The 68,667-nt window shown below is 39.7% G+C and overlaps 8 protein-coding genes and 1 pseudogene across 21 annotated transcripts in view; 3 read left to right on the forward strand and 6 right to left on the reverse strand.

Annotated features, from left to right (window-relative positions):
• Positions 1–1,485: 1,485 nt before the first annotated feature.
• On the reverse strand, positions 1,486–5,103 carry LOC102703599. The gene is made up of 9 exons (XM_006658946.3): positions 4,490–5,103; positions 4,154–4,305; positions 3,959–4,054; positions 3,216–3,278; positions 2,964–3,032; positions 2,781–2,883; positions 2,341–2,412; positions 1,971–2,059; positions 1,486–1,871 (listed from the first exon to the last, which is right to left on the reverse strand). The coding sequence occupies exons 1-9, from the start codon at positions 4,800–4,802 to the stop codon at positions 1,731–1,733; spliced, it is 1,098 nt and encodes a 365-aa protein (XP_006659009.3). The 5' UTR covers positions 4,803–5,103; the 3' UTR covers positions 1,486–1,730.
• Positions 5,104–6,685: 1,582 nt separating this feature from the next.
• On the reverse strand, positions 6,686–9,233 carry LOC102705653 (annotated as a pseudogene).
• A 6,516-nt stretch (positions 9,234–15,749) lies between these two features.
• Positions 15,750–23,355, reverse strand: LOC102703884 (zinc transporter ZTP29-like). The gene is made up of 13 exons (XM_040527112.1): positions 23,155–23,355; positions 22,604–22,662; positions 22,366–22,458; positions 22,209–22,295; positions 22,027–22,117; positions 21,046–21,107; positions 20,439–20,495; positions 20,129–20,169; positions 19,968–20,035; positions 19,268–19,324; positions 19,069–19,186; positions 17,122–17,218; positions 15,750–16,028 (listed from the first exon to the last, which is right to left on the reverse strand). The coding sequence occupies exons 1-12, from the start codon at positions 23,216–23,218 to the stop codon at positions 17,173–17,175; spliced, it is 843 nt and encodes a 280-aa protein (XP_040383046.1). The 5' UTR covers positions 23,219–23,355; the 3' UTR covers positions 15,750–16,028; positions 17,122–17,172.
• A 5,575-nt stretch (positions 23,356–28,930) lies between these two features.
• On the forward strand, positions 28,931–40,019 carry LOC102705936 (ENHANCER OF AG-4 protein 2-like). Of its 7 annotated transcripts, none has more exons than XM_040527247.1 (14): positions 28,931–29,430; positions 29,566–29,642; positions 30,886–32,739; positions 32,843–33,347; positions 33,488–33,596; positions 33,779–33,891; positions 33,969–34,156; positions 35,433–36,081; positions 36,164–36,617; positions 36,683–36,778; positions 37,187–37,288; positions 37,441–38,209; positions 39,718–39,743; positions 39,818–40,019. In XM_040527247.1, the coding sequence occupies exons 1-11, from the start codon at positions 29,320–29,322 to the stop codon at positions 37,255–37,257; spliced, it is 4,227 nt and encodes a 1,408-aa protein (XP_040383181.1). In that variant the 5' UTR covers positions 28,931–29,319; the 3' UTR covers positions 37,258–37,288; positions 37,441–38,209; positions 39,718–39,743; positions 39,818–40,019. The 7 variants fall into 7 exon arrangements, with proteins under 7 accessions (XP_040383181.1, XP_015695975.2, XP_040383182.1 ...); XM_015840489.2 differs by having other exon boundaries at positions 37,441–37,636; XM_040527248.1 differs by having other exon boundaries at positions 37,441–37,499; positions 38,137–38,209; positions 39,718–40,019.
• Positions 40,020–41,267: 1,248 nt separating this feature from the next.
• LOC102704163 (branchpoint-bridging protein) lies at positions 41,268–50,361 on the forward strand. Of its 8 annotated transcripts, none has more exons than XM_040526636.1 (11): positions 41,268–41,340; positions 41,442–41,835; positions 42,725–42,849; positions 46,001–46,361; positions 46,973–47,089; positions 47,291–47,339; positions 47,442–47,524; positions 48,063–48,140; positions 48,246–48,299; positions 48,452–48,586; positions 48,664–50,361. In XM_040526636.1, exons 4-11 carry the CDS (start codon positions 46,071–46,073, stop codon positions 50,122–50,124), a joined length of 2,268 nt encoding a protein of 755 aa, XP_040382570.1. In that variant the 5' UTR covers positions 41,268–41,340; positions 41,442–41,835; positions 42,725–42,849; positions 46,001–46,070; the 3' UTR covers positions 50,125–50,361. The 8 variants fall into 8 exon arrangements, with proteins under 8 accessions (XP_040382570.1, XP_006659012.1, XP_040382573.1 ...); XM_006658949.3 differs by having other exon boundaries at positions 47,294–47,339; XM_040526639.1 differs by having other exon boundaries at positions 46,034–46,361.
• A 1,403-nt stretch (positions 50,362–51,764) lies between these two features.
• LOC102706218 lies at positions 51,765–55,735 on the forward strand. Its single transcript, XM_006659660.3, has 8 exons — positions 51,765–52,243; positions 52,367–52,466; positions 52,959–53,024; positions 53,128–53,245; positions 53,891–53,979; positions 54,080–54,141; positions 54,681–54,777; positions 55,396–55,735. The coding sequence occupies exons 1-8, from the start codon at positions 51,903–51,905 to the stop codon at positions 55,447–55,449; spliced, it is 927 nt and encodes a 308-aa protein (XP_006659723.2). The 5' UTR covers positions 51,765–51,902; the 3' UTR covers positions 55,450–55,735.
• A 592-nt stretch (positions 55,736–56,327) lies between these two features.
• On the reverse strand, positions 56,328–60,128 carry LOC102704633 (B3 domain-containing protein IDEF1-like). The gene is made up of 9 exons (XM_006658950.3): positions 59,659–60,128; positions 58,964–59,329; positions 58,471–58,589; positions 58,253–58,375; positions 57,851–57,943; positions 57,647–57,747; positions 57,268–57,314; positions 57,111–57,187; positions 56,328–56,782 (listed from the first exon to the last, which is right to left on the reverse strand). The coding sequence occupies exons 1-9, from the start codon at positions 59,777–59,779 to the stop codon at positions 56,735–56,737; spliced, it is 1,095 nt and encodes a 364-aa protein (XP_006659013.1). The 5' UTR covers positions 59,780–60,128; the 3' UTR covers positions 56,328–56,734.
• Positions 60,129–64,029: 3,901 nt separating this feature from the next.
• LOC102704907 (high mobility group B protein 7) lies at positions 64,030–65,240 on the reverse strand. The gene is made up of 4 exons (XM_006658951.3): positions 65,001–65,240; positions 64,793–64,910; positions 64,503–64,674; positions 64,030–64,407 (listed from the first exon to the last, which is right to left on the reverse strand). The coding sequence occupies exons 1-4, from the start codon at positions 65,179–65,181 to the stop codon at positions 64,303–64,305; spliced, it is 576 nt and encodes a 191-aa protein (XP_006659014.1). The 5' UTR covers positions 65,182–65,240; the 3' UTR covers positions 64,030–64,302.
• Positions 65,241–65,757: 517 nt separating this feature from the next.
• LOC102706496 (choline transporter protein 1-like) overlaps positions 65,758–68,667 on the reverse strand; it is a 5,337-nt gene continuing 2,427 nt past the window's right edge. Inside the window, exons 3-10 of the mRNA XM_006659661.3 lie at positions 68,521–68,666; positions 68,059–68,242; positions 67,852–67,925; positions 67,654–67,767; positions 67,113–67,469; positions 66,708–66,968; positions 66,361–66,588; positions 65,758–66,286 (exon numbers count right to left, since the gene is read on the reverse strand). Of these exons, the coding sequence (XP_006659724.1) occupies positions 66,095–66,286; positions 66,361–66,588; positions 66,708–66,968; positions 67,113–67,469; positions 67,654–67,767; positions 67,852–67,925; positions 68,059–68,242; positions 68,521–68,666 (1,556 nt within the window). The 3' untranslated portion in view covers positions 65,758–66,094. The remainder of the gene's footprint in view (positions 66,287–66,360; positions 66,589–66,707; positions 66,969–67,112; positions 67,470–67,653; positions 67,768–67,851; positions 67,926–68,058; positions 68,243–68,520; position 68,667) is intronic.

Consider the following 68,667-nt stretch of genomic DNA (forward strand, 5'->3'; position numbering starts at 1 on the left):
TAATAGGACAACAACATGGAAATTGGGATTGACCACATGTTTTTTGGACTGACTGTAATTAATAATCATGAAATAAGGACTGCATATTTTTTGGACTGCACATGCAACATGACTGCAACTATATCAAGAATTAAGGACCGCATATTTTTTGGGAATGCCTGCAACTACACCATGAATTAAGGATTGCATGATTTTCTGAAAGGACTGCACCTACAGCAAGAATTAAGGACTGTATTTTTTTTGGAATGACTACAACTACACCATGAATTAAGGATTGCATGATATTTTGGAATGACTGCACCTACAGCAAGAATTAAGGACTGCATATTTTTTAGAATGACTGCAACTACACCAAGAATTAAGGACTGCATATTTATTTTTACTAACTGCTACTAACATGCACATAATATTGGACTGTCTATGTTTTTTACTACTTCAAATTAATTTCAGTTCACTACATTTTAATACAGAGATACATACCTCACTTATTTTGGGGGAATATCTCTTCTCTCATGCATTTCAGCATATAAACAAACTCAGCCCGCACATCATCAGGCATATCCCTTGTGTCTTTGTTCATCAAGTCTCGATATGTTGCAATCATAGCTGTCTGTCTAGCAAGCTTCTTAGCTGCCAGGTTGTCACTAGAAACACGTATCTGAGTCTCTATAACACTTCGGTCTGTCCTTCCTTGGTAGCTGCATGAGCAACCATAAACTTGCGGATGTCATCTTCTAGCTCAGTTGTACAAGCTTGGATCTTGCTCTTTCCTTTGCCAGTCCGTTGCGCTTTAGCTGCCTTGACTCCCATTGGTCGTGGGATGTCTTCATCATCATCAACGGGAATGGCATCGTTGTAATCTACCTTCCTTTTGTTTGACTTGTCCAACTGCTCCAAATATGCATGCCACTTTGGTTGATTTTTAAGTTCATTCTAGCAGTGCATAAATAAGAATGGACCATCCTTAAAATCATTCTCATAAATTTTCAGCGCCTTAGCCATCAGATCATCATGAGAGGCGCTGACGTGGGGTATCTCAGCGCCATGTGAAATCGCGCTAAGCTTGCAGCACCATGTTATTGTCAGCGCCATTTCTTTTGGCGCGCAACTAAGGCTATGTTTAGCTTCCAAACATCACATTAAATCTTTAAACACCTAAATAAAGTATTAAATATAGATAAATCAAAAAATTAATTGCACAACTATGTGAGAAATCGTAAGACGAATCTTTTGAACCTAATTAGTACATGATTAGCCATAAGTGCTACAGTAACTCACATGTGCTAATGACGGATTAATTAGGCTCAAAAAATTCGTCTTGCGGTTTCTACGCCAGCCGTGAAATTCATTTTTTCATTCTTATCCAAAAACCCTTCCGACATCCGGTCAAACGTCTGGTGTAACATTGCTACCAAAAATTTTTACCATCTAAACACCGCCACAGCCCATTATCTGGCCATGCCATTTCCCTGCATATGTCACACATATCTAACACAGGTGCTCATTAGTTTCGTTTGCTCGAAGCCACAAATATCTGTAGTAAATATTGCTGCTATATGTATACTACATTTTTATGTACATGTTGACTTAATCTTCTATCTTCTACGTACGTGCCTATCATCAAAATTTGTCGGGTGTATTGTACAAGGGTGTTGTGATCTGATCATCCCGTTTTGCCATCCATGACAAAAAGTGGTGCTAGCTAGCTATCTGATCTTTTACGACGTGTCTCAATTTGTCCCTTCCCGTCTGATTTCCTGAATCCTTTGCCGTAGCCTTCTCCTGTGGTCATGTATTTTCCACAATCCATGACCAAGAACAACGGCAGAGTATATGCCGTGGGTGATCATAGGTGCAAGAATATTATCGGTCTGCCATAATAAATCACATATTAATTAATTTGTTCTTATTATTGATCGACCCATTGTCCACTCATGAAGCACAAGATCACAACAGGATCAAAAGGTTACCTGTATCCACTCAAAGCCAAGGTAGAAAGCCAAGATTCCTTCGAGAAGAGGGGAATATATCTTCCTCATTTTCCTCCTTTCGTACCAAGCTGAAAATCAAGGCCGGAGACTTCAGTTATCTCTGTAGTATATATGCATGCTAGCTAATCTACGCATGTAGGCATGTAGTACGCTGATAACTACTAGTCAAGAATATATATATGAGCAATTTTATCATACTTAAGAAGATAACAGGAAATACTATTGTTTTCTATGTAAAATTTAGTATCTCTTAGTATCTTAGATACCAGAACGTACCAAATTTTACATAGATAACAATAGTAACTTATGTTATCTCCTCGATGATGAAAAAAATACTCTATATATACACCTGCAAATAGTTTTTTGAGATTCTCCCGCCCAGTGTTTGAACGCATTGCTGGTGTCACCACGTAGGTAGGATCTGCAATGACACAAAATATCACAACATATCACTAGGTTTCAGGAATGCCACTTCCTTCCAAACATGAAAATGTGCAAATTAAATTTCAGTTCTTTTGGGTGATAAAAGATTATTTGATATTTTGAACAATGAAATTAACCATTATAAAATTAAAAATATAATCTACAAAGATGAGAGGATGAACATATATATATATATATATATATATATATATATATATATATATATATATATATATATATATAATGGTTAATTTTATAATGGTTAATTTCATTGTTCAAAATATCAAATAATCTTTTAGTCGTTTGAAAAACGTGCGCATAAAATCTGAGGAATAATACGTTGAAAAAGAACACATACTAAGTTACCTTTTGGAGCAGTAGCCACGTAATAGAGCGATCCTGTAAGAGCCGCAGTGATGGCTGCTGCAAACGTTTGAGCAAACGGAACAAATGGAGGCACCATGCCGCTCTGCACATATCAACACAGTTAAGATCAGGGCATCACACAGTCAGGACTCCATTTCTATTGAACTGAAAGAGGATTCATACCAGTGATGCAATCCCTCGAGCATCTTTCATAAGCTCTGTGCCTCTCAGAAAAATATCCGCCAACGCACCCTACAATTTCAGTTGTATTTCACTCTACAAAGTGAGAGCGAGAATAAGGGGAAAAAAAGGTGCATGCTATTCACTGCACAGATCACTGCTGTAATTATTTACAGTTATAAGGCACGTGGTAAGTACTCCGTAATAGGACTTACAAAGAAACCTGGTAAAAGAGATTGGACATGAAGTAAATACCTGGACGGCAACACGATAGAATAGTTCCTCTCCAATTGAGCTAGCAGTTACAATGAGAATGAACTACAAATTTGAAGATAGTTTTAAATCAGCAGTGCTCCATAAAACATCTACAATAGTTTAGCTTGGCAAAAAGTAGAGGACACTGAAATGGTAAGGAAATTAAAAAGAACAGGCCATATACATATAGTAAACTAAAAGGCAGAGGAAATTGTTTCTGCCAGGCCAGCCGAAGAAGGCCAACCAATTTCATTACGATTAGGAAATGGAACAAGTTACAAAGAACAGCGACAGAACGATGTTGAAATAGAGGTGCGTAACTTTTGTACAGTTTAATTATAGAAATTTACTATTATTTGATTTTGGTTTTGTTCCAACGTTAGTTATGGCTGGATCTTATAGACAGGGCTCTTAAATTTTAATACAAGTTTCTGTTATGCGCCTAAGGGCCTATGATCAGTTTGGAGTAAAAACAAATTAAGGATTGGAAGGAAATTTTACTTTCCTACAAGTTATAGACAAAACATCTCTCGTAAAAATTCCTATGAATTGATGTTGGCATGTATTCCTATTCCTCCTCCACTTTGTTTCAATTCAAACCATTAATATCTAGGAACCATCACAACCAACATATAGATATTCCTTTCTTTCCCCAAATAATTTGATAATTTCTGGTCCTCGAGAATTGAGAATGTGGACATTTCGACCTTGCTTTAAAACATGTTTTTTGGTGTTTTCAGTACCTGCCATGGTGACATGCCATAGAAGAAGCTGCGAAGCTCCTCATCCTCCACATCCCTGATGGCGCGAGCATGAGGTGAATATTTGACAACTTCATCCTGTCAGAAATTAAAGGAAGGCTAGCTCGCTTAATTGAGACATACAATTAATTGTCAAATGCAAAGAGAGTATACGTTTTATAAAATAATACAACGTACGTCGAGGATGAACAGCAAAGCCATGATTGGCGGAGCTGCGTATCCGAGTCCGTCAACAAGTGCAGAGAGAGATGGATGGAAGCCCCCCGTGCAGTCTATTCCAGCCATCTGGCATATGAATCTCCCAGTCAGTGCCATGGCAGCATAAATCCCTGCATCGTCCGTACCCATCCATCTATCAGTTCTATTATTGTTGTTGATATTGTTATGGGAGTAATCAAATGGATGAAACAGTATATATATATATATATATATATATATTGTGTGTGTGTCAATTAAATAGAAGAAAAAGAAAATACAATAAGCACATGATAAGTAGAGTAGTAATTTAAGTACCAATGCCATAGGTGAGCCTGACAACCGCTCCCAGCCTCTCCCACATGGCCAGCTCCGCGTCTCGGGCTGCGAAGCCCCCGCCACTGCCGGTGACCACGGGGGTGACAGGTGGGGCGGCGACCTCGACGACCCTGGGGCCATCGGCAGCCAGGCGGCCGCTCCTCCGTTGGTCGCCATGGCCCTGGCCCTCAGCCGCCGCACGGATCCAGCTGCGAGCCCGAGGGGCGAAGAAGAAGCTGATGGAACAGTGGGTGTAGGTGAGCCTGGGCTTGCAGGAGGAGGAGGCCGCTGCTGCAAAGGGTGCCAGCTCCATTCACAAAATCACTAGCTGCTAGCAATTCGACTCGATTCTGCGCTGCCCTTTCTTTTCTCTCTCGTGTTTATACGTGATTCTATTCTATTCTACCACGTAGATCGAGCAGAGTGGTAAGAGGATAGATCGGATATATATTCTCTCCTTCCTACCGTAGCATAGGACAAGTCATGCAAACCATTTCCGCCATTAGTTTTCTAGTGGCAGCTGGTTTTGCTATGCAAAACTCTCTCTCTCTCTCTCTACCTCGGTTTACTAGAGGAGTAGTATAGTATTTTACTACCTTTGCAAATCAGCAGCAGCGAAGTGTTAGCTTGGGCTGAGGAAGAGGGTGGCATGGGCGGGACGAAAGCGGCGTCGCACGAGGCGACTGGGCACTTGTGGATGGCAGGGATTTCCTCTGCCAATCACCGCCTGCCACGTCAATGAGTTGATAAGGTATCCGGATGACGTGCAGGCTCTGTCTGAAGTCTGATGCACCAGACGGCTGGAACGCCAGCTTTCTATGCCAATAACACGCAGGTGCACCCACAGGCTTTCTTGCAGCAGCAACAGCAGCAGCACCTCCAGGCTCACCTCCAGCAGCAGCAGCGGCAGCTGCAACGGCAGGCTTTCTTCCAGCAACAGCAGCTGCTCTTGTGCATTTAAGGGGTTTTTCCTTTATTTGTTTATAAAAAAAATAAAAAGGGGTAGTTGGCCGGCTGGGCCACTACAAGGCCCAAGAGGACCGAGCAACCCAGCAACCCTATCCTTTGCTCGTTCGTTCGGAGGCAGCGGAGAAAAAGGGAGGGAGGCAGAGCTCTTGGCGGCGGCGACGATGCTCAACTGCTCGCCCGCCCTAGGTGGCACGTCCGCCCGTGGGACGCGCGCTACGCGTGGCGCCGCAGCTCACTCTTCTCGCCTACAAAGCGGATCGAGTCCCCCCTCTCTCAACACACAAAATACGCACATCTCCTCTCCACCCTTGTTCATCCAAAACTCCGACGAAATTCCTCTCGATTTCGGGAGGAGTTGGCTGATGCTGGTGCTGCTGCTGAGCTCTTGTTCGTCGCGCCGAGGTGCCGGTGCTAGTCACTGGTGCCCGGCGACGTGCGAGATTGCCGCTTGCGCCATTTTCCCTTCTCTGGTTGGTGTGGTGTGCAGATGGTGGTGGCTGTGGTGAGTGGCTGCTGCGCCTGTGTGGTGCGGTGAAGCATCTGGTTATTATCTACCTTGGCCTGGTTTTGGGACCTGTTGCTGTGTAGTGATCATCTGCTCCTCGGGTTGGTGCTGTGGACGTTCCACTCGGTATCAACATCGGCTCAGTATCTCCGTCAACCATCCGCTGATTGAAGACTCGGACGTGAGCGGCGGAATTGGTTTTCTGGGACAGAACTTTGAGTTCGCTGAGTTTGTCTTCCCACGTAGACAATCTACGTGCTGTGAGTTATCTATTACTCATTTTGGTTTACATTATTTGTACAATCTGCTAGTTAATTACTTGGGTGTGATTGCATATTCTTTGGACGGATTAAATTGCTCGATGATATTAACTGTGTAGTGAGATAACTCATGGCAATCCAGAGATTTTAAAGTGCTAGTATATTTATATCTGTGCAAATTCGTTTGCCTTATTCTGAAAGCATATTACATCTGCTAGCTCTGTTCTTTACTGTTTAGTTTTAAGCAGCTTAGTGTTATTTGGTAATATAGCTTGTTATACAGTCTTTTAAAACCTGATTTAAATCTCTCTGGTAAGATGGTTTGTCACGAGTTAGTCGAGTATCTTTGATCACTATTTGTGTTGGAAGGCTGCACGTGCAGCAACCCATAGTTTTGAGAGCAAATAACAGATAATAACCATGTTCCTAATATTCATCTGTTGTCTCCTCCATCAGTCCATCTCAGAAAAATAGTGCCCAGTAGCTCTCTTCCCTTCCACATCTCTTCACTTCACTTCTCTCAAACTGTAGGATTCTGCCTAAAGAAACGCAGTTCAGAGCGGGCAGGGTGGAACTTCGAGCGTCGTGCCAGCCTGGATCTGGCCCCACCCATCCAATGAGGCGCCAATGCTTCTCCACACGACGGCTGGGGGCAACCTTTTCACCTTTGCTTGTGCAGACAGGGGCAGTAAGTTGAAGGTTGGCAAGATCGTTCTTGACAGCGACCACACGAGCGCCAGTCGACATAGATCCGATATTAAGCATCAGGATTTCACCCTTGGTGAGCTTGGAAACTTTCCCAGCCTTCTCTGTACTTTTTGTCCTCACACCCAACAGCCTCCGAAGTTGATCTGCATCAAAGGTCCGGATGTGAGTAATGACTCTTTTATTCTAAACTGATGTCATGGATAAAACAAAAGGCTGTGACAAACCTCAAGCTCTACGTAAGAGCAAGGCTAATAATATAGCCAACAAGCTGGCTATAAGACTTTTTATAGCCAGCTCTTAGCCCACCCATATAATAGTTAGCTCTTCATCATTAATACAGGACCCACATGTCACTCTTACAGAGTTTCTTGGTTCTTGTACCTGAGCTGGCTATAAGCTTACAGCCTGCTTACACTCTCTCTCATTCACTCTCTTCTCCACATAAACATTTAGTCAACTTATAGTCTGCTATTATACTTGCTCTAGGACATCAGGAAGTGACCCGACTTCACCTAGAACCTGTCCAACCAGTCTATCAGCACGTGTCAAGGTTGGATCCATGGTTGTTCCCACACCAATAAGACCTCCCAGCACAGCAAATTGGAGTTCATTCTGCTCAGCATAGAGTGAAACAATCCTTGAATAGATTAGAGTCCATTTGATGTTGCCGCTCTCATCCTTCATTACAATTCCAGGGCGAACTTCAATGTTCTGGTTCACCCTCAAAACTCCCTGTAATGAAGCATTACCATTCAGCTCATATTTAACACACAAAACTAGTGATGAAAATATCTAATTATGTTTAAGAAGGAATACATACTCTGAGAATGCTGCCACCAGCTACACCACCCCTAATTTCATCGACCTCTGAACCTGGTTTGTTGACATCAAGGAGCGGATAACAATCATGTTTGGAGGGGAAGTGAAATTCCTTTCAGGAATGGGGATTTCTTCACAATGTATTCACAGATCACATCAATGTTGTACTTCAGCTGAGCAGATATTGGCACAACTGGAGCACCTTCAGCTATGGTGCCCTGCACAGAAAAGCAAATCCATCCATAAACAAAAAGACAGACAAATCTCATGTACTAACTACTCCCTCTGTTCCAAAATATAATCAATTCTAGGATTTAAATCTTGTACCACAATATAAGCATTTTTTGCACTATTTACAATTATACTTGTCTCATTAATCACTTTCAATAAAACATCTTCCATTTTATCCTCACCTACCATTCCACCCCTATCCATCCCACATTTATTAAGGGAGACAACAGACTTTTCTTAACCTTAATCTCTACTAAACAAACTAAAAATGCTTACATTTTGGAACGGAGGTAGCACTAGATAAGAATCGATGAACAGTATGGACCGGGATGAATTTCTGGATTGCTTCATGCTGATTCATTGCTGCACTTTCCTGGATGAGATCAATCTTGTTCTGAAGAATGATGATATGTTGGAGAAGCATGATTTGAACTGCAGCAAGATGCTCAGATGTCTGCGGCTGCGGGCAGCTTTCATTCGCTGCTATCAGAAGCAATGCTCCGTCCATGATAGCAGCTCCATTAAGCATCGTAGCCATGAGAATATCGTGCCCCTGTTAAAAACAGAGAAATAGGAATTTTCTCAGGCTACCAAATAAAACCAACACTAGTGCTAGTGGGCCAGAAAATAATTGAAATGACATTATTTTACAATTGCTATCTATATGATCATTGACCTATTAGTGGAAATAATATTTGCATCTAAAAATAAATGCAACTACGGCCCCATGATCATAATTGACACTTGACAGAACAAAGAGTTTTAAAAACAAATATACAGGCAACTGCAAAGCTATGAATTGCATAAACAATAACATTAAACCTTCAGGCTGACAATAAATGATCAGGCTAAGTGTCTCAAGAGACAAGAGTAGAAGAGAACATTCATATGTGACAGAGGGCTATTTCATCATACCGGGCAATCAACAAAAGAAACATGTCTCAGTAGCTTCATCCTAGTGTTTTCAAACCCAGGCACGTCACAGTGAGGGCTATCTTCCTTTCCGCTTCCATAAGCCCTTTATATAATAAGGAATAAAGTCAATAGACAGTGTACAAAGAGTGCACTTATTGCATACGAGTTTGAAATCAAACCAGTAACCATATGGAGGTGAATGGTAATTAATTTTATGTTAGTTATTTTTCTGGACAATCAATTATTCGAGATTCTACTGATAATTTCTACCAGATATTCACTGGAAACTGAATTATATATAGAACATTTTTAACATGTTGAAAGCAATGATGGCCATGCTGCTGGACCGAACAGTGGTATCTGCTTTATTCCCCAAAATAGTAATTCTGCATACTTTACGGTCTTTCGTTTCAAGATGTTACTCTTAACATGCCATTTTGTTTTAAACAGATTCCATCTCGACCGTCTCTTCAGAAAATGTTAGACATGCTGCAATGTGTGGCTTGTCAGCGGCAGCAACTAAGTGTAAACTTTTTGCCGATCAGGAGGAGCGTGAAATTCAGAGATTAACTGCTACCATCATAAATCATCAGGTTTGTTGGAGTACAAAAGATATTCTGCAAATTCATTCAAATAGTTATGGCAACACAGTTGCTTCATTTTGTTGTGGCATAATTTTATTTGCTACTCCCTCCAGTTTGATAATACTTATCATTTTAAATAACGACATGATCTTTTAAATTTATGTTTGACTGCAATTTTCAATTAAAATATATACAAAAGGTAAACAAATGTTTACTTTTATTAAAATACTATTTATGACTCATCTATATACGTTGTCTCAGTGTTTTTAAACTAACTATTTTAAAAACTATTAATGGTCAAAGTTTTAAAAGTTTGACCATACTATTGTCTAGAATGATAAAAATTATGGAACTCGAGAGACTATGAAATGATGTGTTGTCAGTCCTTGCTTGTTTCTTCCTGGACCATGGGATCGTTGAAATCTGATTCTGAATGGGATTATCTATAGTGCACAAATAGTAATATATGTAATGGTAATTTGAAAAAAGTTGAACCACAATGGTCTGATTGTGATTTGATGATGGTAGCTCAAAAGTCACATTAACTTGTCGACAAATTGACCAAGCATTGAGAAACAAAAGAGGTTCTGACTTCTGAGCATAAAAGATTGTCATCGAGAAGCACCAACCCTTACCAAGCAGGATCTGACTCTTTTATGTTTGATTCTAGCTAATGTGGAGTGTGAATAAAGCAGATCCTTCCATGGCAATAACTTTAATAAGTTTGCAGAAACTTAACTACTCAGGGTTAAAAGCGGCTTTTCTTTAGAACCAAGAGGATCCAACCAGGTTGAATGCTAATTTTAGCTTTGAATACTTAACCAGCCTAGTGGTCTGTTAACTAATGACCATCAATTGTCCTCCAGGAGCTGGTTCCTAAGTCTAACATGAAACGTATACTTCAGTTTAAACTAGTACTACCTCTGTTTCATAATATAAGATATTTGATTTTTTTTGCAACGTTTGATCATTCGTCTTATTCAAAAATTTAGTATAAATATAAAAAATAACAAGTTGTGCTTAAAGTTCTTTTGATAAAGTAAGTCATAAGCAAAATAAATGATATTTCCATAACTTTTTAAATAAGACGGATGATCAAATATTACAAGTAAAAAAGTCAAACATCTTACATTATGAAATGGATAGAGTAACAGTTATGTAGCTTCTGGTATGTCAATTCCTCTTGATTACGCCAAAGTGGTTGATATTTAATGTTGATTTCATCATTTTCATTCACTGCATTCCGTAACAATAATTTGCAGTTGAAAAGGCTGGAGTTGAAGTTGCAATTTGCGGAGATTGGGACCATTCTTTTGAGGGACAGCGAGCAGGCTGAGAGGGTGAGGCAGGAGCTACATGCTCAGTGCGTCCGAATGGTTTCAGGGATTCAGTTAGCTTCGCCTGCAACACCATGGCATCAAATCCATTGATGTCAACGGCTCGCCACGTCGGACCGACACGACACCGTCCGTGCCTTGCATTGCAGTTGCACAGACACGTGCGGCTACAGGGAAGAGGCATAATTACTATTCACAGCTTCCCGAAACAATCAAGAGGAATGGAGGCTGGCCTTTTCCATTCTCATCGGCTAAGAACAAGTCTCGTTTAGAATGTTAGTGTAAAACATTACTATATATTTATATATTTATAGTCCACTCCAATAACTTTTGCATGAAATCTATAGTCATATAATTTAGATAATGTAGATGGCATCAAATATTAAGCAAGATTAGTGTAACGCTGGTGAATCAATTTTCTAACTCTACCCCTATATAACAGGGATAATTGTCTAGCTATTCCATAAAAAAAGTCAAACGGTATATTTACAAATAAAAAATAATCTGTGAATAAAACTTTTACATGTGTATTCTTAGCGATCTAAAAGATAAGACTATAAAATCAACTTCAAATTTAAGTTTAAAAATTCAAAATTTGACTTATAAGTATAAGCAAAAGAGAAAAGACAGGGTTAATACCTTTCAATCTATTTGTAAGAGTGTTATTTATTAGTTGAGAAATTTCCCTCTATGCCCCTCACAATTTACAAGATCGTTTCTTGTCCTTAAATTTTACTCTCTCTTTTTGCATCCTAGTGTTTTATGAAAAATTGCTATTATTTCCAACAATGTGTGATGTGAAGAGAGGAGCTATTGACTTAACGAAATTATTGAATTCACTCAAGTTAGACTTGCAAAATAACGGCATTATGAATCATTTGGGGATGCATAAGCTTTTGATGATATAGGGAGGTGGAATGGGCTTATTGTGCTCTAGCTTTGAGTGGGTACAACATAAACCCACAGCAAACGATTCACATATTATTGACCCAAGTCGGAGAATAGTAAATTAAAAGGGGTTAATTAGATCCATGTTATTATATTTTTGCATGTTTTGAAAATTATTATTATTCGACTAATTGTAATAATGTCATTACAGTATTCGAAATATGTCACTGCGTATCCCTTTGGTGCATTTAGAAAAAAATTTAGACCAAATTACCCTTTAAACTTACAAAATTGCCCCGATGTGTGCAGTGAACAATATGGAGGTTAATATGGTCCAAAAATTTTAAAAAGTGTAATGAAAGGATGCGTAGTGGCATATTTCGAATAGTCCTAAAATGGTAATTGCATTCTTATAATTAGTCAAATAGTAATGATATTTTTTAAAACAGACAAAATTATAATGGTATAGATCTAATTAACCCAATTAAAAAGCCTCGTCCATAGCGGACTCTGTTGAAGTCTGTTGCAAAACAAAGTTTAGTCTCCATGACGGGAACATTTGGTTACTGAACAACAGTAACAGGCAATCTGCTTATGTTCGTATTTTTCTCATTTGAAACAACGATGCACTCGTAAGATATGTAGTGTTGCAGTTACATGCTTCTTAAGCAATTAATATCACAAGTCACTTGATGAACAACCGCAGCATGTCAGTATATATGGCTCTTTTTTAACAAAATTGACACTTCACAGCTCTAAGATACCTATTTCGGTAAGTTCGAATGGTTCACTAAAATAGGTTTCTCATGTTTATACAAATGTGGTTTTCTTTTATAATTTTGTTTTGTTGCAAATCTTATTAGATTTATTTAGAATTTGAATTATATCGATTTATCCAGTGCACGTGGAGTTCGGATAGGTCACGTGTGACGTATCCGTTTTGGTTACAACTTGTAGAGATAGGTATGTATCCTTACATCTCTATAAATAATGAGCCACCGCCTAACACACGCAAGAAACCATATATTTTATGTAAATTTAGTACTTCTTTGTATATTAGATACTAGGAGATATCAAATTTTACACTAAAATTTTAGCATCTCTCGATACCTACTCATGTACATTAAAATTGCTATAAAAAAAGTTTGCAAAATGGGATGCCATTGCCAACGAAAAGACTAAGGAGGTTTAGACATTATTCAGAATCACTGAACCAAAGTTCTTCTTCAATTAAACCAATGTCTAAAATCCATCACGCCGGATGATGTAGTTACGTGGCATCACCAGTAATTTCCTTTTCCATTTATTTTTCCTCGCTATAATTTTTCCCCGTTCTCTCTTTCTTTCCCTTCTTCCAGGCCCAGCGGAGTGAAGGGGGCTCGGGACTCGGACGGAAGGCTCTACGTCGAGAGGGAGGACTCGGCTCACCACTGCCAGCCCATTCGCGGCGACCTTCCAATGCAGGCTTCCTGTCCATGCCATGCCGCCATTATGTAAATAGGTTCGCCCAAATACTATCCAAAAGCCCGTGCGGTTTGCTATTTTATTTTAGCTCCGAACCGTTATTCTCTGCATTTTACAATCTTTTTTCTCTAATTTGCCCTTGGCGCGCTCTCTCTCTCTCTCTTTCTGTTTGACGCACCTAGGTCGTTTTTCTTTGTTCTGTCGCACGCAAGAGTTTCTGGCCTCCATTTTCTGTCGCAAGTTTTCTGTTTCAGCGCGGCTGAGAATTTTGCTTGGCTACCCATCCGATTTCTTGTAGAAATTCTGGGATCTAAGATTGAGTCTGCGTGCTTTTAAGCTAGAACGACAAAAAAAATTCCTCAACCAGAGCACTCAATTCAACACACGAGAGAGAACGAAGGAAGGAACGGAGCCAGGAAGAGGGATTACGATGGAGAAATCGAGGGGTGAGCGCCGCGTAAGCTCGCCACGTAATCTTCTCCTCGTCGAGGGTCATGCACACCACGAGCGTGTCCCACCTGCGCCGCCTCCTCGCGGGGAGCTGCGGGCGGAAAGGGACGACGCCACCTCCTGGGCTCGACGCCGGCGAACAGCAAGCCCCTCTGCTGCGGGAGGGAGGGAGGCAGGGAGGACGAAGCTGCGGGAGGGGAGGCAAGTGGCCGGCCTCCTGCTGCTCGACACTGCCGGCACCGGCGAGGGGGCGCCGCTCGACGCCGGCGAAGGGATCGGCGCCATCGCCTCTCCTCTCTCTCTCCTATGCGACTGTCTCTCGTCTTGTGCGACAGTTCGACCGAAAGAACGAAGAAGAAAAGGGGAAGAGGAGAGAATACAAGCAGCGGCATATTTGGAAAATAAAATTGTAAACAGGATAAAATAATTTTACAATCACCTTAAATAACGAAAATGGTAAAATAGTAAACCGCAATAACTTTTTGATAACATTTAGACGAAGCCAATTTATATAATGGTATTCCAGCGAATCTCTCTGTTTACCATGTTAGAAATGCAATTTTCTCTACCGACAGGTACGAGGTATCATCCTTTTCCATCTTTTTCTCCCTCACCTCCATGTTTTTTTTCCTCTTTTATTAGAGGCTCTCTCTTCTTGTGCATTGGAATTGCCTAACCTGCTGAGTTAGGTTTACTCTAGGTGACTTCTTTCGCATCGCGCTATTTAGATAGATACTTAATCCCCCGCAACACAGTTTCTTACGTCTCTCGGGGTTTTTGACCCTCATATACTGTTGTTTTTTTAAAATCAAGATATACTGTTGTTATCCAGGATGTACATTTATATATGTTTTTTTACTCAACATTTTTGGTTACTACAATAATTTCTTCCATTGATCTTGGCCTTTCTCATTGCTTCCTTATTACAGCATGAGAGAGCTAGTAAGAAATAGTTCAGCACCCCTTTCCATTGCAAATACTTGTTTATAGCCCCAAAAAGACCACTTTAGTGTAGATTGGCTTCGCATGACCACACAATTCTTGGAGTTTTTTTTCTTCTCTTTGAGACCTTCTCTGCAGGTGCAAACGTTTCATGATCAGATGACCTTACAGTTACATCTAAGAATGAGTGTCTAAATGTTATCCGCATAGTAGCATTAGTAGTAATGTTTATTCAAGATAAGGTAACACAACTTAAAAAAAATAAAAGAAAGAAGGAAAGAAAAGAGAAAACCAGAAAAAGAAAAAGGCTGAAACCAGCCAATAATTCCCCGTTTTTATCTATGAAATTCAGCAAAACCGGTTCCTCGCGATGTACTGATTTATATGCTTATGAATATTATTCTCTAGGTTCATCATTTATCACTCTTGGATTGATCCTAGAGCCAACAGGAACTAAACCAAAATGGTTTTTTTGTTGGTGCCGTAGGTTTGTCCAATAAACCTTTAGGATGTGTTTGGTTTAAGGGATAGGATGGGTTGGGATAGAGCAACTCATTCCTGACTCTGTTTGGTTAGTGGCTAGATACGATGGGTTGGACCTAGGAGAGAAATATTCTTCTCAGATTCAGGTCTAACCCATCCTACCAAAATTGTGCGACGGATACATCCCAGGATGACCGCGACGCACAGAGGGGGTGTCCAGTTTACTTATTAAATTTATTTAAAATATATTATTTATATAAATATACATCCAATTACTTTAGCTTATTCATATATTAATCCTAGTATTTAATATTTTATTTTGGATATGAGAGGTAATCTTTATCTCATCGCATCCATTCAACTAAACAAAAAACAGATTCAACCCATCACATCTCATCCCTCCCACCAAACAAAAAACAGGGTCTAATCCATCTATCCAACCAAACAGAAAAACCCAACCCACCTCGTCCACGAAACAATAGTACAACTATTACCTAATTTTGAAATTCTAGCTTTCCAAATATGCTCTAATTGTCATGAGTATGGAATATATCCTTAATGTTGCTAAATTAACGTATCAATACCCAATAGCAAGATAATATATTTCCGTTTTTCATGAAATAAACTTCAATATAGGCTGCCGAAGTGCCATGAGGCACAAACATATTTTGTAAAGGATCAGTGATTCATCTCATGACAGTCCCCTAATTTATTACTTCATTGAGACATTGAGTATTTTTTTTTTCTCATTGTTCAAGTAATTTACAGTCTCATCCATTATTTACAGATGTGTTGCTCACCTACATATATTGTTTTCTGATAGTAAATTTCCAAGAACCATGCATCTGGGAGAGCATTGATGAGACATGTCATTCTACTGTCAATTATTGCTTAAACCTTCACACTGTGTTAACCGTAGGCAGGTCTTTCCAACCAACACCGTTAAATGTGATGCACCACTTTGGTTATGCTGTCTTGCCAATTCTGTGATGAAATGTAGAAGCAAAGTGATTAGATATAATTTATCGCCCCCTCTTATTGTATTGTTTGACATACATGATAATATCTCTATCAACTCATCTTTGAAGTAACTTTAGTTATTTGTAATATTGAAGGTTTATATTCACATTGCATTGCTAGATTAAGGAAGTCATGTGTGAAACAAAAATAGATGATACATAGTACTCCCTCCATCCCAATATAGATGCATTTCTAGCACTATAGAGTCAAATTAGTTAGAAGTAAAAATGACTTAAATGCATCTCATTAAATTAAGAAGGAGATTGTATGGAGTGAGAAGTAGGTGGGGGTAAAATGGAGAGAAATTTGAATATGAGGTGATTGTAAATTCACCCTTTGTGACACAAATTTAAATTTTAGAAATGTACTTATTACGAGATGGGGGTAGTAAGTGCTATTTTTCACCGAACGAAGTCTTTGCAACTATATTTCACAGAACTTCATTTACAGTTTGTAAAACTGTTGTTCATTTTAAGATAGATTTTTGCAATATTCAGGGTGATTGTAGTTATCCACTTGGCTCTACGTCTAATGGATCACTTAAGTGCACTTGCATGAGTTTACATAATAAAGAAGCAAGTAAAGTGCTACACACAGCTAGCAAGATAATCAATTGGTACAGTTAACTCCTTTTTAAAAATTGGTAACATTAAGATATATCTTTGGATGTTTCTAATTATGCTCATACCATAAGTCAACCCCAACCAATATTTTATGATGTTTTAAAATTAGTTAAATTTTCCACCAGTTCACATATTCATAGTTGCTCAAGAAGATAAACTATTGTAGTAGGACAAGCAGATTTTTCCACCAGTTCACATATTCATAGTTGCTCAAGAAGATAAACTATTGTAGTAGGACAAGCAGATGCATAAAATAATTATTACAGAGCCTTAATGATGTTTCATAGACGAAAGAAATTAAATTTGAATGGCAGTCACTGTCAAGTGAAAATTTAGTTGTTTCTTTCTAGTAAATTTTAAATAATATATTTTTAGTAAAAAAATACAAATGAAACTTAAATATACTTCCTCTGCAGCAATAAAAATTGGCATACCTTAGTGCAAAGTCGATAATCGGATAATCTTGTCCACAGCAGGACCCAATGTTATGCACTCATTTCCTTTGGAAGACTAATATCTAGGAAGTGCAAGCTGCCAAATACAAGTGAGCTATAAATTGGAAGCATATGCTTGTCAAAAGACATTTATCAATACACTTGTAATCACATTAAGGAAATGCAACTGGTATAATTGTCACATAGCTGCAGGGAAATTCAAGAAGAAATTCATGAGACCTTGAGTCTTATAGCATATATGTGGCCACTGGACATGACCATGAAGCCTTCCAATCCTCTAGGTGCAGGGGTCCATCATGCATTAACATGCCTAGCCATGAGGAGACAGGATATGGCCCAGCTAGAATGCTGAGTTAGGCAGCTAGCTTCCACAGCCGCCCAAGCCGAGGGTTTAAATTCATTTCATGAATTAATCGTTCTGTTATAAAGTTAGGCCACTGGGATAATGATAAAGTCTATGGAGACTCCTTATCTCCAGTTTCGGTTTGTCTATATAAAGGAGACTTACTATATCCCCCCTGAGTATTCAAGTAACAATGATTGAAAAGTTCATAATATATCTAGCTTATCCCTCTCCACTAAACCCCCTCCCCCTGTCAAGCTCCCTTGTTCTCTTCGATCTTTCTTCCTCAAGCCATGTTGCATGCCCTCTTTTAATAGTAATTACCCCACTGATGAAGTAGGCTCATGACATAATAACATCCATTGCATTGTACTTGCTGACTTCGACTGGAGATTTTGTGGTAATTACATGGCTTGTCCATGTCAAATAAGCCATGTCCATATGTGATTCTAAAGCTGGCCATGTTGATCGACCTACTGTGACACCCATGTCCATGTCAAATAAGCCACATACTTACACCAACTCTAGTTAGTATTTTCATCCTTGTTTCACTTAAAATTGTAAGCTATGGTGTAGCGTGCTATGGTACCTTTAGTCTTATATGTTGTTCACTGTTGCTAGGTTACCCACATTTTCATGCGCATGCAGTCATGACCCCTACATGGGGTTTAATGGTCTCAATTACTGAAAGATGGGTTTCTATGCCATAACCCTGATGGCCAACTTGCACATCATTCTCTACTATAAAAGGTAAGCCTGGGCAAAATGATTCCCCATTAAATGAGTTATTGTATATTTAAATATTCCCAGAAAATAGATTTGAACGTTCTACACTAACAAACTTGAAAATGATTATTCTATTGTAGATTAATGGCAGCGCAGACAGTTAATGTTAATTATAATGGACAAAAAAAACTGTATGGGATATATATTTATGCAAAAGAATAAGTCAATAGTATGCCTAGTGGAAGATGTTTTAAATGATCCAGCGTGGCTGAAAATATGCAGCGCATTTTGTTATAACCAAACTCTGCTAAATATTTCTTGCCAAATCAACCACATTGACCAAAATCAATCTATTGCCTTTTTTTTCTGACCAAAGAGGTGGCAGGTATCTTGAGTAGGCAAAATAAGGCCCCGTTTAGTTCCCAAAAATTTTCACCAAAAAACATCACATCAAATCTTTGGACGTCTAAATAGAGTATTAAATATAGATAAATCAAAAAACTAATTGCACAGTTATGTGAGAAATCGTGAGACGAATCTTTTGAGTCTAATTAGTACATGATTAGCCATAAGTGCTACAGTAACCCATATGTTCTAATGACGGATTAATTAGGCTCAAAAGATTCTTCTAGTGGTTTCCATGCCAGCCGTGAAATTCGTTTTTTTCATTCTTGTCCGAAAATCTCTTCCGACATTCGGTCAAACACCTGATGTGACACACAAAAATTTACATTTCACTAACTAAACACCCCCTTAAGAGTGGTAGTCATATCATTGAATGGAAAAATTATAAACCAGTAATGGTAGCTTCTTGTGTGAAATTAATTGTTCACAGTATTAGTAAGAGTGTAACACACCTCATGGACATAAAAGCCATGCCAACAAATACAGCCTTCACAGCATCCTTGCGTCCTGCGTATTCAAATGCTAATGGTAGCATTTCATATAACGTTAGAAAAGCCATGACCCCTCCCACTGCACAAAGAAAAATGTATGAAACTATTAAACACTGAAGTCGAGTTAGTTTTTAAAATAAATTTCTGTGAATCTGGTTACCTAATCCAAGTAGGCCTTCCAATATTTCAGGATTCAAGTTGCTTGGAAATAGATATGCTGCAAGAAACATAGATTTCGTATGCATTATTTGAATAAATAGAACGTATGCATTAATTGTTGGATGTACAGTTTCTGTTTGTAAGAATGGTAAACTAGAGGAAATATTTCATTTGCTTTCCATCATACTTAAAATGGTAAAATGCATATATATTATTCATCATTCACTACTGCACATGTTTTTTTGTCGTGGTATTTCTTACTGGTACCTAATGTGCCATATTCTAGTGTTAGCCTTTGAGTTTCTGGATCAGATAGTAACCAGTGGTCAATGCCTCATGGGAACCTCAGTTCTGTTTGTGTATCTTGTTTTACTTGATGTTTAAGTTACCTGAAAGTTGCTAACAAATAGTAAAATCTGCATACTCGTATGTATTATATTATATGCCATTTATGTTTGATCTTATTTATTTTAGCATTATCTATATTGGAATGGAATAGCCAAATTTTCAGTTACACTAGTTTTTATAGTACTTTATATTGTATTTATATTGGAATTGAAAGATATATTATGTTATGAGTAGGTAAAATTTTGTTTCAATTATATAAAATCATTTTCTTTTTGCTGTGGTGGTAATTGATAACACTAAAGCTTTGAATAAATCATGTATAGTTGTGCAATAATTTAAATCAGTCAACCTACCCACGATAATCACACCTAGTGGTTCTGCAAAACCAGATAGCGTTGCTAGTTTGAAGGCTTGCCATTTGCTGCATATATCAGACATGACAAACATAGTTTTACTATAACTGTAGAACTAAATTTTTATTGGAACACTTCTTATATATATTTTAACTCGTTACCTGCAAGTGGCAAAATACGCAGGGAGAGCTACCGAAATACCCTGCACATGAACAAGATGTCGATAACTATTAGTTAGAGTATTCAGGTCTTAACAGTGGTGAGAACAAATATAATTAATTACGCTCCATTTGTAGTTAGCTCTACAAATTCAGTATTGCGTATCTTTAATGCAAAAGTACAGTGGCCATCGGGGGAAAAAAAAGAGGGGATGGGCGGATGGTTGAGAAGGCACCGCCCAATTTCAACTCCTATTCTCAAGTCCCAGACTCCCATTCCAGTTCCACCCAACGGTGCTACAGAGTCGATTACCTCTGGGATGTAGTGTAGAGCTATAGCAAGAGCCAAGTTAAGGCCCACACGGAAGCCCTGAAATGCAGATAAGATTAATTAATTAATGGTGTCATAAGCTTTTACTATTCAACTTCTGGTTACATATTCAAATATATGTTGATGATGTTATACACGAAATAAACATGTCACGCACTATCCTTTTTTTGAAATAGTACGTAGAGACTATAAATACTTGTCAATAAAATAGAATGGGCTGTATCGGTATGGAAAAATAACTGTATGGATAACAATCCGAAAATACATGTCAATAAAGTACTTGTCAATATGGATAACAATATGAGAAGGTTCATGGAAAATAATGTCTACTACAATACATATAATTGTAAAAGTACAAACGTGAGTTCTTTTGGTACATTATTTTGATTATTGATTTTTTTTTCAGCTTAACACAAAGATGAATATATACAGCTTATTTGTTTAACTGTGTCGTATTTAATTATATATAGTGCTATAATATGTTTTTCCATGCCTCAAAAACCTTTGACCATCATTGAGAATCTTGGTTGGGTACAGTGACAACACAAAGAGGTTATTCTAAATATGTAAAACGGTAAAAAAAAAATACCTTTGTGGTTCCAAGAAATGCAGCAGTACCCACAGGGAAGTTTTGCAAACTCACACCAGCAACTGTTAATATGAACATTTTGTTCGTAAGTGCAACCATTAAAACTAGATAGACATGCAGGAATAGAGCATACAGTTACTTGTATATGCAGATATTTTACTTATATATCAATTCTTGCGCTATGTAAAACTGTGTGTACTTGAATTAAGCTATTGAAATAGTAATCCATTTTTCTACTGAACAAGTTGTGATATTATTTCCTGTATTAATGGCTAAACTACATACTAATCTTCAATTGCTTCTAGATGTTCAACCTGAGCTGTGTATATATATATATATATATATATATATATATATATATATATATATATATATATATATATACGTACTCTGTGTTTTTTATTCAACAAACTATAGATATTTTTATGCCGAATATTAGAACTCATACGCTTATATAATTTGGAGTCAAAATGTTTGAGTCCAGACCTAAAATGTTAGTATGAAATCCAGAAATATGGCATCTCTTTTGTGTTGTTAAAAAACTGGAAAATGCTACGATATATTTGTTTTTATTAAGTATATCTTAATTTAGGGTCAATTTTATAATTTTATTGAACCAATAGATTTATCATAACATTTTCAATAAGTACATCTTACTTCTAATAATAAGTATGTACATACTACTACTAATAATAAGTAAGTACATATTTACGAAGTACATCTAAATTTTGGTTCAATAAGTATAGATCTTAATTAATTTGGTTCAATAAGTATACATCTCAATTGGGTTCAATATTGTATTTACTTTCATGCTATAAATTGCTGTTACTCACAACAAGTTTGGATGTATATAAATATGTCAGTGTCAATACAATCAATTAATTGTTGGGTAAGAAGGCATCAACATAAATGTACAAATAGTTTATTATAGCATATTCTTTATCAAGCTATTAAGATACATGAGGTACATTTTGAACTTACCGATTGCTGTGACAATGACACTAAAGATTACTCTTCGGCGGTGTCTCGTCATGAGTTCCTTCCCTGTTATTTTATTACCAGTCTTATTTTCCTGCTAAAAAAAAAGAATTGTGAATCCTATGTTAGTTTTCTGAACCAGGGCTAACTGAAAATGGCAACCATAGTAAGTTGAGAAGTTGTACATGTTTGTCATTTTCATCTGCTAAATTGCAATCTGGTTCAGGGAAAACCTCAGCAATAGTGGAAAACAAGAGTGCCCCAGCAAAAAACTGCAATGCATAAGTTAATAAGAAAAGAACAAGTTACAGTTCCTTCACTAAAATTCTTGTTTACTCTTACCCAAAGGTTTCCTTTTAGAAAACCAATTGCGTTGACAGCATCATAAGCCAAGTCAAAGAAAGACATGCTCAGCATGAGCCCAGTAGCAAAACCCTAAAGAAAAACAGAAGTTGGGAAAACGGTATGTAAAAATGTTAGATTTGTGCAAAGATGAGAGTGCAAAAATGAACAAATGCTGTTTCATGAACTTGACCCTATGGGCAGTCTGGCAGTGTCGATTACATTATCTGTACTCTACCTGTAACATCCCGAGTGTTTTGTTGTTTGGGGCACAATTTAGGATAGCCAGCAACGCACCTGATGAAGTAGTAGACAGCTATTATTGGAGTAGACAGCTACTATTGAGATACTCATTCAATGTCAGCAAAATTGATCCCAAAAAAGTTCTTGAGAAATTACAGGAAAGCTCCAACTGAGGTACAAAATTGCATGGCTGTGTCATACACCTAAGAAGAAATACCTAGAGAAACTTCGGTATATAGCATTTCAGTTGATTGTTGCATAGAGACTCCCTTTATTTTATGGGATCAGTTATATTACATTTGCTATCAATGTAGAATATTGAGCCTAAGGTAACATGTATCTAACTGATTAGGATTCCCTTTGAACAGAAGAGAATGCCACATGTACCTTGTATTGTTTTATGATATGTCACAAGAAAATTATTGATTGAAGCAAGCATTAAAAGAACCTAATGTGTGGGTACATATATGCAACTAATTGTATCACATCATGGATAAAAGATTCGAGTATATATGAACTCATAGCAGGATGATGGGAAGTGCATACCAAGAGACGTGCTAAGGCCACCGATAAGGGACAGAGCGAGAGCAACAGCAACCTTGGGATCCATGTGTTGATTGATGGATTTATCCCTCCTCGTATATTTGAGCTTCGGGGTCTACAGAAACTACGGGATGAAATGAAGGTATGCTGGTACTAGAAGAAGAGCGGTGGTAATATATTTGATGGATGGATGATCGCGAAAGGTCAATTAATATCTTCTGCTGTGGTTGTGGTGATGGAGACGGATGCATCTTTATATATAGGGGAGACTGGGTGGCTACGACGTTTCCTAGTTATGGAGCTTGTTGATCATGTAATTGATCACTTGATTTAACGTGAAAAGTAGGGAGGGCCGGCGTGATCAAGTCAAGTGGAGCAGAGCAGGAGATATATATAATCTGGGTGATGCATTTATGTTACACTAAATTCTTTTTTTCTTTCGCTGGGGCGGCGGGAAGCCGACCAAGATATGATATATTAGGAGAAAAACAGAGTACATGGTACAGAAAAACAGCAGGGGATATTTAGTTGTACCATAACTCAAACATTCAGTTCGGCTAAGTTGAGGGGAACAAGTTTGGAATGACTTGGCACATGCTTGCTTGCTTGCTAACTAACATAATTCGTGGGTATCCTCATGGTTAAGCTATGTTTCACTTGAGGTATTCCTACAGGTAAGGTAATTTCTGCTAGCTTTCTTCAAATGATGGAAAGGTTTGTAGCTAGGACTGGGAGTTTGAGTATTCTCTAGGGCATATTTAATTCCTGAAACTTTGTGAAGTGCTCTGGAGCCATGAAGCAAGGAAAAAGAGAGTTACCTACTAGTAGCTCCCGCAGGTGATATGGCATAAGTACCCAGGTGATTGGCACAATAATCCCATTATTCTTGTAGTATGCTCTGCATAGAGCCTACAAACTTGGCAAAAACAACTTAGGTTTCGATTATTTCTTGGTTTTTACACATATATTTCCTACTTTTGTTAAAAGTTTCTATATGAAAGTTTATCATAGAGTATATTTTTAATTTTATAATAGTTAATTGATGAACAAAACAGACAACTGGACAATGTACTTCTCATGGCAAGAGAAATCATCAACCTCTGGAGTCATCGAGCGGACAAGTCCACCAAATTGAAGCTGAGACAGTGGTCAAATCAGCATCTCCAGGCTCCTTAAGCGGCTTTACTTTCACCTTTTATGCTTTTTGATGTTATCTTTGATGATCTTATTTGTTCTACTCGCTGTACATTCACTAACCAACCATGTAACTTTCTCTTCTTCTTCTTTTTAACCCTTCCCCTACCCTCTTATACTCTCTAATGTAACCTTAAACCATTTTCAATGCAGTGGCTACAAGGTAGAGTCTACCTTCCTATTAATTTTTTTTATTCTTCATACTAGTAAATAACTTTAAAAACTCAGATATTTTTTATCTTTTACCCATCAAAATAACGCAGCCTATTTAGCTAAGGTAGGTGAAATGCTTGATTAATCTTGTCTGTGTATTGCCCTGTTCCGGAGTTGCTATGCACACGCACTGCATCAGAGTAAATTATTGATTTCATTTGTAACATACCCTACCACATTACGGTGAAACGAACACTATTTTTTCATTTTTGTTTATACATATAGCTAAAATTTGAATTTTTTACTTTACGTTTAGAGTTAATTTTAGGATTTTTCATCTGCCTTTATTTTTCCAGCCCTGGTCTTAGATATAAAGTACCTATATAAAAAATTTATTTAGAGATTATTTTGTATTTAAAAACTTTACGTTTAGAGACTAAGGATGCATTGGACGAATGTTGAACTGACAAGCCTCCAAGTCCAAGGCAAACTTCAATTCAATTTTGTTCTGTCAGATTGATAATGTGACAGAAATATTCGTCTTTTATGCACAGCCGCTTGCATCATCGTATGATTGAACTAATTAACTCATGTAACAAATTGATGTTTAATCCTGCAGGTATGAATGCCATCCTCGCAAGCATTGCGTAAGTTGATAGAGGTGATATTCTTGAAAAAGGAAAGTGGATAGTCATAGTGGTGATGAAGCTGTCGAGAAAAGCAGGCAGGTACACAAGAGCAACCACAGGTAGCCGGCAAAGCTAAGAAGACGGTGGCTTGGCGTGCTTGTCGTACAAGACCGTGTGCGAACCACTCAACCACTAGGAACGTAAAATCTTGTAAGCCAAAAAATTAAATTTTTAATCATAAATTTAAAGTTGATTTGAGAGGGTTTTTATCATAGTTTACTATGATGATCTATATATCTGTGATAATCTTATGTATGATCGTCGAATCGAGCATGCAAATATATAATCTCATTTTCAGATACTTTTCCTTTTTCGGTAAAAAAGAATGCTCATCATTCCATTTGATGTTTATCGGGCGTTAATGTTAATTTCATTTATGGTGCATAAGATGCCAGTACAGTGGTTCTAATAAGAAAACAAAATTAAAACAAGGGAAAAATGGTAAAGATCCAGGTTTAGAAATAGGATCCATGCCACTACAAATTTGTTTGTTGTATTAGAAAAATACCATTACTATTTGTGATATCGGCTATATGCCACTGTAATTTCATAAAATTGTATCCATGTCATCGCGTCAGTTCATCCATCTTCATATAGACCAAAAAACCCCTAGACGTGCGACCCACATATCAGTTCCATCTTCTTCCTCCATCCCCTCTCCCCTCTTTGCTGGTTTCTCGAATCGAACGAACCGGCTAGCGTTTTGGGGGTGCGTGATGGCCGCGGCGGAGGCAGCAGTGGAGGTAGAGTCGGCGGCGAGTGCCCCTACGGTGAGGCATGGCTTCACATAGCTGGAGCAGTAGCAGCAGCTGCTGGTGGTGGTGTGCACGCGGCTGTAGCAGCTCACGGTGCACTTCGGCTCGCTAGAGCGCTAACTCGCGGCGCGCTCTGAGAAGCTCCGCATGAAGAGCCGCTTCCTCGACGTGCGCACCTCCCGCAGACTCGAGGCGCTATGCCGCTGGGAGGGCTCCGTCGATCGCTCCGTCTCGATCGAGCTCTAGCACGGCGAGGACGACCAGCTCCAACTCGGTGGAGTTTTTCACCTTCGTGGTGGCAAGTGCAAGGAGGTAGACATGCTCCTCATTGAGCTGCTCGATGCGTTCAAGTGCTGCATCAATCGACAAGGCAATGATCGACGTCCACCGGCCGTTTGCCATGGATGCGGCTGCGGATAAACAAATATATGGCGATTGAGGCTGCCAGAGAAGAAGTAGATGAGAAGAAAAGAGAGAACGCAAAAGGAGAGTAGGATGAAAAAACTGACGACGATGGCATAGATTCAATTTTATAAAATTGAAGTGACACATAGCCGATATTATGAATAGTAATGGTATTTTTCTAATACCATAAATTTGTAGTGGCATGGGTCAAATTAACCCTTAGAAATATACCATTTAAGGTGGTTGGTATACAGCTATTTACCATTCCATTGCCTCGTGATAGTGTTTTTTTCATGGTGCTTAGATTTCAATTAGTCCGCGTCGAACGTGAGTGGCCGCAGCAACGGTACTCCAGAACAAGGCAGCAGCAATTCTTGGCTGCAAGCAATTGAAAATTTCCAATTTGCAGTGCCGCCCAGCGGGGCTTCGGGTGCAAGCAGATCAAAGGGAATGAGAGGAGACAAGTCAGATGACCAGCAGAGAGATTAAGTCAATGAACTATATATAAATACAGAACAATCACCTCAATTAGAATTAGATTATGAACAGCAGAAGAGAGCCCTTCAAAACACCACTTGCAGATAACAGAAGCCAAAAGGTGGGTATGTTCTCCCAGAAGAAGCCATGTAGACAAATAAATCTCGAGAGATGAGAATGATAGTTGATGTGATCAAAATCTAATGGCAAAAGCAAATAGATCTAAGAGAAAACATTTTGTAAGTTAGCCCAAGCAAGATAAAAAAATATTTACTTGCTTTACAAAGGATATTATCATCTGTAAACAAGCATCAGCCGCAAGAGCTTCAAGAAGAATTTCAGAAAAGCTTTTGATTCGGCGGTTCTCCTAATATGCTGGATTCTATGGAAGGAGAGAAACGCGCGAATTCTTGTTTCAAGAGAAAAATAACGATTAATGTAAAGTAGTTTTTTTTTCTTTTTCTCCCCCATAGGCTCAAAAACCCTTTAAATAATAAATGGTAACCCTAATTAACGTTAACAAATAAACAAAACGTGGCTACCAAGTTTTATCAAATACTTAGTCAAAACCACTTGGATATCTACAACATTATTTGTAAATGGTTGTAATGTTGAACGGTATAATTGTTAGATCGGTGGCAAAAATCAAGATCGGCCTAATAAATTTTGAACACTTCTTGTGAAGGCACGTATGTAAATATAAACTTTTATAGGTTGGTTATGTAGCTCACAACTTATAATAATAAGACGTGGCTAAACTCTAATTAACAATGGAAAAAAAGAAAACATGACTACTAAGTTTTTATCCAATATTCATTCAAACCTCATTCAATGTGTACAACAATTGGTAAAATAGCTGTAACATCGAACACTATTGTTGTCAGAACGGTGGCAAAAGTCAAGCTTGGGTAATAGATTTGAATACTTCATGAGAAGGCACCTAGCTACCGAGATAGAAAAAATTTTATGGCTAAAAACTATTTTGATAATAAAGATGTAGCTACCAAGTTTTATCCAATGTTCACTCAAAACACCTTCAATACATACAACATTATATGTAAATGGGTGTAATATTTTTTTGACTGGAAATAGTACCAAGACTTTGCCTAGTAGTGTATTTTATTTATTAAATATATACAAAATTACATGGGAAACATCCAAAAATTATAAAGGTTGTAACCAATAAAAACAAATTGTTTTAAAGGCTCATTCATTTTGCAGATATGTACAGGAACTTCATTTTTTAAGAGGGTTCTCCAGGACTGAAACGAGGGAGTGACATTTTGAAAAATGAGCTCATTTCGTTGTTTCCGGATACGGCACGTGGCAATGAATATAATTTCCAAAAACCTTTTTATGCCAAAGCGCAGCCTCACCAGAATAATCATATGAAAGAACTCCGTAGCAGGGTTCCAAACAATTCCCAATGCCGCCAACATCTACCATTAAAAGGGCAACTAAAGAAGAGATGAAGTCTAGTCTCTCTGCCCACCCGTGCACAAAACACAAGTTAGATCATCCTCCTCCTCCTCCTCCTCCTTTGCACAGTGTAATATTGAGTCGTATAATTGTTAGAATGGTGACAAAAATCAAGTTTGGTTTAATGAATTTTGAAGGCTTCGTGAGAAGATACATACAAAAATAGAGATATTTTATGGATAGATCATTTTCAAATAATAATAAAGTCTAGCTAAATATAATTAAAGATAATGAATGTAGGTACCAAAATTCATCCATCTAAGATAAGAAATCTAACGTGCTCTCATGAATGAATGTATCTTCATAAAAACAATGTTTGTGATGATATATATATATATATATATATATATATATATATATATATATATATATATATATATATATATATATATATTATATCGGTTAATTTGTAAGATCATGGTTATACTAAAATGTTAAAATAGACTGTACTTTGACGTAGGCCATGTGTGTATATATATATTGAAAAAGAAAAAAAAAGGTTTATAGCAGTATACGTTTGTTGTTAATGATCGTTGGTGACAGCAGAGAGGGGCGATGGACGGCTGTCTCCGACTCTCTCTTGTTGCTGTTGTAGTTGTAGTAATACTCCTAGAGGCGAAGGAGGAGTACGTTTTCTTCTTAGGGTATGTAAGCCACTCATGGCCAAGACGAACTGAAGAGGAAGGGAGAAAAAAAAACCTTTTTCTAATTTATTGCGGGCAAGAAAAGAAAAGGAAAATTGGCCCCTTTTATTTTGGATTTTATTTTAGAGAGGTGCGGGAGGAAGGAAGGATTTATTTCAGGATTTGCATTTGTAGCAGCAGCAGCAGCAGGAGGAAGGGATCGAGAGAGGGAGAGGGAGAGGGAGATGGTGGATTGAGGAGAAGGAAGCCGCCGCCGCCGCCACCGGAATCCCTAGGGTTCCGCTCTCTCTTTCTCCTTCCTTCCTTAGGGTTTCTTCCTTCCTTAGGGTTTCCCGGCTCTAGGGCTGGGGCTGGGGAACTCCCCGCTTGGGAATGGCTCCCGCCGCTAGGCGGGGCGCCAAGGCCCACAAGTGGACCAGACCGCCGCTCCTCGGCGAGCTCGTCCTCGCCAAGGTCAAGGGCTACCCCCCATGGCCGGCCAAGGTCTCTCTCTCTCCCTCCCTCCCTCCCTCCCTCCCTCCCTTCCTCCCTCTCGCCCTAGGGTTTCTTCTGCTTCCTCCTCTATCTGCCTGTCTACATAATAACCATGCTTCCTCCTCCTTCTTCTTCTCTCCGCAGGTCAGCAGGCCGGAGGACTGGGACCAGACGCCGGTTCCGCGCAAGGTCTTTGTTGTCTTCTTCGGTACCAGAGAGATGTTAGTTTCTTCACCTCTCACCTGTTACATAACCCGTTTTCTTCGACTATTATTCTCATACATCACATAAATGCCATGCTATTCGTCACATGATGTTCGATTAAATGCGTCACTTCAAACCATCACTCCAACTGTTTGGTAAGGATTAACCCTACCCAATGCTGCTTGTTGCCTTCCTTTTTTACACCCCGGGATTGCTGTTAGCAATGATGCAACGCGCATGTAATACACGTGTACCATGTATCGCAATTAGCATGCATTTCCTTATAATGTTGTCGTCTTGCCGCCAGAAAAAATACATTGTAGATCATGCTCGCAAGTCAGGACAAACTAAAACTTCAATATACAGTTATTCCTGGTTTGTTGTCTCAGCTGCAATTTTATACCTTTATTACAACTCCTCAACGGTAGCGAGCACATTCTCGCCGAGGCACGTGTGGATTACTAGGTTTGTGCTTGGTACTGCTCCTGGTGTTGGGAGAGCATGCTTATTTTGGGCAGGTAGATTTTACATATGTGCTCATCGAATAGAGAAGGGACATTTAGATACAAGTTGAATTTATGGTTTCAATCCACTATACTTGTTCATAATGGTAAGTAGTCAAAATAATAAGTTGATTTCTGATTTAATAACGGCTTGCACTGCATAGCTTGCAGCTTTCAGTTCTACATCATTGGCCTGGGATTTTAGTTGGCAATTTCTGCATAGGTGGTTAGTTAATAGATATTTTATTCTACAGCGATACTGAATCTACCCATTGGTGTATGTAAATGCAAATTGTGTGATTGTTGCTCATTTCTTTCTAACATCCGTATAGGAGTTATAGCTCTTTTAAACTACACGGAGAGATGTAAGTAACATATATTACTAGGGATTGATTTCTAAAGTATCTTTGCTCTGTCTTGAATTATGATCAAGTCTTTTCTTTCATCCCTGTAACCTTGCAATACTACAGACCAACTTCTAAGGCATTTCATAAATAACAATAGATAATAGTATTTGATTTTATTCCTTTTTGGGGGGGCTTGAGCCTGTCATAAATCTCTTCCAATAACATTGATGCCAAATGCTAATGGATTTGTTTGTTCGCCTGTGAAATCCTATAATATCCACTAGACTTGATGTTGCTTTGTTGCCTTTTCCCCTCTTTTTTGTGCTGAGCTTAATTTGGCAAATCTATCTTCTTTGCACCCTTAAGTACTAGCATCACTTGATTTCTAATTTATAGATATCATCTTGCAGCGCCCACATTGCTTTGCCAGATCTTCAGCCATTTACTGATAACGCAAAGAGTGAGGTGATGGATCGAGCTCGGAACAAGCAGTGTCCAAAAAAGTATATCGAAAGTTTTGCTGAAGCTGTGGTTGAGATCTGCAAGGCCTATGATGATCTGCCAAAATCGTCTGAAACTATGAGCTGTATGTTGCCTGATCACACTCTTGATCAAAGTGAAAAACCTACAGAACACCTTGTAAAGTCACCCAATAATGACGAGACTCCAAAATCGGGGCAAATGAAAGGTGATAGTCATAGTGACAACTTGAATACTTCAGTGTTAGGTTCAGGGACTGAGGTGGACATAAAAGACAGTTCTCATGACAGAAGGGATTCTTCTCTGGCAGCTGTTAAAATGAAAAGGCCTAAGGATCTCGATCATCCCAAGAAAAAGAGACCTATGCACCTTGAACAAGACTGTTCAGCAACATCCGTCCATGCAGAAAGAGAGCCTAAGGAACCAAAAGCTGAAAACGAGATCAATCTATCAGAATTTTTAACGTTGGACCCTAATGTACAGATAGTTTGTGCCCTTGAAGTACCCCGGAAATCTAAAGACATTAAACAGTCAAAGAATGCTGAAAGAAAGGACAGCAAACATGTTAATGCCTCAGGTATTTCAGGGAGGATTACACCAGGAGCTGAACTTGACGCCAAACCTAAAAGGAGTGCTGAAAAGGAAATCAAGGGATTTAAAAAGTCTAAATTGATGATGAAACAACCAATTTCCAATGAATCAGAGAAAATAGACCATAAACGACTAATGCTCGACAAATCTGACAAGCAGTTGGCCAGGAAATCATCTTCAGTCTTCTCTTCCAATAAGAAACCTCTCCCTGGTAGCACTGATATGCGTCCAGCAAAGAGGCCAAAATTGATGGACAAGGCCAACGAGACAGTTAAAGCAGAAGAAAAGAGCGAGACCAGCTTACATGTTGATAATGAAAAAGATAATGCCTTGAAAATCGAAAAATATATTCCTGTGGAAACTGCAAGTAACTCGGTTCCTAAGATAGGAATGGGCGATGATAAGACACGAAGGTCAGGTAGTCTTCTACCACCCCAAGCAAGGCTGCATTCCCAGGGATCAGAACCAGCATCTGGTTCTTCAACTCAGTTAAGCGTTGTTGATACTGCTAAAAAAGGCTCCAGCTTGAAGGAGGATTTCTCGCGTGTTGGTAAGCCATTGGGAAAACCCAGGAGAAGAGCTTGTCGCTTTGATGATGAGGAGGAGGAAGAACAACGGACACCGCCTCATAAATCTTCTGTCAAATCCATCTCAATGCGTGTAGTCCCCACAGACAAGTTCCAATCACAGACAGGGATTCAGGGGGTTTCTTCATCCCAAATTGGCAATGCTTCTGCAACGAAATTTGGTGTGGCAAGAGAAGAGAAACCTAAAAGCATTGGGAGGTCACCTGTGGAGCACGAGTCAGATACTTCACCAAATCAAGACAAAATGCATGGTAGACAACAAATAATGGGGAGAAGGTCAACCACAAGCTTGGTTGACACTTCTACTAGTCTGGTTAACAAAACTAACCTTGCAGATCGCAAATCCTCTGGGCAATTAAGAATGCCGGCATCATCTGAAGTGAAGAAAACACAAGGAAGTTCTTCTAAACTATCGCACCAGACACCAGGGAATTTGTATTCTCAAAACATTGATGACTCAGAAAAGAATATGGTGTTGTCTAAATCGGAAAACACTAAGGCTAAAACTAAATCTGGCACACAGACGACTGCAACTGTAGAGAGTCGGATAAGTGCCGTTATGCCAGCTGACCGGATTGGGAAGATGGACCAATCCAAAGACCAAAGGTATACTCCCCTGCCCCCCTGCAACACATACACACCCCACTACCACACCAACACTTTTACATGCTTAACTCTTGTTTAATGATTTACATTTCATCTAATGCAGGTCAAATTTTGTTGATAAAGCTGCTTTTTCTGAACCTAATTCTGATCCTATAAAGTCAATGAAGCATCTCATTGCAGCTGCTCAAGCAAGAAGGAATCTTATTGCAGCTGCTCAAGGAAAGTCTGATGGGTTATCTGCTGATAATACTGTTCTTTCCTCCGCACCATATGGCTTGCCTGGACTAAGCCCTAGTCCTGTCTTTCGCATTCCATCTGCATCTATAATTATTCCAGAAAGTGACGCGAAGGAGTTTCCTGACTCCTTTTCTGCTATGACTGAACCTGGTCAGCAAGTTGGTATGAAAAGCCTACTGGAAATTGGGCATGAACATGGAAAGAGCCCCAAACCTAGGCAGCTTAATGATTCATTGAGTGTTGGAACAGATGCAGTGATTGCACGTGATGCCCTAGAGGGTATGATAGAGACGCTTTCGAGGACAAAGGATAGTATTGGGCGGGCTACACGTCATGCAATAGAGTGCTCAAAATATGGCATTGCTGCTGAGGTTCTCTCTCTCTCTCTCTCTAACTCCCCCCCTCCCCCTCCCCGTGCGCACACACAACCTGTCCATCCATGAATGTACATGTCATCAGAATAGCTTTTTCAGAGTTAATTGACTCATCCTTACTGTTTTTGGACCAATAGATTGTTGAGCTTCTCATGCTGAAATTAGAGAGCGAGCCTAATTTGCATAGGAGAGTTGACCTCCTTTTTCTGATAGACTCCATAACACAGTGTTCTCACACTCAGAAAGGTAAGTATTTTTGTATATTACCTAGGTGCTATCCTCAGAATTACTTACTTCCTTTGTCCCAAAATAACTTGATCTTTCTAATTCAAATTTGCGCTAGAAAGATCAAATTATGTTGGGATGGAGAAAGTATTTGTTTTCTCAAGCAAGCTTGTAGTTATTTATCTGGATCCTGGATTGTTCAGGTGTTGCTGGGGCTTCATATGTTCCCACTGTTCAAGCTGCATTACCTCGTCTCTTGGGTGCTGCTGCTCCACCAGGAGCTGGTGCTCGTGAAAATCGACGACAGTGCCTCAAAGTAGCACCTTAACTACATGTTCTTAGTTCTTACTATATTTCCTAATGGTCAATCATTTCTATCTTCTGGCTTTGTAGGTTTTACGTTTATGGCTTGAGAGAAAGATTATGCCAGAAGATGTACTTCGAAGATACATGGATGATATTGAGGTGCCAAATGATGATGCTAACACAGGCTTTCTGCTGAGGCGACCATCTCGAGCTGAACGCTCTGTAGATGATCCTATTAGGGAGATGGAAGGCATGCTTGTTGACGAGTATGGAAGGTATTGTATAATCTAATATACTAGAATTTTTTTTGGTATAAATCTGAATTGAGTACCATTTTTTTACATGATAACGGCAGTTTCAGATGCATTCACACTTTTTTTGTTGTTTTCTAGTATAGCTATGTGTTATTGCATTTGAACTACCCTGAATACATAAAATTCATGTTTCCAATATGTACTACGTTTGGTTAATTTATTGGTACAGAACATGTGCTAGTACGCACACTTTGTACAGTAGAGCTTGCTGCACTGTAGCTTTCCAAAATCATGTTTGGGTGTGCATGTATCATACCATCGTACCAGATAGTACAGGAGTACATATCATGTTTTAGCACTCCATCATGCAACCTAGAGTACACCATGGGAATATTACTTGCTTTGGCCACATTAAGCCATTTCAGACGTATCAGGTATGCATGTAACTTCATCAGATTCCAATTGCATAGGCCATTGGACAGCTGTCAAGGTCAATTTCATCAGCCAATTCACCACTTGATCTTTCAATTTTAATTTTTTTTAGAGTTAGGCTGACGATTATAACTTTATGTAATCCATAAATCTGAATATGTTTAGGGACGGTGTTTGAAATATCCTACAATACATTAATGCCTCATGTTTTGCATTTGCTGCTTTATTCATGTTCTTACTTTACTGCTCTAGGTTTATTCTTGAGTTGTGCTGGCTTTCATTAATGTGGATAAAATGTCTGATGTAATCATCCTTCTGCTATCAGTTTTTATCTTAAACTTACAGAAACAAGATTCATCTAGGAATCTATGTATGAGAAATCTAATTTTTATAGCATTAGTGAATATGTTGTGAATTGCCAATGATGACTACATTTTTTTTATGTATGAGCTGATGTCTAGAAGTGGTGGTACTTGGATGTCATAGCATGTTAGAGAAGAGGATAGCATGTTAGAGAATAGGGGCACATCACACATGTAATGAAGTAGTACCTGCATATCAGCATTATTTCCAAAATATGCTTTGTTATGAGAACACACTATACCACAATGATATTTTAGAAGTTTGTGGATTGAATATGGGCCTGCCAATTGCAGTTAATATGCTGGTAGAAACTAAGAATACATGTGTCGAAGAAATAAAATCCCAACCTTCGTTTTCTAAGCACTCAATTTTCTTGATAATCTTTTGGAGTTATTTTCATTTTTCTCTGAGATTGTGGTGGGATGATGCATTTTATCATCTTTATTAACCCATGTTGACATTTGTGACATATGCTTTATGGTTTCTTTTCTTTTTTCTTCAGCAATGCAAACTTTGAGCTCTCTGGGATTCTATCATCCAATGTCTTTGAAAATGATGATGATTTCCCTGGATCATCACCAGCTATTGCTATTTCATTGCCAGTTGAAAGTGGCAGAAAGCAAGAAAATGAACAAGCTATTGCACCAAATTTTGTTGAGGAAAACATTAGGTTACCTAAAGATGTGACTGGTGATGTTCTAATGGAAGATACCTCTGTTTTACCAAGAGACAAGCAACAGACAGATGGAGCTATCTCCATTGTGCATGAAATGGATAGAGAGCATGCGTTGGCTGATCAGAATGAGCTTCCTCCTCTACCTGATGGACCTCCACCATTTTCATTAGATGCACCACCTCCCCCACCTCTGCCTGAGGGACCCCCACCGCTTCCATCAGATTCACCACCGTGCCTTCCTCCTTTGCCTCCTTCACCACCACCTGCTACACCGCCACCGCCGCCACCACTTTCACCATCTTTGCCACCTCCGCTACCACCTCCACCTCTACCATCTGGCCCACCTCCTCAGCCTGCCCCACCACCCCTGCCAATCCAGCCACCACCTATTCCTTCAATTCCCCCACCTGTTTCATCATCTCCATCATCATTGGGCTACCAGCCTCCTGCACCGGAATATTTCAGGGCTTCAAATGTAATGTTTTTTCCTTCCAACTTACTTTGGTTTGCAGATCCAGAAGTATTCCTGGTTAAATAATAAAGAAATTTTGATGCAGGGCAACCAACTAAACCAGATGGGAGGGAATGCATCAATTCAAGGAATTGGAAATATGCCAAACTTCATTCCCGGTGGATCAGGGAACACACAAGCTGCAGTTAATTTTACCCCATCAGTGCCAGCAGATTATGGGAATAACAATCTATATATGACACCGCAAGGTTCTAATGGTAATTTTCAGTTTCGACCAACTGGTGTATCTTTTCAGCAAGGAACATTCAATGCCTTTCCTTCTGCGCAAACACCACCAGTTCATTCCCACACTCATCTCACACAAATGAACCCTGTGGGTCAACAAGCTGTGCCTCCATGCAATCCTTATGCTGTACAGTCCTTCCCAAATAGTCAAAGCCAGTATGCATCTGGTAACTTCAGTCCAGATGATCAGCGTAGTACTTGGTTACCAGGTGCTAGACCATTATCTTGCTCAGAGGGGTCGTTCATGCAGGATGGTAAGCTTGTCTTTTATTTGTTTTAATTCTTCAGCCCCAGATTTAAGATTGCACTTTTCCAACAGGATATCCAAGGTCTAACATTGACAGATCTTCAATGAATCCTATGACTCATCAACGTCCTGTACTCAACCGTATGCCATCTGGAGCACCTGTACCAGGTTAGTGGTTTGTTAAAAGTTTACATTTGCCTGTATAACTTCATTCTGAAGGCCAGCCCCCTTGAACACCATTTTGATTGTTGCAGACTTGCCGATTAATCTTATGAAATTTGATAAAATGTACTCCCTCTGTCCCAAAATGTAACGACTTCCAGCGTTCAAAATTTGTTCCAAAATATAACAATTTGTCTAACTACATTATCTTAACCAATCACAACCTTCCCCCATGTAATTTCTCCGCCTACTTCCTCTTCTCAACCAATCACAACCTCTACATTTAATTCCACCTATTTCCTTAATACCAGTGCCCAACCCAAAGGTTCTTATATTTTGGGACGGAGGTTATAGTTCTTTTGATACATGAATCTTTATATTTTCCAAAACTTCTTTTTATTCTTGTATTTGTAGGACATGTTGTTCCTCAGATGCTGCCAGCTAGACCTGATATTCATACATTTAATTGCTGGAGGCCTTCCTAATTAAATTGCTCAACTGAACTCCTTGCTTGCGGTACGTGGGTACTCTCTTCACTCTGATTCTGTCTCGTATTTCCCTCTTATTTTTAGGAATCCTCTCTTCAGATTATTTGTCTAAGAGTCTTCCATCTTTCCACTAATACACTTACGATCCCACTCTTCTCAATTATTGTTTGTTGTATGCAGGCTTTCACATGGGAAATTGGGATTGCCAGAAGCCATTTCAATTCAACTTGCAACAAGAGGTGCTTATGTTAGTCTGTTTTGTGATGAAGATGCACTTTTGCTTATGGAGGAATTATGAGATCTTACATAGTATTTGAAATGGACGTTTTACATTGTAATTAGTCTTGGCAACAGCATCCAGCAGACTAATCTTAGTGTAAGCACATGTTTTACATGAAACAAAGTCGTCTCTGTTCGTGTTGCTATGGTGTGTTTTTTTAAGGACTGCAAACTGTGTTTGTTGTATCATGCTCAGAAGGTGTTAGTAATAACCAGTGAGTCCGTTAGTGAAATATAAAGAGTTACTCATACCAGCGTAGTCCATCTATGGTATTTTCTGCAGTTTTACTTGGAGTGTCGTGTCCACTGTGAATCATGACTAAGTTTCAACTTGATAGACATATCTAACCTCACAACTAAAAGCTCAAGCACCCTGTTCTTGCCTCTTATTGAGTGGTTCCTTGGTTTTTTTTTTCTTTTTGGAATGAATTTCAGTTTGGAGCCTTTTGTCTTTAGCAAAGCTTCATTTCTGACACCCTTTAAAACCTATAGTTTCACTACCCTCCCTCTCTTTTCTTTGCATGTTTGTTTCTCTTTGGACCCTTTTCCTCAACGTTATTGCCATCTCTGCGTGGGCGGCGGTGGAAGCGTGGCTAGGGAGGAGATTACGACGGCACCCTGACCTAACCTTGAGGAAAAGAGCGAAATAGGTCCAAAGTGAAACCCAAAGGTAAGAAAAGGTGGTCTGAAGTGAAATTATGGACCAAAGGGGGTCCAATGTGAAGCTATGAATAGGGTTTCCAAACTGAAATTCCCTCTTATATTTTTGTTCTTTATCTAATGATGTGTATCAGACATGATTATATCTCTCTATATGTTTGACTTTATTAAAGGGGACATGCTTGGGTGTTTTATTTGGACAAAATAAATAATATAAGAAGGCATTTTGTGAGCTCAATTTGAGCTTCAAAGATGGCTGGAATTAGCTGTATACTGATAATCTTTTCATAGAGAAACTGTCTGGTGTCTTTAAGTGCATTATGCATGGTCCAAAAGTTTCTAAATATTTATAGGGCAATTCATTTGGTGTTCTGCAAACATACTGAATTTCATGGTCAAAGTCGTTCATACACCAACATAGTGGAAACAAAAATCCTCATCAAGCACCGGTTGTGTCAAATAGGCCTTTACATTGTAAAAGATTGTGAACCTTGGAATTTTGCATATATGCATAACATTATACTGTATCTTTGAATTCATGAAACAGCAAATCATGTGCTGAAGTTGAGGCTGCCCTGCAAGATTTAACTAGATTATTATGGGCCTCATATTTTTGCTTTTGCTTGTGCTTTTAAACCAAATTTGAATTTTCAACCTTAAATTTAGAGTTGATTTTGATGGTTTTTTCATCATAGTTTTTTTTTTAGCCTTTGCTTTTAGATCGCTAAGAACCCATATATAAAAGTTTTGTTCACAAATGGCTTTTGATTTACAAATATGTCATTTGACTTTTTCCACAAAAAACCAAACAATGGGTTTCTATGGTGTATTCATCTGTCAACAGAATTAAAAGCTGCTAGGAAGTCGGAACTGGGAGTCATTGAACTTTGAACTCTTCTTACTTCAAGTCTGATTTGTGTCCTGTTCTGAATACATTGACACACATGGCTATTATTTGTTTTGTGGTTATTCTCCAGTGGAGAGCTTGTAATTTCGTCTTTGTGCAAACTGGTAGCATTGTCTGAACTCTGCAAAGCATTGCTCGTTCCAGCTTCATGTGTGCAAAGAAGAAAGTATAGAGGAAAATGATCAAATTGCACTTGCCATCTATCTTAATTTTTTATGCTTTATATTAATGAAGTTGCTAGAGATCTGTATGCTGGGGAATGATGGATGCAAACGTGTTTTGACTTGCACATGTTTACTGGGCTCATACCTGTCTGTGCTAGTGTGCTACGTACTAACAACTGCATTATAGAGTAATGGCTACTGATAATTAGATTTTTAGACTGCAATTAATTGATTTTACTTTTTAAAAAAAAATTGGATTTTTTGTTTCCCAACTGAAAATTTCGTTGTCAAGCAAGGCTGTCAAAATGTACTTTGCATAATATTTTGATTGAGGCATTCCTCTTCTTGCTAAGATGTGGCTAAACTGCATTTGTTGGTAATCAAGGCACTATATTTTTTCTGGAATTGCCTTTGCTTGCTTAACTTGTTTTGTTTTCATTATGACAGGTCTGAACAATTTATGTTACTCAAAGGTAAGAGTTTCATCGGGCTTTTTTGGCATGTCCATTGGTCACTCTGATGAAGTCGAGGGGAGCTTCTGTGGCAGGTCCAATGCTTGGATTGAAGAGTCAAATGTAGATTTGTACAAAGAAAGAGGGTAACTCCATGTACAGTTGATAACATTATTATGCGTTGCCGTCCCTTGGCACAAGCCAGCGATGATAGATAGGAATTTTGAACCCTTTTTTGGGTTGGATAACTGCAAGAATGCTGACAAGTTAGGAGATGCAATGATGGAATTTTTGGTATTCCCGTTGTTGTTGTTGTTGTAAGCATTCCGTTCCTCTCGGACAAAGAAAGCTTCCATTCAACTGGCAAGAACCGCAGGTGACCGCTGAACCCTCGTATATCTATGTAGGTGTGCACATAGATTATCTTGTGCTGCTTGAAGTTTTCCGTAGATGGTTTGCGTGGTGTCATTGGGTCCGTCCTTGGGCTCGCGGGTGTGTCCGTGTATGTATACTGAATTACCGATGTAATTGTAAACCTGGATGTTACAATGTGTCAGGCTGATGCAGCTGGCAATTTTGATCGAAGAAAGGTTATGATTTTGTGTGAGAGATGGTCTGCACTGCAAGGTCTGATTATTCTGTGAGAAGATCTGCATGTAAGGAAAAAAAATACTTGGTGATTTAATATGAGTTGTTCATGAAACTGGTTGATGTGTTTTGGTAGTAACTTTTTACGCACATACCAACCAAACCTGCTATCGTGTAGAGTGCTAAAACTGCAACCCTCATTCATCCAGATTTACAGTGGCATGTGTATGCCTCTTTAACTGTACACTATTCTGTTTTGGATTTAGTGTGTCTGAAATCAAACTAAATTAATTTTAGGCCCAGGCAGCTAAGAAAATATTCCTAACGGGAAACGCATGTGTGGATGTTTTGTATACCAAATTAATTTATTTATGAAGTCTCTTTGTTTCATATTGCAGGTTACTTTAGATATATTCTAAGTAAACGCCTTCAATATTGTAAGTTTTAAATAAAAGTATACTAATATATACAACATCGAAAGTCTCATCAAATCTATCATGAACATATTTTTATAACACAGTTATTTCGTTAGAAATGGTGTTATATTTTTTAAAATAAATTTGGCCAAATCTAAAGATGTTTGACCTAGAAAAACCAAAGTGATTTATAATATAAAATGGATTGAGTTTTTTAGAGGTTGGTAGGGTATGATTTGTACCAGGAGTATTTCATTATGAAATAAGATAAAAATCACCGCACTTGATATATATAGACTTTAGCTATTGCAGAGGAGCATAATATAGAAGAAGGGTATATTCTCTTCTTCGAGCAACTACAACCGCATCTGCAAATATCATTATTTAAATACATATTTGACCAATTTATCAAAAAAAATATCTTTTACTTTAACAACCTCTACTATACTCTCTTCGATCTAATAGTGGGTCTCACGTGTTAGTCTCTAGACAATTCTTCCTTCTTGGATTTTTTCCTCTGTCCACCCCGCCTATCGGAGGTCGACGGTGGCAAACACAATAGTGGAGAGGAGCTCAACAACAACAACCTAACGATAGAAGGGAGGCAGACAATGGTCATCCTCGTAAACCTAACCCACCCACTACCAATGAGAAGATCAATCGGCACTAGATGTAGGAGGCTCATGACATTTGCTACTGCTTGTTGGTATCACAGGGAGAAGTTATTGGCGTCATCGCACTAGAGACGGTGTCAAGGAGAATCAATGGTGGAGGATTCGAAAGGAGAGGGAAGGACGAGGATAAGGAGAATCAGAGGTTATGGTAAAGTCTGTTGGAAGGTTCAAATTTACTAAATTCTGGTTTGAAAGAGTGAAACAGAGAGACAAGAAGAAGAAAGGCGAGAGAGAGAGAGAAAACATATGCTCACGCCCGCACGCCCGCAGCACGCTCCCTCCTTCCATCTTTCTCCCCCAAAAAACAAACCATAAAAAAAGACATTTCATGAGATTTCTCTGGCGAGACCTGGTACTCCAGCAGTAGCAAGGCCCTTGACGATGATATGATCAACAAGCCATTGCGGATTCACCGTCGCCGCTCCACTCAACTAGGTACCCATGAGATTACTCTGCTCTGCTGCTTTGAATCCAAATCCCCATTTGCCTTCTTCGATTTCAGGGCGGGCTGTATCTAGCTCTAAACCCATGCATCTCTTGCAGTAAGGGAACATGCTACTCTGCTTAATCGCCTCTTCACCTCACCATTCATTTCATTTCATTGCTTTCTTACATTAACTTTCAGGTCGTATACATACATGATGATTCTTGCTTGCTACTCCCTGGAATCATCTTGTTTTCTTTGTGCAGAATCCAAATCATTATCTTTTTTATTAAAACACAGTGAGGGAGACCCCCACGGTATAAATTAAGAAATTAAAAGAGGTAAAGAACTGTACAGGGGGCCAAGGCCCAAAGGGAGGAAGGAGAAACTGAAGAAAAACAAATCATTATCTTCTTAGATGTGGAATGTGTTATAGGAATATCCCTTTGTCCAGTTTGTTTGTCTACCGTAATATTCCTCAGGTTGGGTAGGATTCATAAAATACTCTAATTATTATTGGGATTGGGACTTCTTTTGTATTATATATACACAACTTGTTATCCTTCCTATTTCTCTGGTCTCGATTTATCCTTCCTTCTTCTCACCACAAACGCCTATGAGAATTGCAAACGAAAATCTCAATAGCACGTATATTAAATGTTTTCGGTGTGCCTAGTGTCACTGAGGTTTCCCATTTTCTTAATACCTTACTACCAGCCAGTGGGAATGTGGGATCACAAAACGGTAACATTGCTTGCTGCTGTTAAGTGTTAATGCAGCATAAGTGGAATGGAAAAAAGTCACGTGTTTATAGAAAATGGAAGGATTTGCTCCTTTTTCCCTAAGCCATCAAACATAGTTTCTACTAAGTTCTGATGTGCTCCTCCCCCTAACTTTCAGGTCTGATGCAAAATGTTGCCTGGAAATGCAATTGCTAGTGGAACTGTTGATGGTACTGAGGTCTTACTCCTACCGTCTCTTTGGGAAATCATCGGAGAAGAAGAACCCACTCAATGTCCAAGTTTGTATGTCCCATAAATATGACCACCCACTTATTTCTGGCTACAAATATACTATTATACTCTCGAGCTAACATGGAAGAAAACTTACTTTTGACCAGTTGGCCCAAACAATAATGATATAATACAACCTATGTCCTTAAAAAACAAATTTTAAGCTTAGAGGCGATTCTTTTGGCTTTTTAATGGAAAACGCTAAACGACGTATTTGCAAACGAAAAATAATTTATAAATAAAAATTTTATATACATATTCTTAGTGATCTAAAATTTAAGACTGAAAAATAAACTTTATCCCCCCAACAAAAAAAACAACTTAAAAAAGTTTAAGTTTTGACTTGTAAGTAGGAGGAACGAAAATATGGGATGTTAGACTCCACATATACCTCTATAAAAAGCATCAATGATATGGTAGGAAGAAGAAGACTAAAATACCTTTCACTTTAAATATAATACATATCTTCTATTTTTACCAAAGTTTAATACAATAATTACTCAAAATTAAAGTATTTGTGGGAAAAACAAAACAAGAGTAGCTATCAATTTGAAAAGGGGCTACTGCATTCTTGTCCTTTTTTTTATTGTCTTCAATTGTAATTTTACCCATACTTTTTTAACTTTGTAATTTTACCCTTGTTTTTTAAAGTGAAGCCCATATTTTCCCTATTATGTTAAGTCCTTCTAACAGTGTTAAATAGATGTACGCCATTTATAGATTTGCCCGTATTTTCTAATGATTTTGTGACTTTGCCCACATTTTGATATTAAATTAAATATTTTAACACTAGCCCATGTTTTAGTATAACTTTTCACACATTCAGTTTTCAAGAATATAGTCGAGCATAAGTTTGACATGAATTTTGGCTCTATTTTCACTTGGTTTTTAACATCATTAAGGGACGTAAACATAAGCTTTATTTTGAAAAAAAGGCAAAATCACAGAGTTAAAAAATTAGGGGGTAAAATCTCAATAAGAAGCTAGGGTTTTGGTGCTGTCGCCGTGCTCGTCTCGCGTGCTCGCCGGGCTCACCGGGCTCACCGTGCCCTCCTCCACCGGGAGTCCTCCGCCGGTCGCCCTTCGTCTCCCGCGCCGGTCCCCCTCCGTCTGTCTCTCTCGCCGGCCACCTCTCTCCTACGCCGGTTGTCCCGTTCCCCTTCTTCCTATCTTCTCCTACGGAACAGATATTTCTCAACCGTCCATCCGTCCATATTAATTTGGGACAAATTTGAGTCAAATATTCAGGTATCCGGAATTTTACACGGATCCAGAGCTGAATCCGGATATTTTTGGCAGATATAAGATTGGGTTCGGAAGGACAATATCCGATGGATACGGATTTTACGAGATATACTCGACATTTGCTGATTTTGGCCAGTCAAGTTTCCAGGCTCAACATACAAACACAACCTTGCCTCAGTCTCTAACGCACGCACGCGGTCACGGGACTGTGTTGACGTCGGCCTCAGCCCTCACGGTCATTGCAAACATGACACTCCAAACCTATGGTATTTGTAATTTTAATGGTCGAAGTGAATGATATGTGGATTTATATATATCTATAAAATATTCAGTGTCAAATCTGCGAAACACACCAATTGAGAGTGCCATTTTTGCGATTTTCTCCTTTGTCACGGGACGGCGTCGTCAGCTCGTCGCCTCCCATCTCCCGCACTGCCGCACACAACCCACCGCCGCCAGCCTCCGTCCGGCCGCCTCGAGCCTCCGCCCTCCGATCCGGCGTCCGCGTCTCCCCGCCGAGGCGGCGTCCGGCGGCCGCCTCCTGCTGCCGAGGTGCCGTCAAGCGTCCGCCTCCCCCCGTCCAGGCGGCGTCCGAGCCGGCGTCCGCCTCCTGCCGCCGAGGCGCCGTCCGGCGTGCGCCTCCCGCCGTCGAGGCGCCGTGCGACCTCCTCCCCCCGCCGAGGCGCCGAGCTGCTGAGGGTCGAGGCCTCCGGCCCTCCTCCCCCGCCGGGTCCTGAGCCGTCGTCGCCCGTTCCTCTCGGCCTCCCCCCGTCCCCAGCACGGTTAGACGGATGTGCCTTTTGTTGGGCTGAAAATTATCCTCTGATTGTCTGTTAGAACTTAGAACCCATTTGATTACATGATCACACATCATTTTGCGACTCATATTATCTGGTCATTGTGATATATGTCTGAATATTATTATGATGTGGGTTTGCACTGGTTATTGTGATATTCCACTGGTTATATGAGTATTGGACTATGGGTTTGTCATTTTGCAATATGCAGTACCATGATTTCAGCACATATTTCTTAGTTCTGAACTAGTGTTTGCCTTGTGATGTTTGGTTGTAGGATTAATATGCTGCTAGCCCCTAATACCACCGCATTTTGGGTATATACAAATATTCAATAGCTATTGTCTATATGGTATATATGGTTGTTGTTTTGACTTGATATCTGCATAAATATTCGTACCCATAAGTGTTCGTATCCGTTTTGATACGTATTTGTACCCAGTATTATCCATGATTGTATCCGTATTCGATAATATCCGTATTAGATCCAAACCCGATTGCAAAATGTGGGTTAGAATATGGGAAAGGTGAAATCCGACCGAACCCGACCCGTTTTCAACCCTACCGGTAAGTGCAAAGGTGGAGACCTCCCTTCCCCTTTCCTCCTCAATTTTTTCTCGTCTTGATTTACTGTCACGTGAGCATCTTCCAGATCTACTAAAAGATTATGCTTTTTCTGGGTTGATTTATATGGATTGAAATGCAAAAGATTTGCACTGTTGACCTCCTAAATTTCAGTTGTTTATTTGGTATGATTAGTTATTGTTTCCCCCAGATCTAGTCACTTTTAAGTTTGCTATACATTTTGGTGCTATTTATTTTTTTCATGGTCAATGATGATATGCTACTGGAGGTAGCATCACTTGGATGTGGCAACTCTGGCATACATGCATACCGGAAGTGGCATCACTTGGATTTTGCATGACATTTTGTGTAGATTGATGTGAGCAGATTTTTTTTTTTTTGGCACTTGTTAAGGTGGCAGTGGACACTATATGCCTTTTGTACTGAACAACAATACTTCTTTAGTTCACTGATGCATGCTGATATGTGATTTGAGGTGCCAAAATTGCAGTATATACCCTTGATGTTGTTTGGCCTTTCTTGCACCGATATAACAGGCCCAACTCTGACCTCCACTCTCACAACCACAGCCACAAGGAAGAAGAAGGCGACCACAAACCCTAATCGATGCTGGATATGGGCGCAAAAGTCGACCAATCGAAACCCTCTCTGCCCCCCAAGATCTCCATTTTCGGTGCCAAACCTGGATTTCTTATACCCAAGAACAAGCTACCTGGCTCTCTCGTTGCCCGTTCCAACGCCAAGAATGATTTTCAATCACCTTCTTCTTCTTCTTCTTCCTCTGTCCAAGACAACAACACCAACACCAAAGCTACCCTTGTTCAACGAAACACCAGATGGGGGCCGGATCTCACCCTGGATCCTGCTGTCCGAAAATCCACTGCTTCGGCCTACCAGGTTAATTCCTTGCCCCTTCCACTCCAATATGACTCATGACATATGGGATTGGGATTTTTCTTTTTTCCCTTGTTCACTTTCAAAAATAATAATTACAATAACCCATTTATTTGCTCTGCCTCATCCATTAGCTCCAAGTTCTGTCCACCATTATTTATGTTGTGATTTGTAAAGCACTACTTCGAGTATTCGACCAACCACAGACAATCTTGACTGCCACCTACCATGACTTAGATTCCTCCATCTAGGCATTTTTAATCATCAGTCCCTACAATCCTCTGTGAAAGTACTCTTCTTCTGAAATGGCCTCAGACGTTACCAAGTTATTTGTGCTCACACTCAGTCATAAGGATTTATAACTTTTGATCCTGTATCCTTAAAATACCTGTTTTTCTTCCTTTAAGGGGATCTTGTAACTAGTCAACGATGCTTCTTTTAAAAAAATCAATGCATAAATTTATTAAGTCACTTTGGTAACTCTAGACAGAACCTACCTAATGTCTTGTGCAATTCTTAAAAGGATTCTAAGCAACCTATTGAGTTTCCTGTCATCTTTTCCTTGTGATTCTCTCGTTTTTCCATGTGTCATTAAGTCATTACTGTGTAAGCAGACTCGACTAGAGCAAATTAACAAGGAGCTGAAATCAGGATCTATGGAGATAAGTGAAAATGAAGGCTCAGTGTCTGGCTCAAACTCTGATGGTGCTAACAAGCAGAAAGAGAATGTGGTACTACTTAGTCTCCCTTTTTTTCCTTTTCTTGTTTGCGTTCCCTACTGTCTATATATTACTAATAGTGTGAAGCATTTGGATCTAGTCCTCCATTGTATCACAATTTGCTGTTGAGGGCATACAGGTTTGTAATATTGCAAACAACTGTATGCTGTTATTTGAATCCCTCTCTCTCTCTCTCTCCTTTTTTTTGTTTAGCAGCAAGGAAAGGCTGAGCTCTTGGAGCTTGAAAGAAGAGAAATTATAGGTCAGAAGTTTTCCTTTCATATCGCCATATTTGTTCTTCATCTTTTGTGGGGAATGCGATGCGGAGATTCATGTATTTTAACTTGAATATATTCATCTGTAGGTGAAATACTCCATTTAAATCCAGGGTATAAGGTTCCTGAAGACTATAAGCCTTTACTTAAGGAGACAAAAATCCATCTGCCTGTATGTAAAATATTAGTCCTCAATGCGTATTTCATGGTTTGCATTTTCATCTCTAGTTGTTTCCCTTGTTCGTGCACGGTCCTATCTGTTTATTCTTACCTTACCTTGTATAATCTTGAGCCTCCACATGAACTGTTGTGTACCAAGAGAAGCTTTTGTTTTTGTTCCATTTGTTACAGTAATATGTATCAGTGCTTGCTTGGTACAAATGTATGGCAGTTTCAGTAGAAATGTATGCTAGAGTAGCGTACCATTCACCCATTTATGATACATTGTAACAACGTTACACGGTTTCATGCGGCCATCCCATCTTGTAGCGCTTATGCAGCATAACCGGGTGCTTATACAGTATAAGTATACTCAGTTGCTTATGCAGCTTAAGAGGTACAAAGTTGGGGCACATGTTCCTTATGTGCGGCCTTGTAAGCCACTTTTTAGAAACACTGCATTGTAATTCATTTACCTCTTTATACAAATCTGAGTACATATTACACTTGGATGACTAGTATGGTGCATTCTGTGGTGTTGGCTATTGCAGACAAAAGCACATTCAGGGCATAATATAATTGGAGTTCTTATGAGACCTGAGAGCAATGCCCAGAAGCGACTACAGGAAGTATGAACTGTAACTCGACAGTTTATAACGTTATTTTCATCGAAACGTACCTGATTGTTGTATGTAATGGGGCATAGGTTGTTACTTTTTCTTTTATGTACGCAGGAAACTGGAGCTAAAATACGAGTATACGGGATTAAAAGAAGCAATGGAGAGAAGGTAAACTGGTTTTCTTGCTCTCTGAATCTTATTATACGTTCGGATACTCAAGCTCTGCAACACATCTTGGTCTTGTGCATATACCTAACTAATCACTGTGATAGAGCCTACTACACAAAACAAGGTACTTAAAACTGTTGTTTTTTACTCAGAGTGAGATTTGCCAACCAGACATAGATGAAGCACAAGATGCCTACGAAGATCTGTACATAAATGTCTCAGCTGACTCTTATGACAAAGTAGATTCTGCAATTGCGCTGATTGAGCTGCTTCTTACTCCTGTCACTGTAAATCCATCAACTTGGTCCTATCCTGATAAATTATAGTATGCTTTGAGTTGACCGCCATTTCTATCTTATACTAGGTAAATTCAAAATCTATTGAAGCAAATGCTACCGTTTCATCAGCAGTTAGCTCCAGTGGTGCAGACTTATCTGACCTTCAGCAGGTGCAGAACAACAGTTCTCAGCCAGGTTTTCTTCAGTATCAATCACATAATGCTCACCGGCTCTCAACACCCCAAGCCAATGATCTATCAATTCCTTCCTCTGGATATCTGCAGAGTGCTTTACCGAATAACTCTTTACAGCTTCAGCCTCCTGATGGTTCTTTTAGTATGCTTTCATATACAGGGCCACCACCTCTTATGGATACCATGCCAAGAAACCCACTGCCTATTCCTGGACCTCAGCCGCCGATGCCAAACACTCAACAACCTCAACTTCAATTCCAACCCAATCCCCCAATTGGACCTCCTTTTGGTAGACCCCCTGGAATTGTAAGCCCACAACTGACGCCATCTTCCACGTTGCCAGGGCCTGTTAGACCTCTTCAAACACCCCATGCATCTGGAGGATGGCTAAATTTTTCTTCAGTTCCAGTGCAACCTCAGAGGTTACCAACTTTTATGCCAGTGAGACCTCCTATTTCTGTGTCTCCTCTTGTTTCAAGTCCACAGCTGGAAGGTGCTGCTGCTCCATCGTTTCCTTGTCAATCAAATATCGCCACTAGCTATGGCACCCAGCATCCATCAGGTGCAAGCTTTGCACCATCAGCAGCATTACCTTCCATACCTCCTGGTGGCCCCCAATCTTTTCCTTCAGTGTCACCTCAGGGTCCTTCCTCAATGCCAATGCTGTCATCTCCTGCTGGTTTAACACCGCAGCCACCTTATCCGCTGCCCATGCAAATGCGTCCTCCCATGGCAATATCTGCTCAAATGAGAGGCCCACCTTCATCTTTCCCTCAGGCTGGGCCAACTTCTGGCATGCCACAAACGGCACCATCATCCCGCCTGCCTTCTGGGTTTGGTGTGCCTGGTTCTGGAATTATGCCTGCTATGAGACCGCTACGCCCAAGCACTGGTGATTTTACCTTTCGGCCTCATGTGTCACCTTCACCAACACCAGAGCTTGGCACATCAGGCAGTCAAATGCCATTGTTCCATCCTAGCAACTGGAGACCACCTATGGCGCGAGTTGAAGGTTTCCAAAGGCCTCTGGATATGGGTTATCAGCCTGGGGTATATGGTCCACCTCCGCATCCACACCTTGGTGGAGGCTTCCTCCCGAGGAATCCAGGTGCACCAAGGACAGGGGGGTTTGTTGGAGCTTTCCCCCTCCAGCCGCCGGCAGTTGAAGCACAACGGCCGTTACATGTGTTGCCACCACCACAACAAAAGGCGGAGACGAGCAGTGGCAGGCAAGGCCTGCCGCCGATATACGACCCTTTTGTTCCGAGTGCAGTGTCAGGAGGAGGAAAAGGGAAAGCGGAGGAGGACAAGGCTGAGTACGAGGATCTCATGGCATCCGTTGGTGTCAAGTGACATTCTTCTTGTATAACCCATACATGCATGTTCATTTGCTGCTGCTGTACGTGGGATCTTTCTTGACAACAGTTCGATTTGCTACTAGAAAGACTACTAGACTAGAGTAGATTGTAGTATGCTTGCATTTCCATCCTTTAAAGAAAAGATATTATTGATCAGTGAATGTGTTATTGATCGATGATGAAATTAAGCACGGTGTCATTCATACCTGTCTAAAAGTGTATCGTTCCCTCCCCTTATTATGTCCTGTATGGAGGAAACAAGAGTCTTTTATGAATCTAGCTGCTGCTGCTGCTGCCGCTGCTATATTTCTGAAAAAAAAAATTGTTGCTCAGACGCACCTGACAGCTCCGATGACCAAGCTAAAACGTCCAGGTTGGCTGGCCAACGCCGCATGGTGGGAAATTTAGCTCCGTACCATTATGATTTTATAAAGTTAGATATATGCTATCGATATGTTATTGACATATGAGACATATATGAGTTAATAACACACGGGTCATGATGATATATTTCAATTTAGCAAAATTATAATGACGATTTTGCAATTTTCTCTTTTTTTCGTGGTAAGTCGCTTCGTTGTCCTCTTACGCCACCAAAGAACAATTAGACAAAGAAGAGACGCTGATACGTGGGCCCAGGCAATTTGTAGAGTTAGATGTGGATGGAACGATGGAAATTTAGAGGGGATCATATAGCCAGCTAGGCCTATGCTCTTTTGGAGAGTTATTATCGGAGATGCTCAGAGTTTAATAATGAGAGATTTTAACCGATTGGTTCGATTTTATCTTATAGTGACCTTGATGAAAGAAAATGCAAGACGAGAATTATCAATTGGAAAGATACTTGTCCTATAAAAACATATTTTTTAAAGGACCAAAAACATATCTTAAAAAGTATTCACTGTCCGTCAATCAAAGATATATAAAGAAATATATCTTCTTGATCTTAAAGGGACAAAGGAAAATCTTCTTTATCAAGATTAAAAGTATATCCTCAAAATGCACGAGGATACCCAAAAAAATTGTTGTTTCTTTTTATACAACTACTCTTGCCTCACTTTTATGGGAGGCCGGTCTTTTTAAGTCAATCTTATTTCCGTTTTGACATGAGCAAGGAATGGTACACCTTCTACCATCATATTCAAACTTATGCATACTTTTCTCAAACTCTCCACCTTCTACCATCATATTCAACATGTAGCTTATGATACACCTGGTCTATACTCTAAGAAACATCTCGCATACTTCTAATACGAAATAAATATGCTCCTTCTAATACGAAATAAATATGCTCCTAGGTGCATGCCATGCGCTTCGTGGCACGGAGATTGATAAGCTAAAAGCGTAGACAATAATCTCTATCATACTATATAGTGATCATAGTTCTTATATGACATGATAATAATAGATACGACATCTACTCAATAGCAATGGTCTTTATCTTATTTGTGGTCATAGGCAAGCTTCCCTAGTATTTGAAGTATCAATCGAGAATTGTTATATTATTTTTCTATCACCTTAATCTGTCCTCTCAATATAATAGACAAACAAGAAAACTTATATTTTTAAAAATTTAAATTGATAGAATACAGTATGTTGTAGCTAAAAGGAATACTTGTCCACCTCGATCGACCTAAGTCAATCGTTGTGGAGAAGAAGAAACCATTCTGGTTCTCGTGCGGCCCCTTCTTCTCCTTGGCTTTGTTGGTGAAGCCAGGAAGGAAGGATAGAATGGCGAGATAAGTAGGTTGCTAGGGTTTGCGGGCAGGGGAGATGGCCACCGATTCGAGCGCGGGCATGGCCATGGCCTTGTACCAGGGCCACGCCTACGCCTCTTTCCTCTCCTTGCACCACCACCACCAGCAGCAGCAGATGGAGATGGAGATGCTCTCCTTCCAATCCATCCAGCTAGGAGCGGGAGCAGGCCCCGATTCCCATTCCCCTGCCCCAACCTTCCTGCTACCACCTCCCAACGCCTCCGCCTCCGCCTCCGCCTCCATGCTTCTTGCCCCATCTTCCTCCTCCTCCGCCCTCCCCAAGTACAAGTTCGTCACATGTTCACCCGCCGATTGGACCGACCATGACCTCGCTATATTCAACGATGGCCTCCTCAGGTTTCCCTTCCTCCTCCTCCTCCTCCTCCTCCTACTTATTCATCAATTGCTGCACCAAATGCTTCTTTACTCTCCTCGCCAAAAAATGGAAACTTTACTCATCAATTGCTTCTTCCCTGCTAGATATGCTCATGAACCTAATATTATCAAGTACATCAAGATTGCCGCAATGCTGCCTACTAGGACTATCAGGGATGTTGCTTTAAGATGCTGCTGGACTCCTGTAACTATTTACTATTCTTCCCTCCCCTCCATTTACCTTCTACCATACCAATGCATGCATGAATGCATTCATCTTCTTCCTTCTTCTCATTCCTATATATACCTCTTGTTAATATTAGCCTTGTGCTCACCATCATCATTACCGACTGAATCATCATATCATCTGTAGTGCCAACATACACACAAATATAACTAAATGACAAAATGAGACCTAATTGTCAAACGAAATACTATGCATAATTTTCTCCTTCATGCCAACCCAGAACTAATCAATTAGCAAAACCAAATTTCGTACACACTGGAGTGGATATGATTCTCATCCTATACTGATTGCAATCTGGAATGGAACATCATATCTTACTCCAGCTTTGGATATTGGCCCTGTGTCTAATAGCCCTGGACCTTTATTTGCTAATAGTGCTTATATTCTTCGTAACTTACCAGGTCTAATTGTTATTGCCAATTTTGTTCATATGATCATCTGCCATTCCAGGGCAATGAAAGCAGGCGAGGAAAACCTGATGAAGTCTACACAGGGAAAACAATAAGGGGTTCGAAGGTATTCTTGCATCTAGCAAGTGATCCACTTGACATATAGATGTAAACCTCTAGCTTTAACGTACCCTCTTCTGTGATTATGAAGTTGCTTGGCATAACTGCAGGAGAAAATGGTTTCATCTACTTTGCCAGCTAATTTTCAAATCCCAAATCCAAACAACATGGTACCATTCTCAATATCAATGCATCATCAGGGTCAAAACAGCCTAATTCATAAGGAAGGTCAGTCGCACAGTTAAATGTATTGTGTCTATCCCTTCAATGTGATCGGTTGTTTTTGTGCCGGTGGTTTATATGGCGTCTTTGAACTTGTGTTGTTGATGTTGTTTAAACAGCAATTTATTGATTTTGTCGGTGGGATGAATAATACAGACGGTTTTTTTTTTTTGTCTTATTCACCTTGGGTAGTTCAGTTCTAGTGATTTGGTTCAGTCCAGTAGCTTTGCATCACCTCTGATTGTACTAGAACCAGTGATTAGGATCTATGGGCTTCTCCAAAGTTTCTGCGCCTGGACCTACGGGCTTCACTAATTATCTGCTCCTATGGTAATTAGATCCAAGGGTGTACATTGAGGAAGAAGTAAAATTAATGATCATATAGGGACCTCATCTGAAAACAAAAGAACCATGATTTGGTCATTGTTGTTAATTTGGTGTTTTTAATATTACCTGAGTTGTTTCATGCCAATTGCTATGCTTGTATCTGTTCTTTTGACGCTGTTATATGCTTTTGCACAATGCAGGAGTAACAATTATTCTGCCTAGCAAAGAGAACTTGAATTTTTTTTCTCATGAAATATCTTGTAGCTATTTCCTGCTGGTTTTATTTGCCGCTGATGATGTTCGTTTGCTCCTGTTCTGAAGCAGTTCCTGTTTTAGATAGTGCAAGTCAGCATCTTTTGGAGGAAACTAGCCTGTTACTAAGCCAGATTGCTGAAAATATCGAAACTTTCAAGGTTTTTGTACTTATATGTGTTATCCATTATTCCTCTGTCCATCGATAGGTGAAAACTTAATGTTGTAGCAATCATGCTTGAAATTCCAAAATACTTACAGATGATGGAGAATATGGAACTCTTTCTGCGCACAAATAATAATATCAGAACAGTTCTTAAAAGGTATGATATCGTGATATGTTGCATTTTCTCATGTTTGATTTACTCTGTGCATGCTACTTTCATTTTTTTTAATTTCAGCGTCTTCTTGACTTTTCATTGCCTGCACTTTATCGATGTAAATGTCATTGGAGCAGGGTTCACAAAACCAATGAAAACCACTCAGTTTCCATGAAATTTAAAAGTTTTTGCCCAGCTCGAGTCAAAACCACTCAGTAAACCAGTCAAATTATTAAAAAAATCAACTGAATTTCAAATTTTTGACAAAATTTTCCTGAACTTTACAGTTTCCAAATGGTTTTCACAAAAAGGCTGACAAAACCTCCCAGGAGCAGTTTTTGATCAGTTAACAATTTTGCAAAACCTGGATTGGAGAGTTGTGCATGCACCACTTGTGCACATTAATCTTCAGTCAAGATTCTTTTCCTTTAATTAACAAGTGAGATGCAGAAGAAAGCATAGTCAAAACCCAATTTCTTAACATCCTATTTCATTGCTCCCTGTCAAAGTTAGCTGATTTAGAAAAAAATGTTATGTTGTAGAATGAGTGAGACGCCTGGTATCATGGGTCAGATGCCTCCCTTGCCAGTACCTGTAAATGAAGGCAGCCTGAATTCACTTCTTCAAATGGACAGAATGGTAAGGCTACAATCAATGACTGCAGGACATCCCCAGTAAATGCATAGCATTGTTTTGTTTGTCTAAAATAGTGCACATTGCTGTATGTTATTATTGTGTCACAGTAACAACTAGCAAGTAGAAAGTGAACATTTCTATCATAATCTGATGAACTGAAGCCATTGCTTACCATTACATATCTGTACTACTTTAAATGTCTGCTTTCTACAGTTCTTTTGTAAATTAGCCCATTGTATTTCCTGATATTATGGAATAGTCTATATTTGGTTCAAACAAGCGATATTAGTAAGTTGATAAAAGAAATCCCTATAACATTTTTGTAATATAATTCCATAGCAAAGCATGGGTATTTTGCTAGTGTTAATAAGATGAAACATGCTATAATAAAAAGGGACAGAAAATAAATGGTAAATGAAGCTCCAGCTTTTCTTTTCAAATCAGAACCTTTCATTTTAACTGTGTTGCTACTTGTTTAGGATTACAAAACACAGTTTTGGTTTTGGAGAAGGGTTCCACTTGTGTCAGTGTCACCAGTAATGTGTCATTGTTTGGTTCAGTTTTGGGCTGTTTTTGCCTTTTGAACTGTTATAGTTATGCTTTTATTGTTTTGTCATGTAGATGGGTGCCTATGGTAAACTCCCATATGAAGGAAGAGGCCCAGAATTGATGTAAGATAAATTGGAAACAGAAGAGCATTTGCATGATTTGTACTAATGGCATGAAGACAACTACCTTTGTAGAATCAGGGGATACTAGAGCTAGACTGACCAAAGCGCCAAGGGATAAGTAATGCATTTCGAGGATTTTTCTTTTTTTTTAGAGAGAATGTTTGAACTGTCATGTGTCTGCCCTTAATTCTTGGGGAAGAACATGCCATCAATCAGGCGGGGATGCGGTTTATTGTTTTGTGGCTGTATTGGGTGCTGCAAGAAAGTACTAATACACTGCACTTTATTCAGGCTGGCTGTAAATATTGGGTGTGGGGGTGGGATTCTTAGGTCGGTCAGTAATGTAAAAGAAAAGAGAGAAGATACCATGCTTCTGTTCTCTAAGTACAACTGATTCTTAATCCAAAGGAAAACGTTAAATTAATTGGATCGGTTGGCCACATGTATACTAGGCTAGGCTATGCACCTGCCGTTGAAGCATTTCATATGGTAGAGCGCTCGCTTCGCATGCGAGAGGCACGGGGTTCGATTCCCCGCACCTCCACCTTTAGTTTCTTTTAAGTTGTTAAGATATCGAGAGTGATTGTTTGAGTTTTTTATTAAAAAAAGCCAAAGAATAAAAACAATTTATGAATAAAACTTGTATATACGTATTCGTAGTGATCTAAAAGCTAATGCTGAAAAATAAACTTCGATAAATTAAATCTCAAAATCAGTTCTAGCTCTAAATTTAAGGATAAAAATTTAAATTTTGGGTTACCATCCTAAACAAGCAAAGAGATGAGGGTGGATGTTTCTTCTGGCAAAGCGCCAGACAACCAGGGTATAAAAGGGTGGATAACAACGTGAAAATTCTGTTCAATTGCAATAGAAAGTAAAATAGATGACAACGTGAAAAGCAAAATCCACACCACTCTCTTTATCTTATAGATCCAAAAATATTTACAGAAGCTGCAAATATTGTTCTGAAAGTACAACTCAAGCTCCCCCAACACAACTGAATTAAATAAACCGACAAGTGCTTTTCTCAACCAGATAAGCTGTAGAAGCCCTTTGCCAACACTTCCAATATTCTACCAATCTCTGTTTTATTTTTTTTTCCTCATTCATTCAGAGTTAACAGGTCAAAGCCGCATCTGCTTCTTTAATTTTATCCCATGTGATGGTCGCCCAGTGATATAAAAATCAATACCTCTTTCGACTTCTCCTGGATTACCAATTTATGGAAAGTCCACGTCCTACCCTTCAAATGCCCCAACTAACACTGTTGCAATTAACCCCAAATGCATCTAGGAATTTGTTGTCTGCTGATGAATGGCCTTCTCCCCTCGGATCATCTTTATAAAAAACATACACACATACACACACAAAAAAAGGTTCAGTAAGATATATCACTATTGACATAATTTTCAGGGAAAATGGACAGATAACCATTTTACTGTGCATCCCACGGAATACGCATGAGTAGTGATCTATATGTTTATCATATTGGTTTGTTTAGGATGGAAGTGTTATGAACAACATGAAGGTTTCTCTCTTTTTTTTTTTTGCCTTTTTATCAGTTACTATGTCAAAAGCGATAATTGAAATTTGCAAACCATAAATGCTGAAGTCACAAATGCAAAATTACAAAAGGAACAAACATAAAAGAAAAAGGTTGCATACAAATTTGCCAGAAGCCAAGTTTTTGTAGATAATGATGACATCCCCAGCCTGAAGACCATGTGTCTTCAGAAATTCACCTGCCAAGATGAATATGAAATTTCATCCACCAATGTCCACATCCACAGGAAATACTGATACTTTCCATGTAGAATCATACCTGCAGAATCCAGAATGTACATTCTGCTTTTGTTATTTGGCCAGTACCTGAAATAGCATCATGACACTGTGAATTAGTGGTAGTACTAAATGCTAGAGTAAGTATTTATGTTAGGCAACAAGCCCGCAATGTATCGGTTTCTCCATGCTGTGACAACTGATCATATAACCTAAACAGAATTAGCAATCAGACCACTGCCACAAGACGTGTGAACTTAAGAACTTAATGCAGATCTCTAAACATACTGTGCCTTCAGCCTCCCACTTTTTCTTTCTTAATCTAGGCATTTAAGTCATCGCAACTCAGAACCATTTTTTTTTTCTGTTTTGTCTTTCAGAAATTGCATGTTAGAGATGCCATAAGATGACAGGAAAAGCACCTGTACTTAAACTTCCATGTAACTGGGAGCACCATGTCATCCATGTGCAGTATCATAGGATCCCTTTGCAACAATGGTGGAAGACTAGCTTCTGCATCCTTCTGAAATAAATTCAGACAGTTACACTGCGAATATAGTTTATACCGCATGAAAGTTCTCTATCATTCTGTGAGAACTTTCAAGAGACGGAAATACTGAACATACTTTGGGTAGCACAATTCTTCCAACATTTCCAACATCACTCTTTGTCAACTCCTTGCGCAGAATGACTTGGTATTCTCCAGAGTTGAGTAGTTTCTGGCATACAAGCATGCCCCCATGAACACAAAGGAAATGAAGGCGTTAATTATGAGAGAAATATGTGTCCATGTACTGCATCGGTGTTTAGGCTAATCAACCTTACAAGACACTTGAATTACTCAACTACTAATAAATTGCTCCTTCATTTGCCCTTGTGCTCAATGACTATAGTGGCATTGAGTAATCGATAGATACTCGCTCCATTACTTATTTTATGGAGCTCGTCTAGTATAGATTAAATGTGAGATAGAAATTTATGTGGTAATTCAGATACAGACAGCATGGTAAGTTAAGTGTGTTACTCACAGTAGCGCGACTTTCATGGCTTTGCTTCGACTCTGGAAGAGCACCAACTGTCTCACAGTGAAGTTCAACACCACTGTTTCTGGTTTCCAATTCATCGCTGCTCTTAATCACTCTAGGCAAAATCTGGGTAGCATTCATTAAAGTAGTTAAGAGTATGCGTTATTAAGGATCATGAAAACTGGATGGGTTTTCCAAAGCTTGAAGGTTCTAATGTATACCTCTGGCTTCTTATCTTCATTGGCAGATATGGGTCCTTCTATGGGAGGCATGTGGTTGCAGATATTTGGTGCCATGGACGCTGAATTAAAAGACTCAACCCCGAAGCTGGATGCAGGACCTGTAGTTTTAAACAGGATACGGGGAAAACCTGAGGATGATTGAGCGAAAGAATTTGGCAGGACACAGTTAGGTGTGCCCCATATCCATATTTACATAACTGAGAAAACGTGGCCATTAGGAAAGTACAGAAAGCAATAGCATAAATACTTCATGGACCTACTTGTTCTACATCAGAGGCACATAACAATTAAAATGGGCTAACTCAGTCAAAATCCTTAGTTCTTACAAGCAACATTTGCAGTCTAGTCAGGATTAATTTTATTTATTGCTTTGAAGGGAGGGAGAAATGCAGGGGATATATGTTGTTTTAGTTGGAAAGGAGATAGCTTTGCATGAGCAGAGTGAGGAAATGAAGGAGTAAAATGTCTGTACCCGATGCATCTCTAGGATGGCTGTTGGCAAGGCGGAGCTGGTGGGGTGGCTCCTCATGTGGCGCAGGGAAGGACGGGTAGGCGTTCTTGTTGACCATGTAATGGGCCCAGAAGGCATAGCAAGGGGAGAAGCTGTAATGGACTGCATTGCTGGGGGCGGGAGAGGAGTGTGCAGCAAGGGAGGTGAAGGCGCTGGTTGAGGCGCTCCAGTCGGCGAAACCTCTTGGAGTGGGAGTGTGAGGGTGGGGAGCAGCATTGTGATTGTGGTTATGGTTGTGATTGTGATTGTGATTGTGGTTGTGGTTGTGGTTGTGATTGTGATTGTGGTTGTGATTGTGACTGTGATTGTGCAGGGGAGCCTCGGTTCCTGCAATTGAAGCACAGCATGACACCACCAATTAATCATCATGGTCAAATACATTTACATAAACATCAACGATATAGATAGTGTAATTAAGTGAAGTGAATAATTATTGAATGAGGCAGGCACAGTGAGGAGGGAATGATTGATGATCTCCCCAAATGAAATCAGCGGGGGAGGGGATCTCTAAATAAAATAAAATTATAATGGTAAAGAAGGACCTGAAGATTCTTCCGCTTGTTCTTTTCGTAATAAATAAATAAAAGATCTGAATTTTGGTGTTTACCTGCCTGCCCGCATGCCCTAAGAAAAGAAGGAAGGGAAGGGATAGTTACCCGAGGAGGGAGCGGGGAAGGGATTGGGGAATGGGACGGTCTGCTGGTGGACGGCGGCCAGGAGGGCCTGGTAATGGTAGGGGTAGCCGCCGCCATCGCCGCCGCCATCCATTTGCCCCATTGCCCGCTTTCCCCTCTCTTCCTTTTTCTTTTTCTTTTTTTTTTCTTTGCAGTACACTACTGAGTGAGTGATGATGAGTAGAGAAGGGCGCGGGCGCTGGACGGCAGGGCGGAGACGGCGGTGGTGCTGTGCGACTCCGACGCGGCGCTGGCGGCGAAGGGCGGCGTGGCGGAGGTGACGGAGCTGATGGAGAAGGTGTCCCTCTCTCTCTCTCGGTCTATCTCATCTATCTATGTGGAGTACCTATCCATCCATCCATCCATCTATTCCTCTCTTCACTTGTGATTTGTGAGGACTATCCCTCCCTCCCTCCCTCTCATCCAGCCATGACAGCAAGAGTTTGTTACTCACTCACTCACTCTCTCTCTCTCCCCTCTAACTATCTTTGGACCATTTCCTCTGCCCCTCCCCACCCACTTTCTTTTTTTCCATACTTCCCACTATTATTCTACACAGACGATATATATACGTGTCTAATTATATAAGATGTATTCACTTCACAAAAAATTAGGAAAAAACGTAGATTATATTTTACACATTTATCTTAATTTATTTTACCCGTCTTCATGATTTTTTCTTCACCATTTGAACTATTCTAAGATATATACGTCATCTTCATGCCCGACCACTAATCGTACAATTTCACATATCAAGCTCAAGTTGTTGGTCGCCTCTATCCTTAGCTATTTTCAAAGCTTAGGAAGTTGTACAAAATTGACACTCGAAACAAAAGAAAATTGACACTCGTAAAAGGATTTGTTTAATATCGCAAATCATTCTTCTAATTAAGAGAACATAGTTGGATATTGTGTCCAATATAGATTTGTAGAACTAAAAATGCTATCGTCGCCGCATACTCTAACATGTGTTATTCTATCTATACAACCTTCATTTGCAACTTAACGAAATATATGAACCAAGTCGAATATTATTAGGCTCATCTTAGAAAAGCCCAATACTAAGTTGTCATAGTGTAAACTTCTCGAGCGCGAGATCATAGGACCCTCCTTTGTGCTTGGTCTAGGGAGCGCGGGAGAAATTACTAGCTCAAAAACAATAAAGTAAATGTGTAAAGAAAACACTAGCACAAAGCAAGTATACAAGTTCAGACCATACATAGGTGTAATACCCTACTCATGTTGCGTCCGTATGACAAGCTGAGAGGTCTCGATTAAGCTAAAGGCTCAAACTCCGTAGTATGCTTGCAACTAGTCCTGCTCAAATCCTCCCCCATCGTTCGAGGATCCCTTTTCCCGTTGGAGAAAGTATGGCTATCGGAGTCTAACAGATGTGTCTTGTCTCTTCGGGAGAGTTATTAACGAGCACACTCCATTCCTGATGACGAGACGACGATGGGATTGGCAACGTATAACAACCCAAGTTTATTTACCCGGTTAAATTATAATTGAAAAGGGAATATAGAAATTATTTTTAGGCATGGCATGGCACTGTAAGTTGGTGGGCAACCCACAAGGGTCTGCTAACCCCACGTACGATGCACGTTAAAGGGGTGGACAGAGTCATCGACCGTCAAGGAATGTTCAATTGGGGGGCAATAGCAAGTGGTGGGTGACTGCAGTTGGTCGTTAACCGAGCTAACAACACCTGTTAGCCCTTGTTTGGGATGGGGATTACGATAATGATATGGCTAACGAGACTGAGCAGGTCACCTTGTGTTTTGCACACATGCCCAATAAATGACAAGCACATTTCTTGTCTCTTTTATTGCAATTGTGTGAGGCAGAGCATGTCAGACAATACGCGTGCCTAGCACGATGCATGCACAACATTAAATATGGCAGGTGATAGGTTCGTTCACCTCGAAGCCATCTCTCAATGGGGCCCACCAATCTTTGATGGTATGCCACGCTAGCAATCATTAGGTGTTAGGCATCAAGATAGTTCGAAGCATGCTTGCTCTCCAAAGGGAGAGATCGGGATAGCTTGACCCCTACTACATGAGACATGCCCCAGGTCCTGTGGTAGTATGGTGTCATTAGCCATAGCTAAGGGAACCTAGTTCCCATACCACCAATATAAGTCTAACCCAAGGTTTGAAGCACATGCAAATTCTTTTATAACCAAAAATCAAATTATTGATAGTGTTCTCCTATATTATCATGGAATTTTTATCCTAGAAAAACACAATATTTTATTTAGTTCTTTTGGCTTTGGGATGAGGATAACTTAGGGTGAACTTTTAAAACTTGGATATTAGGGAAGGACTTAATATTAATTAAATAGGTAGAAGTGAGACTTCGAACCCAGGCTGGCTAGCCACCACCTCGTGGAGCTAGCCAGAAAACCCCTAGGTGTCTCTCAACTTAGGGTGAACTTTGAGCAGTGTTTACCTTACTACCAAGGACTAGATTACTGCATCTAGACGGTAAGCGTGATTGCAACCATGAAAATAGATATAATTTATCAAAAGTTCAAATTATTTTTTTAGATTTATTTGAATTTGACGGGGTTATAGTGTGGTTACCATACCATACCCGTGTTGATAAGCCTGCTTATCATGGTAACCATCAATGTTGCCGATCCTGCCTTTGAGGCCAAAATCTAGGCTCAACCGCTCAAGCTTAGCTTGATGATAACTATAACCATTTTATACCAAGTTGAGTTATATAGTAGTAAAGAAACATTACATTTAGGGGATTAATGATTTCAACATCTCCAAGGCATACATGATATTTAAGCTTAAAAGGGATGTAAATTATTCACAACAAAAAAAACCCTTGTAGAAAGAATTAAACACATAATTACGAGATAGCAGTGCAAATGTTTCCCTTTTTCCTCCGCAAGCCCTCTTAACTCCATATGTAAACTTTGAGAGAACAGTGAGTTCTGCCGTTAATCTTGGTGATATATAGCTGTTGCATTTCATCACCTTTCTTACATGTATTGCCCTGCCTTGTGCCTGCGAAACTTTATGATGTCCTGGATTTCCTCAAAAGTGCCAAGGAAGAAACTAGTCGGTCGACATGTGAAGATACACACCAAATAATTAACAAACACAAATCAAATAATTACAAAGTACAAAAATACTCTTTTAAATTAATGGACGAGATTAGTTCTATTGGCAGTATAGTACTACCAGTAAAATACATTAAATCATTCCCCAAACTTTGAACACCTTTTCTTTTTAAAAAAAAAACTAAAAAAACATATTATCAAAGTGTTTTATATCTCAAACAAAGGCATTAAGTGTATGTTCATAGCAGTCTAAACATGTAAATATTATTAGTGGTCAAAGTTAAAATACTTCTATTTTAAAATATAAGCATTCTGAAATTTGAACTTCATACTGAGAAATAAGCATTGGCACTATTCACCATACTACTTACTACCTCCGTTCCATAATAACTTCAATTTTTGTTTTTCCATGTCCAACGTTTAACCATTTATTTTATTTGAAAATTTTGTGCAAAAATTAAAAAATTAGTCACGCATAAAGTACTATTCATATTTTATCATCAAGTAACAATAAAAGTATTAATCGCAAAAATTTCAAATAAGACGAAGAGTCAAAACATTATATAAAAAACTAAAAAATAAGGTTATTATTGGACGGAAGTATATCTTATTAGTGACTTCTTATTCATAATTCTTCATATTTTAGCTCCATTTACCCTGTCACCCATTCATTTCTCAATTAAGGGGGAACAAACTAGAAATAATTCCATTTGGGATGGATGTAGTAGTACTTATCAACAGTAAAAAAGAAGTAATTTAGGAACAGATAGGTTAGATATTCCATTACATATTTTACCATATGAAAATAGAGAAGATGTATATCTCCAACCTGTTACGCTGTTTTAAGATTAACATGGGGATTGGTTTTAGTAAAACCCTCAAAACTATAAGAAACAACATTATGAGATAAACTGTAATAGTGTGTAGTGTGTTGTTTTAAGATTCACATGGGGATTGGTTTCATTCAAACCTTGTAAACTATAAGACACAAGATTACGTGATAAACTGTAATATTAGGGGTCACAAACGGGACTTGGTTTTCTCGAGAAGGTAGTTTCACGGATCACATGAGGTGGAAAGCAAAAGATGGACAGCTCCAATTTTAAGTAGTGCAGAATCAATAGTAACTGAAAGAGACTTGGATGCCGTGCAGTGAACAGTTTGGGACTGAAATGAAGAGGCGAAATGAGCGGTCTATCTCAGCATTTGTTGTTTTAATTTACTCCTAGTTGAGAAAATCAGATCATATGGAGCAGAAGAGAGAGCAGTGAATGTTGACATGGGAATGAGGAAGAAAGTGCAATCCATTCCAATCCAATGGGGGGTAATTAAGTAGTAGTAGTCGAGTCGAATCGAATCGTTCAGTTCATTCATGTGCAAGCGGAGGAGTAGTAGTAGTGGTACACACAGACAGGAGCATTCATCACCACCACCAGAATCAATCAATCTGAGTCCTGCCAGTGCCCGCACTACACTACACTACACTGTCACTAGCCAAGCGAGAAGTGCGCCGCCATTTACAAAACACAAATCCCAGGCTAGCTACACTACATATCGTCGTCCAACTCGTTCCTCTCTTCCTCTGGCTCAGATTTACTGGGTGGCTGATCTACCTCCTGCTCGTCTGCTGCTTTGCCACCAACATTGTTCTCCTGCAGCAATCGATGAAGTTGTTTGATCAGTAAAGAAAGAAAGAAAGATATTGGAGCTTGGAAGAGAAATAAAAAGAAGATTGAAACATATATACATCGCTGTGCTCGCCATTGTCATACTCTGCCTTGAGCTCAGCTGCCTTGTCCAGGTAAGGCTTCTTCTCCTCATCGGACATGGCTTTCCACCTCTCCCCTCCTTCCTTGGCAGCAGCAGAGACGCTCTTGTTGCCGGGGTGCTCCGCCTTGTACTCCTTCCTGAAGTCAGCCCTGCATTTCCAATTCCATTTCCATTAGATCGATCGATGCATGCAACAAACAAGAAAGAATGTTAACTCATGGATGGAAGGAGCGAATTAATTAGGCAGGCTGGTCTTGTTCTCCTTACAAGAAGAGGAAGAAAGCGGTTGGCGGGCGCTTGCCCTTCTTCTTCTTGTTGTCGTCGTCGCCCTTCCCCTTCTTGGTGTTGGCCGTCACCTCCACGGCCTGCTCCACGACCTGCGCCTCTGGAATCACCACCACAACCAACCACCAAGAAGAAGAAGTTAGAAAATCGATGTTGGTTGGGTTGGAGAAGAGGAATGGATGAACCTTACCTAGGGTCATGCGGATCTTGTCGTCGAGGCTGCAGTTATGCATGTCGATGAGGGCGACGGAGACGCTCTTCCCACAGGCCTCGCAGCGGGTGAAGGCGCTGCCGTCGCGCGCGCGCTTCAGGACGGCGGCCTCCGTCGCCTCCACGCGCTTCCTCGTGCGAGCGCCGGATTTCCCCGCCATGCTTCGTGAGATGATCTTCTCTTTGGAGATGGAGATGGGGATGTCTGCAGAAGATTGAAATGGAGATGGCTGTATCTATCGCCTCGCCACCGGAGACCGACCTTAAATAATCCCATCCCATCCAAATTTTGGGCGCCACCACCAAAACCAACCGGATCAGCTGGATGGCGCCAAAAGAAAAACAAATAACAGAGAGTTGGCGCCAAGTCCAGGCGCTCACTTGCCCCCACCGCGCCACCCCAAATCCAAATCCCCCGCTTCACTCGTTTTTCGTTTTGGAGCCAAACCAAAACCAAATCTCTTGGAGTATACATACCATCTTCTTTTGGAGCCAAACCAAAATCAGTTTCAATTTTGGGGCCTTCCCTCCGATTGACTCACCTCACCTCTGTGCTAGTACTAGTACTGGAGTATTATTATGGACTCGATTGCAAATTACTCCTCCGAACCAGACCAGAGAGAATGAGCATTTGAGATGCCAGAAATCTGGGAAATTCATCCTACTACAGCCAAAACAGATACTAATATGTGAATTAGCAGCAGCAGCAGCAGCCTACTATCAGATCAGATCACCACAAACAAATGCTGCACTGCAGTCTAGTCTCCACCAAACCACAAGCGGCTCATCTTTTTCCACTGTAATAATAAGTCACATAAATAAACGAAAGAAGGGAAATAAAGCCATTTGGGCCATTTTCATTGTTCAGATCTGTAAACGGTTCATGGCACGACGAAATGAAGCGCTACAGATCAGAGAGCGAGCTACACCTAACACTAACACTACAACATGCATGGAGACATATGGATGGGTATGGTACAGACAGTAGTAACAAGTAACAGCAGTAGACTAGTAAGATGGGCGGGCGATTCCTTTCCTTTCCTTTCCTTGATGACAATGGAATGGAGATAGATTTCAGGGGCCCGGGCCCTGCGTCTGCGTGAGCCTTTGCTGCTCCAGCGTTTCCACGAGCAGAGGGGTTGCATACCGTGCGTTGCCCTCATGCTCCTCTGCATCCTGGCAGAAGGACAGGATGTTCGTCTCGATCGACATCTCCACCACTGCGAAGAAAAGCTTGGCAACCACGTAACCCAGCGCCCACGACACCTGCCATCAATTCACATGCCCATCATACAGGTGTTCACTCAGAATTGTTTTAAGAAGAAGAGAGCTCGGCTTACCAGCACAGGCACCAGCGGCGATGATATCTTGTTATGAGCAGACTTGTACCTGTGCGTGTCCAGCATCAGGAAAGCAAACAGCGCGCACATCAGGCTAACGCACAGCTTTCCCAACAACAGGATCACATCCCCAATAACGTTCACCTTTCCAATGCGCAGTATGTTGTTCATTATCAAGCCTGTTGCCAGCACAGAAGCTTTCCAGAATCCTTTCCCTGTAATGGCAATCTGCATTGCCCAATTTGCTTATTTGCAATACTACATACCAATCAACTCTGCAATTTAATTGCATCTGCCTATGAACCTAACAGGTCATCCTAATAAGCTAAAATGATAATAATACTTACCATGATATAGCCATTTCGATTCACCGATCTGATGGTCCAATCCATGCAACCTAAGCAACACTGAGACGATGATGATATTGTCTTCGCGAACCAGCTCTCATGTGCAGAATCAACTAACTTCAACCTACGGCGAATTGATTCAAGTATAAACCGCACCCATTCTACCATGGATACAATCAGTGAACCAAGAGCAACAGATCCAAGACTGTAACGCAACAAGCGCTTCAGGGAAGAGATCACTGTACGAAATGGAATATCATGCTGCATCACAAAATTACAGAGGATAATTGGTCAATGGAAAGCATAGAGGCTTGTTCTATCTATTTACAAATGGCTTTGGTGGTGGAAGTCCTCGGAAACTAAACCTGATATCTGTAGAGGGGAGGTCTTTTTTTAGCTACTTACTGATATTTCACCTCGTGCCCAGTAGTACGAAGCAACTGATCCAGCAATTACAGTGGAAGAGCATGCTAAGAAGAACTGTGTTGCCCAGTAACAGCCAAATAAGTGGAAAAGAATGGCAATGTCAATATGATGGGTGTAATGGACACTGTACCCACAACAGCTGTCACAGTTTACTTTTCCCAGCTTGAGATCATATGAACAGCAATTTGTATTGCAATCATTTCGTAAAACTTGGCCAGAGCTGAAAAGATGAAGTGTGGCTGAAAACCATAACATATAGAAGATAGCGAGGATGAAGTATGGCATAATCGGAAATATTATTAGTGCCTGGACTTCACCAATGACCTTTGCTGCAACCTACATCCAGTTTACAATTATGCGAGCTCAGAAATACAACAGAAAAACAAGCGAAACACAAAAGCTAATATGCAGTGTGGCATTAGCATCCATAGTTCCATACTATTGCAAAATGTAAAGCTCCATCACTGGATGTTGAGAATATAGTGCACATGTAAAGCCACCGGATTCAGAAGCATAGTACCTTCAGGACAGATGTCGCCATCAGTATGCGTCGAACGATAGCTATTGAGGTCAGGAAAGCAATGATCATTACTATTGTCATCAGTACTGCAGCAACATGAAGGTGATTTATTTCCTGACAGAAAGATGAATGATGAGATAACAATAAACTAACCAGGGTAATACTAAAAATGGTATTAACATGAGGCACAAAGCATACTCTTCCGCCTATGCTGACATATGGATCACTTGCACCGATTACAACAGTTAGGGGATCACTACCAATCCAGCCAGCTGAGTACAAATGTATTCGATTATTTATATGATGATGTGTATTAAATGATCAAGATCATATGATGCCACTTAGTAATATCTATGGCAGAGTACTTACTACTTAGAAGTTAGAACTAGGATAGAGCATCCTAACCTTTGATGTAGAAGAACATTGTAACGGATATTACAAGAATATTGAAGAGGACCACTGTTATCCATGGCATCCCAGCAACAAAATAGCGAATCATCAGTAACCAGATCACTGAGAGGAAAAGAGGCAGTAACCCCCCACAAACTATTAACACAGGCCATGATTTTCCAATATCTGCAACATATCTCTGTGAAACATTTGAAGAGGAAAAAACATCAGCTTTCTTATAAAGAAAAAGAATAGGACTTCTATTTTTGAGAAGCTACATACAGAGAAGCTGCATATCTCACAAATTTAACCTAGTAAATAACTGTGAATGGTTTTATATCTCACAAATTTAACCTAGCAATTCCTTGTCTGTAATTCTGTATCTACACCGCATAGAGCAAAATTGCACTTGTCAACCCTCCCCTCAAATCACACAAATTGACAGAAGGTGCAGGTAATTCGAAGAACATTACTTACCTTTAAGACAGCAGATTTACTGTTGATAGCATGGTGAATGGTTTTGTCTATTAGCATGTTTTCATCAATGCTGATGCCACCCATCTGCTGCCAATGCTTTAAAGAGACATTGGATGCTCGTGCAATAAACTGACAGCTCCAGTAGAC

The sequence above is a fragment of the Oryza brachyantha genome, chromosome 8 (genome assembly GCF_000231095.2).
Source record: "Oryza brachyantha chromosome 8, ObraRS2, whole genome shotgun sequence".
NCBI classification, from domain to species: Eukaryota; Viridiplantae; Streptophyta; class Magnoliopsida; order Poales; family Poaceae; genus Oryza; species Oryza brachyantha.

Bases quoted from the DNA above. Each gene is read 5' to 3' on its own strand.
- LOC102703599 (XM_006658946.3), bottom strand. From the start codon at position 4,802: ATGGAGCTGGCACCCTTTGCAGCAGCGGCCTCCTCCTCCTGCAAGCCC. The intron at 2,884-2,963 runs GTATGAATCCTC...TGATATGTGCAG, and splicing joins CTCGAGGGATTGCATCACTG to AGCGGCATGGTGCCTCCATT. The intron at 2,413-2,780 runs GTAACTTAGTAT...GTGTCATTGCAG, and splicing joins CGTGGCTACTGCTCCAAAAG to ATCCTACCTACGTGGTGACA.
- LOC102703884 (XM_040527112.1), bottom strand. From the start codon at position 23,218: ATGGATCCCAAGGTTGCTGTTGCTCTCGCTCTGTCCCTTATCGGTGGC. The intron at 22,459-22,603 runs GTAGAGTACAGA...GTTTTTCTTTAG, and splicing joins AAACACTCGGGATGTTACAG to GGTTTTGCTACTGGGCTCAT. The intron at 22,296-22,365 runs GTAAGAGTAAAC...TATGCATTGCAG, and splicing joins TTCTAAAAGGAAACCTTTGG to TTTTTTGCTGGGGCACTCTT.
- LOC102705936 (XM_040527246.1), top strand. From the start codon at position 29,320: ATGGCTCCCGCCGCTAGGCGGGGCGCCAAGGCCCACAAGTGGACCAGA. The intron at 33,892-33,968 runs GTAGCACCTTAA...CTGGCTTTGTAG, and splicing joins ATCGACGACAGTGCCTCAAA to GTTTTACGTTTATGGCTTGA. The intron at 34,157-35,432 runs GTATTGTATAAT...TTTTTTCTTCAG, and splicing joins CTTGTTGACGAGTATGGAAG to CAATGCAAACTTTGAGCTCT.
- LOC102704163 (XM_040526636.1), top strand. From the start codon at position 46,071: ATGCTGGATATGGGCGCAAAAGTCGACCAATCGAAACCCTCTCTGCCC. The intron at 46,362-46,972 runs GTTAATTCCTTG...CTGTGTAAGCAG, and splicing joins CCACTGCTTCGGCCTACCAG to ACTCGACTAGAGCAAATTAA. The intron at 47,340-47,441 runs GTCAGAAGTTTT...ATTCATCTGTAG, and splicing joins TGAAAGAAGAGAAATTATAG to GTGAAATACTCCATTTAAAT.
- LOC102706218 (XM_006659660.3), top strand. From the start codon at position 51,903: ATGGCCACCGATTCGAGCGCGGGCATGGCCATGGCCTTGTACCAGGGC. The intron at 52,467-52,958 runs GTAACTATTTAC...CTGCCATTCCAG, and splicing joins TAAGATGCTGCTGGACTCCT to GGCAATGAAAGCAGGCGAGG. The intron at 53,246-53,890 runs GTCAGTCGCACA...GTTCTGAAGCAG, and splicing joins CAGCCTAATTCATAAGGAAG to TTCCTGTTTTAGATAGTGCA.
- LOC102704633 (XM_006658950.3), bottom strand. From the start codon at position 59,779: ATGGGGCAAATGGATGGCGGCGGCGATGGCGGCGGCTACCCCTACCAT. The intron at 58,590-58,963 runs GTACAGACATTT...TTAAAACTACAG, and splicing joins CCATCCTAGAGATGCATCGG to GTCCTGCATCCAGCTTCGGG. The intron at 57,188-57,267 runs GTATGATTCTAC...TCATCTTGGCAG, and splicing joins GTACATTCTGGATTCTGCAG to GTGAATTTCTGAAGACACAT.
- LOC102704907 (XM_006658951.3), bottom strand. From the start codon at position 65,181: ATGGCGGGGAAATCCGGCGCTCGCACGAGGAAGCGCGTGGAGGCGACG. The intron at 64,911-65,000 runs GTAAGGTTCATC...TGGTGATTCCAG, and splicing joins CAAGATCCGCATGACCCTAG to AGGCGCAGGTCGTGGAGCAG. The intron at 64,408-64,502 runs GTATATATGTTT...CGATTGCTGCAG, and splicing joins ACAATGGCGAGCACAGCGAT to GAGAACAATGTTGGTGGCAA.